Source organism: Opisthocomus hoazin, chromosome 5 (genome assembly GCF_030867145.1).
Source record: "Opisthocomus hoazin isolate bOpiHoa1 chromosome 5, bOpiHoa1.hap1, whole genome shotgun sequence".
In the NCBI taxonomy this organism is placed as follows: Eukaryota; Metazoa; Chordata; class Aves; order Opisthocomiformes; family Opisthocomidae; genus Opisthocomus; species Opisthocomus hoazin.
Window position 1 is genome coordinate 46,556,560 of NC_134418.1, and position 72,089 is coordinate 46,628,648.

The 72,089-nt window shown below is 37.5% G+C and overlaps 1 protein-coding gene across 2 annotated transcripts; it reads left to right on the forward strand.

Annotated features, from left to right (window-relative positions):
- The first annotated feature begins 22,537 nt into the window (after positions 1-22,537).
- EDNRA (endothelin receptor type A) lies at positions 22,538-54,342 on the forward strand. Of its 2 annotated transcripts, none has more exons than XM_075421094.1 (8): positions 22,538-22,857; positions 25,662-26,143; positions 39,488-39,615; positions 43,487-43,685; positions 47,538-47,690; positions 49,826-49,959; positions 50,363-50,471; positions 52,401-54,342. In XM_075421094.1, exons 2-8 carry the CDS (start codon positions 25,742-25,744, stop codon positions 52,539-52,541), a joined length of 1,266 nt encoding a protein of 421 aa, XP_075277209.1. In that variant the 5' UTR covers positions 22,538-22,857; positions 25,662-25,741; the 3' UTR covers positions 52,542-54,342. The 2 variants fall into 2 exon arrangements, with proteins under 2 accessions (XP_075277209.1, XP_075277210.1); XM_075421095.1 differs by having other exon boundaries at positions 22,538-22,762.
- Positions 54,343-72,089: the final 17,747 nt, after the last annotated feature.

The following is a 72,089-nucleotide window of genomic DNA, read 5'->3' on the forward strand; positions in this document are numbered from 1 at the left end:
TAGTGTGAGTGACGTAGAATAACTGAGCTGTCTTGGAGAGATACACCTAAAGCGCAACCCTCTTTAAAGCACACTTAACTCTACATAAACTGTGAACAAATTGTGAAGCGCAGAGAAAGCCAATTCTTTTTACTGGGAAGCTTTGTTCACACTGCCATGAAACTTCTAGGACAAGCATACCCTGGGTTTCCCTCTGGCTTACAGACAACACCACTTAAATACATTTTGGTTGCTGAATTTAAAACTGCCAAAGTGAGAAAGAACACAACCTTGGGGACATATGCCAATTTGAGTTCAAAGTTTTTTGTTTTCTGTTTGCAAAACACTCACATGTTTCTTTGGAAAAAGAAGCCACACAGGGAATCAATGTCAAAGTTCACAATACCCCTTTGAACTTCATTATTACTGCTATGTACAGCATACCTACACTTTGATTTCTTTAGTGTGTTCCCTTTTCAGAGAATATGCGAAGCATTTGTTAACAGTGCTGTGAGGGCAAAAGGATGTCCTAAACTGGAATGCTTCCACTGGACAGCTGACTGTGGGCTGATACCTGAGGGAAGTGACAGGATCCAAGTTATTTCAGTTGTTTAAATTTGAGCTGGGGGCATCTTACAGAATCTATTACTAATGCCAATAGAGAGATAGGACTGATTATTTAGTAAGTATTTCCAGCTGTTTTTTCTAGTTCTTTCAGCTTGTGTTTGAGACTTGAATAGTTCGAACACATTCGTTCTAGATCCAAGAAATTAAAATGTAGTAAATAAGCAAGAGTGAGATATTGTCAATATTCCCAAGTGTGGTTATGTGGATCTTTCACAGACATTTACACATTCAAAATACAAAGATTTTGCAATAATAAACTGCTGTTTAAAGTTCCAAGCACTATTCACAACAAATATAGTTTGAAATATAAGTGCTATTAGTTGTCAGGAAATACACCCGATAGACAACCTGTGACTGTCTGGATATGGTCCTGAGCAACCAGCTCCAGGTGGCCCTGCTGAGCAGGGTTGTGTTGGACCAGACAACCTTCAGAGTTGCCTTCCAGCCTCAACGATTCTGTCATTCTGTAATTCTCTGAATCTATGTGCACAGAAGTAGATATATCAAGTATCTATCTTGTTTGGGAATTTAACATTTTTAAGAAGTCTCTCTTTGAGTTTGCAAATACTAAAGACATAAAGGGACCTCTTCCTTTAAATGACAGGCAGAATGTGAAAATCTTCCGTTATTAAAATGCTGTATGAGGAGTGGTAAAGTGAAAATGACAAGTTTTGTGCAGAGAGATGGAAATTATTGCTAATAAAACCTCTAATGCACATATACCAAACTTTCTTTTTTGTATGAAAGAAAAAAAAAAGACAATAAAAGACAGTACTATTAATGGGATCATTTATAATTTCAAATTTCTCAATACTCAGACTACTCTCTGTCTGGAACTCTCTCAGTCTCTGATCAGGATGCAGTCCTACCATGGTATCTAAACAAAAAATATTCTCATATGCTAAGACCTGGCATTCATCTATGCATGTAATTTTATTAATAGCTACACATGCCTAATTTCAGCTACACAATCACAAGGACTTTAAAGGTCAGCTCCCTAACCATTCAAAGACTGAGGCGCTTTTAAAACTGACAGTACCTATAAGTAGATAACATCATGTATGTATCATTTTGTATCCTTCTTCCCCACTCCTTACAGGCTCTAAGTCTTTTGGAGCTAGGATCAGGACGTTTTATGAGTTAGTAGACACGCCTAGCAAAATGCCTTTTCACACCAAGTTGGACACTGAACAAATAAATTCTTATACAAAGTAGGAACATGTTAATAAAGGTGGCTGAAGGCCGAAAGGAGGGTATTCAAATCATCACATTTAGGTGCTGATGTTTGTAGGATGATTTGTCTTTACAGTAGATAAAAAGAGATCTCTCTCCCAGCAACTAGGAAAGATTCTAGACAGATGACCCTTCTAGCTCAGGTGCATCAATTAGGTGGGATGAATACTGACACGTCTATTCATTCATTGCTTACATTTAAATGTTGTGAAAACGCTTTCCCTGATCACACAAATCAGGACATTAGCTATGCCACCACAGACATAATCTCAGAAGTAGAACAAATAACCTTTAAATAGAAAGACAAACAAGATTTAAATGTAATATGGACAGCAAGAACATGAATTCTGAAATAGAACACAGAGGATTTCACTAGTGCTTTGCACAACTGCACTAGAATGTCCCTGTATCCTTGGGATACACTCCTACTTGCCACTGCATCTTAACGCTGCATTTTCTGCGCTGATCTGTAAAGGTCCTTGCCAACCAAAACTATTCTATGAGTCTATGATTTGTTTTAAATTGATGGTTTGTAGTCAAATTTTGACTAAACACTGTTAGCTTTTTTTTTTTTCTTCTTCATTTCTGGCTGTCCTGGCTAAAAACAGAAACTCCTGTCCACAGTTTCCATTACTCATAGCCAGCAAAGAATCAGTCAGGCAGAAACAGGTAAAGAAGAATGATAGGTTCCCACTTCACCTGTTGTAAGAAAGGCATACAAGCCAACCTAGTTTGCTAGCCAGGCAAAATAAAGTCTGCAGGAGAAATTATTTCTCTTTCTAAACAAGACTGAGGAAGAAAAATGACCTAAGTTAAACAGAATGTTAGCATAAGAGAAGTTTTCCTCAGTGAAACCCTAAATAAGTTTAGGCCAAAAATTGGAAGAGTATATTTTGGAACACCCTTTAATTCAGAACTAGGAGAGGCAAAAAACCTAACTGGCTTCAAGAAGGACCACAGATAAATTCTTGTAATGCACTAAATGATACAGTTGTCCGTGACAGCAGAGCCTGATCCCAGTCATCTGGAGATTCTGTATCCCAGATTTCCGATTAGTTTGTCTTACTGCTCTTCTAAGATCAGTAAAAGCTAAGTTAATGAGAATAAAACTCACATTAAAAAGAATTACAAATGCACCACAAAAATTTACGAGCAGAAATTAAACTAATTTCTGCCTACAACCTGGACTAGGGAAATTGAAGCTAATGCCCAAGTAATCCCTTAGAAGCTATTATATTGTTCACTCAAGAAGCACAGGATGAATATTTATTTTTTTAATTCTCTTTTGGCAATAAAAATATAAGCAAAGATCACAGCAAACCACTGTTTTAAGCAAAAGAAAACCTAAAGGACAGGAAGGGGAAAAGATGTGTTCAGCTGCACACATCCAAGAAGCAGCAGCATTTCTTCAGAGGAAGGCAAGATTAGTGAATTTTATGTGGAGATTCTAGCACCTGCTAACAAAACCAAAAATTGTGGAAATGCAACAACACAAATTACACACACTAGATAAACCAGGGAACCACTAAAACCCATTAATTTACAGGTAAAATAAGGTCTATGCTTTGGATTCATGAGTGTTCTCCTCAAGAAAATATATTTTTAAAAATACTACTGAGAATAAAATAACTCCATTTAAATTAAGCCAATTTCACTGACTCTCAACATCAGCTCATGTCTGAGACTTGGTAATTTACGTTTTTGTATGTTCGAGAAACTTCTTTAGACAAAGCCAAGCCTGGTAGCACCAAAACACTGTGGGAAAGGCTGTCCGAATGGCACTTCCATCAAAGACAGAACATAGAAGTGCCATAAAACTTTCAAGAAAGCCTGGTCTCGTGAGGCTTCAGTTCATCTCAGTAGGCGGCATACATTTTGGAGAAGCATCAAACTTTCACTCACTACACAGCAAAACCTAAAAGTTTGACATGTAACAATTAATGTAAAACTCGAGCACACAATCCTTTTGTGTTCTCTATAGACAATATTTTCCCCTTGACCACCTTTATACTTTCAAAGCAGAGAAGCATTAAGAAGCTTTTCAATCAACATTGTTCTGGCAAAAATTTCCTTTTTACTACTTTTTTTGTAGATTTTCAGTAAGATTACCTTATGTTTAGTTTGAAGTCTAAAACTTAAAGATCAGTCTAAAATAGCTTCCCATGTTTTCAGACTACAAATGCTACATTTCAACTTTACTCTGTGTATTTCAGTGTTGACATACCCAAAATGTGCACAACTGCCACTGAATCTTTTGTTGAACTGCAAGCTGGCTGATAACGGAAAGTTATACAGAACGGGGTTTTCAAAGGCAAACTCAACCATTTTTTTCAAGAAAGGGATGAAACCAGAATCTTCGCTCTGCTATCCCTGTGAAAATCTACAGTAAGCCAGCCTGTCAATGTCAATGTTGACAGAATTGTGACCTTATCTCCAAAATCAGACAATTTAATTGAAATCAATAGAATTCACCAGGGTAAAAAAAAGGGTGTATCCTGGTATGAACGTGATCTGCAAGGCAGAGTTTTGTGACCTGAAGTCATTGTTAGCCATGTTTCTTCCAAGTCACAAAATAACATCTTATCTCTGCATCTAGGGCAATGCCACTACACAGTGGACTAAACTGAAACATGAACGTAGACCACTGAAAACTTTTTAATATGGGTTCAAACTGACTTTACACGATACTAGTTTTATGGTATATAGGAAAATTCCTTTTTGTCTTTTTTTTTTTTAGTCTAGTTAGGGAAAGCTTGCCCACATTGGGTATGTGCAGTGATAGAAGCATTACATATTATCACTAATACAGTAAAGTAGTATTTTAAAACACAATAGAAAAATCAATCCTCTGCTCAGATGCAATACAGTATCAGCTATCAGGGCACGGAGCAGTTAGACCAAGCAGTTTGTGTTGGTCTCATCAATATCAACAATAACAAAGCAAATATTTTTCCAAAATATACACTGCTTTTTCTTTTTTCCCCAATATGTTGCAGATAGCATACTTCCCCAAACCAAGTGCAATAAAACTCAAAAGTGGGATGTAAACGTCCTGCAGGTCAAACTCAACTCTGAGCACACTGAAAAGAACAGTTCATTATGTTTAGTACAAAGCGGAGGCTTTGCTGACAGCACATGTTGCCCATTGTCAATAATGTTACTAAGACATAAATAACATCAGGTAAATTCCACTCTTCCCAGGAGGGAAAAAGCTTTGCTATCCATGAGATATGGAGCTGCTTTATTCAGGATTTGTGTTATAGCTTCCCCATTGCATTCCATTTAATTGTTTATTTCCGTGAAGCAATTCTAATGCAGCTCATTAAAAGTTCCACAATAGCAGCATGAGCCAATGTAGAAGTACCTCAGGTGGGAATGGGAATATATATTGCTGCTCACAGGCTTCTCCATGTCCCTTTGCTTTAACTTGTTGCATTTCCAAGCCTAACATCACAATCCAGAACAGATCAATTCACCTTACACTTTAACTCATTGCTACAAAGGCAGGTGGCAGCTGGATCACTTCGAATCAGTTTGAGGATCACCAGTTCTGTACTAACAACCGTTTAGGCACACTCTGAACTAACAGACCAAAAATCAAAGTTTCTGCTACAGTCTGAAATAATTCTAATCAGAATCAGCTATTCAGAAAAATTAAAGCAGCAAGGTTCAGGTATAGTCTGTGCACTTCGATTGCAGATAGGAGGCACATAACAGTTGCCACCTCATTAAGACTTTTATTCAAGGTGTAATAGGAAAGTGAAAGAGTAAGAAGCAGAAAGAAAGAGGCAGATACATGGTTCTATTCTTGCTATGTTAGCCAGAAAATTCATAGGATATCACAGGACCTCAGAAAGAGGTGGAGCAATAAAAGAATTATGACATAAAATTCAGGACAATGGTTTCTTTCTCAGGCTACTTCTGAGATGCTGGACTTGCGTGCTACTTTTAATCAAGATCTGAACATAATCTCTCAATGACAATTCTAATGAAGGTGATGCTACTTATGTGCAATCACTCCTATGAGTTTTTTCCAGTCTCCTGTCACCCCTCTATACACATTCAGCTACCTTTGTATATTTGTTTATAAGTCAGAGACTGGCTGATGTTAGTAAAAGAAAATCATATTATAACTACTACCAGCAATGGCAGAACTAGCATACAAAACAACACTGCCTAAGACAGAATAGCTTTAGAACTGTCAAAAGTTTGGATTTTATATTTGTAGGCCAAAATTAATCATTTCCTGGTTACATTTCCAGCTCCAAAAAAAGTTAGTACCAATCAAGCAAAGCACCATTTTTGCTTTTTTTGTATAATGAAATTTATTTCTTATGGGTTGTGTGCTGTGTTAATTATCTTTCTGTGACAGAGAAGAACAAAAGTATAAAACTTACAAGAGGCAAGCTGTTAATGTAAGGGCATATATATAAACCAGAAGTACTTTACTGGAGCTGTTAGAACTTTTATTTTAAGATGGCCCAGTGGAAAAGGATCTGGGCTTGTTGGTCGACAGCCGGCTGAACATGAGCCAGCAGTGTGACCAGGTGGTCAAGAAGGCCAACAGCATCCTGGCTTGTATCAGGAATAGTGTGGCCATCAGGACTGGGGAATTGATCATCCCCCGAGCTCAGCACTGGTGAGGTCACACCTCGATTACTGTGTTTAGTTTTGGACCCCTCACTACAAGAAGGACATTGAGGTGCTGGAGCATGTCCAAAGAAAGGCAACGAGGCTGGTGAAAGGTCTACAAATACCTGAAAGGAGGTTGTAGCGAGGTAGGTGTTGGTCTCTTCTCCCAAGTAACTAGTGATAGGACGAGAGGAAAGGGCCTCAAGTTGCATCAGGGGAGGTTTAGATTGGATATTAGGAAAAATTTCTTTACTGAAAGACTTGTGAAGCATTAGAACAGGCTGCCTAGGGAAGTGGTGAAGTCACCATCCCTGGAGGTGTTCAATAAACGTGTAGATGTGGCACTTCAGGACATAGTCTAGTAGGCATGGTGGTGATGGGTTGATGGTTGGACTTGATGATCTTAGAGGTCTTTTCCAACCTAAATGATTCTATGGCCCAGCAATTTCCCCAGTGATGATGTAGGCTTTTAATAGCAGGCTATGGAGAATTTCAGAACACTTAGTTTAAGTTACAGCCCAGTACTGACACACATCCATAGTGGTAGACACTGAAAGATTCAGTATTCATGTTGAGACAAAACATGAAATCAAACAGAAAAAGGTCAATTGCCTCCTATGATGTACGCATGTATTTCTCAACTCATCTTTTGGAATGTTTTGCTATATATTGTAAAATATACATTTGAAATTTTATTACATCATCTGCTTCCTTCCTATAAACAAAGTGAAAGGAAGCAAAGGAAAACATGTATTGGATGTGAGCCTGGCATCTTCTACTGAAGAAGCATACCTCATACAATATCAGTGATAAAACCATGTGTTTACCTCCACAGGGATTATATATTTTCCATGCCATATAAACATTCAAATATAAACTTGTTCTATAGATTGTGAGTTATCATTTATTATCTACCAGTTTTACTTACTCTAGTCATACTTATTTGTGGGCTATATTATTGGATACACTCTACAGTATGTCTCTGATGACAGGAACTTGGACTGGATTTATAACAAAGAACATATCATCCCTCTTGTAGTTCTGGAAATACAAATAATTTTTCTTGGCAAGATATATCCTGTGTTTTTCACCCTCTTTCTGGGGTCTCTACTATCTTTTGTATTAATATGTATTCAGTCCAATATTTTATCCTGTGCACTTTCAAAAGCACTACAATTTACTTCCGTGGTAAGAAAGTAACCCCCTTGTTTGTAACATTGACATGGCTGGATACCCTTACATCTGTCCAAGTCAAGCTACCAGTTCTGTATCCACAGTATATTCTATGTTAGACACAGGAAGGGGAAAGAGGTTTAGACCCAAGTAATCTAAACCACACCAGAAGCTCTATGAAAATTGCTGAGATTTTAAGTCCTACTCAGAGCCAGTCTCTAAACTCACGACTTTGATGGGTGTGACTTCACTAAACGTCCCTTCCAACATGGAGGTCATTATGTCTGTAGAGTTAGTGTCAACCCCCACAAATCTTGAATGCTGTGGGTGATTACCATCAGAAAGAAAGCACAAATATTTTCTTGATTGAAAATTAATTGTTAGCAAATAAATCGAGGGAAAATAATCAGCACTGGAAATGCACAAAGAAATACTCTCAATGTGCCCCAGCCCTGTTCTGCAACAGGGTCGTAATCAGCAGTGAGAAACCCAAATGCTTCTGATGTAATGTCAGTGAAACAGCCATTATGAGTCTCTAGAAATCATGACTGTTGGACTCGCTGTTTTTCTGTTGATGCAGCCAACATTGTTAATTCATCACAGGAAAAGTCCGTCTGTATACAGCCCTTACTGTACAGACACAGGATCGTGGACCCTTCTGTGATCTTCTGTTTTTCACTGTGAAAATTTTGAAACTCTACATTTGCTCTCAGGCCTCCGTAACTAGGTAGAAAAGGTGAAGAGAATAATCTGTTCTTTAATGAGTTTGAGCAAGATGCCAGTTGGAATTTATTTTAAAGTTTAAAACAGGATAATGATATAAAATGGTAACCTAACTTCTCCCACAAGAAGATTGGTCTCTAACAGGCAATTTAGAATAGCATAAGATTTGAGTCACTTGGGGTAAAATTCTAGCTTCACCGAGACACAAAAAGAATTTTCCAAGTGACTTCAAAGTGGTCAGGATTTCATTCCTTATATGCTTCAAACATTTTATTCAAAAAAAGGAATAAGCTGTTGAACTTTAAAAAAATGTGCTTCATTTTATTCATTTTCAAATGCACCAAGATGCTGGAAGTATACCAATTCTTAAGTTGTAAGTGGGGAAGAAAACCTTTGAAATGTCACTTTAAAGAAAAGAAGCAGGCTTCTTATTAAAGGGTCTTATTTGGCAACAACAGATTGTAGTATGCCTTCCCATTCCACATTCTTCTCTTATAACTGTTATTTATTGCCATTACTGGGATGTGTTCTATAATTGGATTCTGGCACAGATTGGTGGAAAGAGAAAAATCTTTCCAATCTGATTCAAAATAGGTTTTACTTTGTAAAATACACATGCAAAGAGTAAAATATTATCTCTTTGCTTCCCAGTAGTTATTCAAACCATTTAGACATTTTAGTCTAGGCAGACTTTAAACCTGCAGTTTCTGAAGTTGTTTTTATAAACTGTGTGATTCGGGGTTGGGGTAATTTTTTTCAGATTTGTTGGATAGCTTTCTGCTAACAGATTTTGGCTGAGCAAATAGCACGTTCCTTTTAAGAAATACACTTTGAACAAAACTTGCCTCTCACTAAAGAGTCACATACTCTGCAGTCATAAATAAAGTAAATGTGGTATTTCACAGTCAGAGTTAACAGCCGAAAATCAGACATGAATCAGTGATTCTACCTCAGTGTCTATTTTGATAGCATACTGAAAGAATTAAGAAAAAATAAGAAAAGCATAACAAATCATAATAGTATAACATAATAACTAATATAAATAACAAGAAATTAAAAAAAAGCACAAGGAAAAGCTAAACCTTCTTCCTCTGCTTAGAAGATGGTCTTCCACAGCTGAAGAACTTTTTCAACCAGTTGATTACAATGTAAATGGCCAAGCTAAGAACTGTCAGCACATTCCCATACTCTTCAGCAAATCACGCACTGTTTGGACTTCAGGCTAATCAGAACAATACTCAGACAGAGAAATAAGATAAAAAAAGTATAAGGAAAAGTCAAACTGTGCAAACCAGGAAGCTGGGAACATTTAAGTAAAACATCAGCTTGTTCCAAATTTTTTTTCTTTCTATAAAGCTTAAGCTATAGCAACTGCCAGCACATGCTAGTTCACAGTACCAGCCACTTAACAAATCAGAAATACTCTATAGTTTTGACACAAAAATAATTGAAAACTCTTCTGAGCTTTATAGCATTCTCAGAGTCATAGCCTCTGATGTCTATTTAGCAAGAAATTATGCCTCTGAGGACTACTTTACCCTTACCTACTTGTCAATACCAACTTTTCTCTGCAAAGGAAGCCTGCCCAAGGATCCCCTTGTTTGTTTCAGACCAACTCAGCTGCCCTAGTTTAACATGTAAGTGCAAGTGGGTATTATTAGCAGGTGGACTTGGGATGAGGTGAATTAGAAATCCATGCAATATCTCCTCTCCTAACAGAGCTTTAGGGGAGGGCTATGTTCAACTTTTGATTGGTAACAAGCAATGGATGGGTAGAACCATCTTAAATTTGGGCAGCTAAATTCAGAAGATGCCTGTTTGTGGCCTACTTTGAATTAGGAGAGAAGAGCTATTTTATTTCAATGCAATCAGAGAGCCCATTCTGTACACTGGTTCCTCCTACTGAAAACCCAAAAGAATACCACAAACTTGCAGAAATGTTCCAGTGTCTGTGCAAAGATATTTTTTCTAGCACCAGCCATTTTGAGTCTCATTTTAAAAGCTTAATACCAGCTTGTTTTTATTAAGTGGTTGAAAACATTTGACTCAACCATTTTGAAAGCAAAAAACTCTAAAATCTATTCTTTCTTTAAAAAACCTGCAGTACTGCCACTGAGAATTTCATATGCATCTACAGTAATGTTACATACAAAGAGCGTTTGGAGGTTTTTTTAATATTGATAGTTTTAATTTCTCTGGATGTTTGTGAGTACATAGAGGAGAGAAATAGATATCAGATATATCTGAAAATGTAAATGTTTAATGAAAGATGTGGTTAAACTGACAATTCCGTCTTTTGAATACTTTCCAGGGTAAACACAGCCCATGACTATTTCTCTGAGTATGGTTTATCATGTATACATAAATAAAGAAAATGGCAAAGGACCCCCAACACTTCAGATAAATGTATGCATATCATGAAATATGTTGTCTTCCAAACGGAACAGTGGCTTTCATTAGAATTTTGGATCTATCTACCTCAGCTCTTCATTATTCAAAGTTAATCTTAAGAGTTTAGTTTTGTGACACTCTACCAGGAACACCAAAGCTTAAAACCTCAGCAATAAGCATAGTGCTCTAGAAATAGGTGACCTAAACAAGATACTGTAAATAAGTCACAAGGACTGTCTGTAATGAATACAGTAACATAATGGGTTTTTTTAGAAGTGCACAACCTCTAAGAAGCATAGACTTAATCAAAGCAAACAATAATACACTACAATGGTACTTTTTGCAGTAATACCTCAGCAAATATGGTAAAGTGATACATACCTAAGTACAAATCTTAAAATACAGTGTCTAGCATGTAGAATACTGTAGGTCATGATAGGGCATACAACCAAGTAAAGTAAGGAAAATATTATAAACATAAATATGCATGAGCAAATTACAGAATAAGAAAGCACAAGAAAGAATTGCTTTATTTGAAGAAGATCCTTTCGAAGATGGTGACTGACTGATGTGACGACTTGTTTAGCAAGCCAAATGGTGTTAACTTCAGCTAGGGTAAATATTATAACAGAATAATACTTTACATCACTCCCTCTATTTATTTGTATTTACAACTGTTCCAGGTATGCTTTCCATAAAGGATTGTTGTGATTTCTATAAGAAACCCAAGTTCCCCACTAGACGGGTGGGTTTTCACATAAGTTGTTTCACAGTGGTTAAATAAGAGCCCCAAAATTGCTGTGCTCTCCCAGAAGAAATAAAAACCTGATTAATTAATATCATTTCATATCCAAAGTCCTAAGTGAAAAGGAGACTGTCTCTGAAAGTAGTATTCATCCACCTTCTCGAGCACTTGAGATATGCAGTCAAGTATAATGTTGACAGAAACATCAGGTGACAATGGAGGGCAAGGTGCACTATAATAGAACAATGTTATGCAAGCAAATAGCCTGAATGTGAGTCTCATCATTTTGATATAAGTTGCCAAACATATCTGTTCAAACTAGCATTTCTTAATACACCAAGTCATACCAGCCCTCCAGGGCAAAAGAAATTAAACTATCAGTTCCTATTCACCACTAAAAAAACCTTTAAACTTTGTTTCTTGTTGAGACACCTCATTAGGGGTGGGTACTTAAAGCTACAGACAGCATTATAATAAGTAATGATTAATTAAACATTTTTTAAAACACAACAATTGAGAATTTGAACCCTTTAGAAAATTGCAGAGACTAAGCATGTGACTATCTGGAGGCAACAATTATTGTTACTATCTCTAGAGAGCACTTGGCCCAGACATGTCTATTAATACCAGACTTATTAGGTCTTGACAGCTTATGGGACATCTGTTGGTTTCATTTCCCTTTAGTCTCGCCAAATGCTAGCAGCAAAAATCATACAGACTTTATTCCTACTTCTGCATAACTTGAAAGACATTTTTGCATATATGAATTTTAACAATAAACAAGATCTTCTAGTGTTCTGTATCTGATATATATGTACAGGCATGTGTATTCAAAGAACTGCAAAGGTGGGTAAATTTCTTTAATCTGAGGACATGTATCTAGGAATAAAGGTGCAGTTAGTGGAGCTAACACGTATTCCTCAGAGGAAGGACATTTTTAATAGATTTGGTTTTTAACTTGAACTAAAATAGGTTGGAGAGACCAAAATATCTCAGCAGAAGTTTTTCACAAGCAGGTCCCTCAAGGATTTCAGTATATTGCAAAATTCCAAGAAAGTATTACAAAATTTCAGAAAATAATATTGAGACTTTTGGTATGGCTTTTCCCATTTTTCTACTTTTTAACATATGTTGAAGAGAAAAATTCAGCACACATGTCCTGACTCAAATAAAATTCAGTCTAAGGTTTAAGTACAGGTTCTAAGCTAAAATGGAAGCAGTTTTTCAGTCCATCTTGCATTTTGCCAGACTGTTACAGTATTCTAAAACTAAATCCGTAAGGCATTTCTTTCCCATATTGTTCACAGTCCTTGCAAAGCTTCAATTGTTCTTAGCCATTATTTCAAAAGTAATAGTATAGATGACATTTAAACAACACCAACTGAAAAAAAACAGGAGATAGCTACTTGCATGTTATAAATCAGTCACAGAGTGTTGCTGGTGCTTTGATCCAGATATTTTGCTATAAGCAGATGCCAAACAGCTAATCTATTTAATTTACAAGGATCTAGCTTTGCCCACTTATTTGATTTTCATATGGCTGTATAAATAATTTGTTTAAATTTTTTAAAATAACTTTATCTTTTATTATAAACATGATGTGAACAATATCATTTCATATATATGTATTATTTGTAATTATCAAAAAAAATTAGCCTCACTGAAGCTTTGAGTAAGGCCCATTCACAGAGTCAATACATATTTTTCAGTTTACAGCTTGTTTGGACGCAGATTTCTTTAAATATTTTCACTCCTAGGAACCTCATTTCCAGTAAGAATGTTTCGGATTACAGACTATTTCAGAATCAAAATTTGATTTTCAACTATTTGTGAACACTTATTGAAAATTTACTGATCTAGATTATTATAGCCACTAGTGAAATAATAATCATTAAAAAGTCTGTAAGTACTAAAAAAAGTTACGAAAGTGAATCAAAATCCTTAACAAGCAGAAATAGCTTTTGAAGAAAATTGCAGTAACTGTCCAGTTTCAGATATATTTTGAGATACATGTACATGATGGCATGGTTCCCTACAATATATATCAATGAGTCAGAAAGAATTACATCATTTATGATCGCTCCCTGACAATACATATAAATGTATTTCCATTTCCATCAAGTCATTTACACTTACTTACACCAGCCAAAAATCTGATCCAACAGTGTCGTAAGAGTCCCACAACATATCTTCAATGTCAGTGGGTCTGAAGTAAATAACATTTGAACACAATATTGATATGTATGTTTTCAGGATCTGTTTCACAACAATATGCATGTTTTTTAGTATATTGATAATACACTATTCTAGTTAACTAGGAGCTTTCATCACGCAAAAGAGATGCATTCCCACCATCTTAAATCTGACCTAGTTAACATTTAGGATTATACCATTTACTTAGCACATTCATAAGGAAGTGGAAAGTGTTTTTCCAGATGTTCTTCCCTAGGAAAGTATGATGCAAATTATAAACTCACTCGTTCAAAGAGTACATAAACTAATATTTGCATGCATTTATTTGTTATATTTTTAAACCTATTTCCTGAATAGTTAAATTGAACATTAAATCAATGAAGAGTTGATGAAAGTTTGTGACTAGAATAGACATGTTTTTCTTTAATTGCCAACAATACTTTGCTTTTGGCTATACTCATAGGAATTATCACAGAAAGCTAATATCATTATTTACCCTACTGTGCCCAGGAATTGCATAGGTCTCAAATTTTTATTTTTTTGTCTATACAAACAGAATAGTCTTATGTTATAGCTTGATACAAAGGACTTGTTGTAGGACTTCTCTTTTGTATGTTATTTATATTCCTATTACACTGGATTTTAACACGACAAAAATCCAATATTATAGAATGAAAGTCCTTCTAACTGTAGCAGAATATCGACAGAAAAGGGAGACTGGCAAAAAATATCTCTTATTCATTTTCATTTCACATTCCAAAAAATCTGAAAGTACTAACTGTGAAAAGAATAAAAATAGAATTAAATAATATATATATAGTATTAATATGCCTGTATATTTTAACAGCATTATTAGTTTATCTTTCCATAATTTCCCTTTATTTGAGAGCACATAGGTTAATCCACAGTCGCTTGACACATAGAAATCAGCTCCGTTTCAAGTTATTGTATAAGGCAAATTAAGATTGCTGTCACCAGAGAAAGAAATATTTCTGTCCAAAGACAGTAGAACTGAGTTGGATCTTTTGTCTAGGATACTTGGACCAACACACATGAAATCACTCCCTGTTTTCCCTCTGAGAGTGACGGAGCACTGGAACAGGCTGCCCAGGGAGGTTGTGGAGTCTGCTTCTCTGGAGATATTCAAGACCCGCCTGGACAAGGTCCTGTGCGGCCTGCTGTAGGTGACCCTGCTTCGGCAGGGGAGTTGGACTAGATGACCCACAGAGGTCCCTTCCAACCCCTACTATTCTGTGATTCTGTGATTCTGTTTTCTTTCCGGCATGCCCTCCCTCTGTCAGGGAGCAGCAAGGGCTGGCTGGGCCCTCAGACCTGGGAGCCAGCAGCTGAGGGGGTACCACAGGCAGCAAGGCAGGGGCCTGGCCAGCTGGAGGCTTGACATTGTCCTGGCTTGCTTGTCTGTCTCTCCGCACCACACAAAACCCCAGCAGTGTGACTGGAATTACGGGTAAACTAGCAAAATTCATCTATTTAGCATTTAGTGTGTGAAGAAACGGACACTCTGCCAACAATGTGAGAAACTACAGCAGGTCATCAACAGTGGGTAGGACAAGGATCAGTACAAGAAAGATGGCTGATGAACACTGTTGTCACTGTTCAATGCCTACCAGGCATATGCAGAAGATATCAGTAGCTCTCATTAGAAAGAATACAGCAAAAAAGAGAACGCTTTCCATGAGCAAGCTAGGATGGAAGAGAAACGAATGAAGCCAAGGTTAGTTGGCTCCCAATCTGTGAATCCTCAAGACAAATTCAGATTTCTTCACAGTTCTGAAACTTAGTATCACTGAATTGCATTAACACAGCCAAGTACCAATAAAAGCACTGCTTCTACATAGCGTCTAACTTCAAGAAACACAGAACAATTCCCAACAATAAAATGGGTCCATGGCACTTTCATTGTAAGAGAGGTTTTTGTGTGATTAGATTCTGTTGACTAAATCCATGGTATTTTTTCTGGAAAACATCCAAAATACAATTCTGAATTATGTCTCTGAACAAAATGTAGCATTTCAAAATAGGTCCTTAACATCAGTATGTTATTATTCATTGTGGATCTGTATATGACTGTTACGAAGTTCCTGGACTATGGTAGTTTTATAACAGTCATGCAGAAAATACTGGATTTGGTCTAATAAAAAAGTTTAGTATGACACCATCCTGGATTTTTTTCATGAGATTACTGATATTTATTTACTGAATGAAATAAAAAACCAAAACAAAACATGTATCTAGGTATTAACTGCAAAGAACTAACTGGAGGCCTTAGCGTAAGGACTTTCATTTGTCTCTTGACATAATAACATTCATGCTTGGTTTTTCTCATCTACGTAAAAAGGGTGAAAGTCATTGCAGTGGAAGTACATGTACTGCAAGGTAATAAAGGTAACTTGCTTAGCAAAAACTACTGCTATCTCCTTTAATCAGTTATAAGTATCACAATTTAGCTGTCCATTTGCCTCAAAGGCCGTGACAACACATGACAGCACATCATACCAATCCTATACCCATGAATCCAGTCTTCTCTTCACCCAGCCCCTCTAAACATGGGATAGAGCCAGCTGTACTGTTAAAACTAACAAACAGAACACTCCACATGCATAAACATCAAAATAGAAGGATCATTCTTGGATGGTTGGAAGAGTTTTATCACCAAAATCTAAAGAGCTCTCTGCTCCTTTGTCCAGTAATACAAACCTAGATTTTTCTATTTACACTGTCTTAATGCTATCCTAGCTACCTAAATATGTGCTTTGGTTTCCAATAAATAATGTTTTTCTAGATAGTAGGAAGGAACGGTGCAACCTTTTCCAGAAACCTTGATAATTTGAAAAGTCTTTGTCTTAATATTGAGTTGCAGAGCATTCATTACAGCTATAAAAACATGCAGAAGTTTGTAGATCTATCACTTAATGATAAGTCTGTAAATAGGCCTATGTGTATCATTTATGGTAAGATAGTATGTGGAACAGTATATGCTAATCATTAAATATTGAATAATATAAGAACAGTTTACTGTATCAAAGTAAATGTACAAGCAGCTTGTTTCAACTTAGTTTTAGTTAGGCTAACAAAAAATTAGAAAACTTAGAAACATCAGAAATAAGTGAGATGAGTCAGGGTTTTCCATGAAAAAGAGCTTCACTGCAAAGTAGCCAATAGAAATAATTTTAACCTTATTTAGATTAAGATAAAATGGCATTCTATTCTCACTATCTTATCTAGATAATTTTATTAGTGCTTAAGACAATAAAAGAAGCATCTGGTAGCAGAACAGCATTCCTCTATCACAGAAAGTGTGTTCTCTACAGGCTCCCATCTGCAAACGCAGATTGAAACTTACTTTTGTGAACTAATGTAAGTTATGAAAGATTTTCTAATCTAATATACTCTCTTCCTCTTAGTGTTCTTTAATCAAATTTTAATTTTTCTTTATATCTGTTCTTCCTTCTTCCATTTTTTTGTTTAGTATGCATATAATCACTCATTGCATAATTTCACTCATTGCAAGATTATGCAACAGGCATCTTTTGTGACATATCTCTATTTCATTGTTCTTTATGTATTCATTTTTACTGCATATTTAGAGTTTTATGTAAAAGTCTTTTCATCTATTATCATTAAAGACTGTTCTTTTGGGGCAGGTTCCTTAAACTCCCTTAGCTCACAGCTAGTTTCAGCGTTGCCTGGAACAATGGGGATGAAGAATTAGAACAAATGAAGATCTCTAAATGCTCTCTACAGTCAAACGCTTTGTTGTCTTGGCCTCAAAAGAGAAGAAGAAAAAAAATAATTTCTTTATAGACATGACATTTAAAAAATACACTTTTTTGCTAACTATTTCAATAAACATCACACATTATTCTTTTGGACAATATCCAGCTTGCCACAGAATATTAATTACAAGTACTCTTTTTAGTGTAGTTCATACTCAGTTCAACACCATATCATTTTCCAATAGAAACAGTATAACTCAAAGCATTTTGAACACTGTAATGCTAAAGCTCAGGTCAAAATACTCTTGACAAAATGAAAGTTTCATCTGAATCACAGAATCCTAGAATTGCAGAGCCGCTGAGATTGGAAGGGACCTTTGGAAATCGTGTAGCCCGCCTCCCTGCTCAGAGTAGGGTCACCTAGAGCAGGTTTCTCAGGATAGTGTCCATTTGAGTTCTGAGTATCTCCAAGGATGGAGACTCTCAACCTCCCTGGGCAACCTGTTGTTCATCCTTATAGTGAAAATTCTCTTTTTAAAGTTTAAATTGAATTTCTTGTATTTCAGTTTGTACCCATTGCCTCCTGTCCTGTCACCAGTCACCACTGAGAAGAGTCTGGTCCTGTCCTCTTTACTGCCTTCCACCAGGTACTTATACACATTGATAAGACCCTGCCTGTGCCTTCTTTTCTCAAGGCTGAACAGTCCCAGCTCTCTCAGCCTTTCTTCATATGACAGATGCTCCAGTCCCTTAATCATCTTTATAGCCCCTTGTTCGACTCGCTCCATGACTGTCCTGACACAGCAGTCCAGATGTATCTCACCAGTGCTGAGTAGAGGTGTAGGTTTACCTCCCTTGACCTGCTGGCAGTACTCTGCTTAATGCAGCTCCAGATCCCATTGGCCTCCTTTGCTGCAAGGGCACATTGCCGGCTCCTGGGTAACTTGTTGTCCACCAGGAAACCCATGTCCTTCTCTGCCAACACTTTTCCATGAGTAGCCTTTTCGTGAGTAGCCTCGCAGTGACATTGTCTAACTCCCTCAGAACTCATGGGTGCATTCCCATCAGGTTCTATGGAACAAAAGCTTGAAAAACAGGGTTTCCATCGATGGAAATGGGGACCAACAACATTACATCTCCCAGTAAATCTTTCCTGGAATGTTCTTGGTCTGTTGCATTTATACAGTAGAAAAATGCTCCCCAGAAGAAGCTTGAATGCTCAGTAATTGCAGGGAATTAACACATTACTACTACTCCAACCTGCACAATAAAGGTCCAGCAACCTCACTTCTTACTAAAACTTTTCTATAATGATTCTGCAAAATTTATATACACCCAATCCACAATTCCTGACTAATATTCCCATTTGGGGTGCAACAGCTCTTACAGTTGTTCCTATATTAATTTTTTGGCACTGTTGTCTATTTTGCCCTTTAAACTTCAACCATTTTTCCCTTTTGATTCCATCACAGCTTCAGGTTTCAACTTCACATAGTCCAAGGGCAGGAATATTTCATTGTTTCTAACACAAATACCTTTCCAAGTATTAGAATAAACTAATATAAAAGTATTCTCCCTATAATTCTCTTTGAATTATAAATTCATATTGTAAATTGCCAAAAATTTCTAGCAACATGAAGGAAACAAGAGAAAGACGGATAAGGGGGGAGAGATGGAGAGAGGAAAGGAGAGAGGAAAGAGGAAAGGAGGAGCAAAATACTCTTGCCAGAAAGAGGATTTATTTATGCTAAGCACACAAAGAGATATGCCATTACTAGAGATTCAATTTAAATACGGCAGCTGCTGGGATACAGAAATGTTATGTAACAGAAGCAAATAAATAGTTCATTGATCACTGGGAATAACAGGCCCTGAGTTTCAACGCATTTGGATTTTCTGGTAGGTACACTTTTCAGCTGAGTTATTCTACAGCCACTGCATAAGTGCATCTCTTGTCAAAGAACAGAAAACCTACACAAGATAGAAATACTGTCTATGGTCTGGATTCTTGTTTTTTTTCAGTGAGGTGCAACTTCTGACTGAACCAGGGTTAGTAAAAGTTGAGAAACCCGCCCACCAAATATTTTTCAAACTAGCAGGTTTCTATGAAAACTTTTGGATTTGCTGAGTTCCTTTTTATTTCAAAAATACAAAGCAAAATTATTCACTAGATCTACATACTGAATTCAAAGAGAAACAGTTATCCAGTATCTTAACCAAAGTATCTAGGTTCATTTTTCCAAATAATCCAAGTGGCTCCTAACATAATATTTTCTATTGTTTCTTGAAGAAACAAAAATTGTATCAGAAATCAAATGGAAGAAAGCAAAATAATTAGACATTTACATACTTTGCCTTGAATAACTCTTCTGATTTTCTGAAAATGCTACAGATTATAAACACATCAACCGACTGCTTATGAAAATGCCAATTATAGACAATATCTGGTTTTGATTTTGGTCTTTGGAATCTCAGGAATGAAATTCAGGACTACATGAGCTGATGAACACATGCTCCTTTTCATATCAAATCTGAGGAGATAAGTGGCTTAACAGGTAATACATTAATTAAACATTCATTTCAGTCAAAAAAAATTAACTCCTCCAAACGTAACTAAAGATCCCCTTTTATCGTCTCTGCAAGGCACTGCAGCTTTAGTTTCATTAGGTTAGTAACACTTGCAGTAAAGTATTCCTTTCTCATACCTGAAGGCTTCAGGAAAATTAACAGCTTTACAAAATGTTGAGCGTCTTCTTGAAGCATGACTCCAGCTGCAAACCCCAGGTATCCTTAGAACTGAATTATAATAGGTTATTTTCTAACAAGACTAATGTGTCACCCTTAGTCTGAATCTTTGAAGTTATGCAAGACAAGCTAAGTAGTTTGTTGAAGACACAAAACAGAAGAGGTCAGAGGAAACACTTTCACTGTGCCGAATCTGGAAAAGAGAGTCCTCAGTGAAGAACTCTTCCACTAAAGAATGCACACGCACAGGATAGCAGTCCTACAATGGTGGTGAAAGTGTCTCTCGTAGCTGAAAATATCTTGGTGTGAAGAACTGTATTTTTTCACTTAGTAGCTGAGGTGAACTGCAATTGCAACTACAGTTTATATATGATAACTTTCTTTTCTATGTTGCTTTCCTGAACGCAGTAAAAAAAAACCCAAAACCTACCAGGAACAATTAAATACAACTTTTGAATTTAACTTAGTTTAAGACAAGAATTCAACTCAGTTTTAGACACCTAAAAGGTTAAAGGCAGAACAAAGGTCCAATGAATGAATAAGCAACAATGATAATAACAAAGAACACAGAACTGAGCAATTCAGTAATTTCTAATAATTAATACTACTCATGTGGTTTGGCAATAATAAAAGCATTCACAAGGGTAGTAAATGGAGCTCTCATTTTTCGTATTTTGAAACAGATCTTTAACAGCATTAGTAAATTTGATTATTTCATTGAATAGTAAATATCATTATGCATGGCAGTGTCTGAATATATGGTGTAAACTTTCCAAACTAATGGAATTAAGCAATGGAAGGACAAATGTGTGTTTGAATGAGATTAGAAACACAAATTTAGTTTTTTTTTAACAACTCTAGTTGTTTAGACACAAAGGTCAAACCATCCTAGGAAAGGAATAGGGTGTTAACAAAGTTTAGAGAACATAGAAGAGATTTAAGAATTTCATTCGATAAAGCACTCCATCAAGTATGCATGATCTTTAAGGACACCCTTTCCAGTTCCTTCAATAGTTTTTGCAACAAGTTATCATACAGATGACTCTTGACAAAGCATATCATTAATATTACACATATAAGACCAAACTGGAAAGAATTTAAAATAACTTCTATGAATATATGGGCAATTTAGTGGCTGATCAGCATTTATTCAAGTTCTGGGCAACCTGAGATTTTGACTTAAACTTTTCTACCTGATTTGCAAACAGTGGGCGATATGTGATTCTCAGCCTGAACACTTAGGTTCCTTCACAGATCTTGTGTTTAGACACATCATTGAACTGAGATGACTTTGTAGAAGAAATAAAGTATTGCTATTCCAGTCAATCCAGATACTTGTTTTTCCTGTTCAAGATTTATCAGGTGATTTAAAAGAATGTCTAGAGAAATATTCTTTTAACTAGGTAAAACTCATAAAGTTCAAACCAACTTCTTACATGATTTAGTGCCAGGTATTGTAATTCCACAGGCCACTAGCATCCCATTTTCTATTGTTCTTTTCAGACTGTTTTTATTCTTTTATGACCATTTATTTTTGTAGCATACTTAGGAAGACTGTGTTTTTGTATTCAAGAGAAGCACATATATGTTTAGAAAATAATTTCTGTGGTATGGCCAGGCAGAAACTTGCCATGAAATGAGGATCCTGAAATGATTCAACAAAGGACTCAAAATTTCTTGAACTTGCTAGCATGAAGAGATTTTGAAACTGGTTCCACTACAAGCTGCACCCTCTGATACACTGGTAATTTTTCACCACGAGAAAAGATTGTTAGCTATAAGAGAATGTCCCACTTTTTCTGTGTCCTTTTTTTGTACCACTACCTTGACACAAGAGCAGTATCAGGAAAAACAGGAATGCCAGAAAATGCTACACTTCTATTATCGTTGTACACGCATTTTTGGTCTTGAAAACTAAGGGGTATTGCAAGGTGTGTCCTGGATGGACCACAGAAATTTTCACCCAGAACAGTCACTGTTTACGGATCCAGCGTTTCTGAAACTCCTACACACCGAGTTTTACTGATTGTCTTGGAAACACACCACAAACCTGGCCAAGCCCGGGGAACACGCAACACCGACGCTGTGTATTTCCCCGGGAGACCTTTTCCCCTGCTCCGCTCACGGCTCCCGTGTCGCCTGGCTTCGGCCAGCTGCAGAACCTCCCTGAGAACCCCCGGCGCTACCAGCAGGCAGCTGCGGCAGCGAGCGCCGAGGCTGCTGCCGAGAGCAGTCCGGCAGCGCGGCTCAGCGCCATTTCAGCGAGGAAACGGTTAAAGAGCCGAGTGTTCCCCGTGCCCGGGAGGCAGCCTTTGTGTGCAACGCTGGCAGGGGCTCAGTCTGGGCTGGAGGTTTGTTTTAGTTGGGGGAGGGGGCAGAGGAGAAGGGACGCTCTGACTTCTCCGGTCTGTCTCCTTCCTTTCCCTGATCTCGCGGAGGTGGAGATTTTCGATCCCACCCAGCCAGACGCGGGCAGGAGGATCTCCCCGGCGAGGCTGCCCCGGGAGCAGCCGCCCAGAGCGGACTCTCGGCAGCGGCCGCAGCGTGCGGGCGAGGGGAGCCCAGCGGGGAACGCTCGCCGGGGGTGAGTGCGGCGGGACCGGCGGCCGGGCCGGGCGGGAGACCCTGCCCCTGCCCGGAGCCGCCGGGCACCTTCTGCGCTTCTCCACAACGCTCCGGGTAAGGGTTAGGCGACGGTGGGGCACCTCCGTGTGCGGGGGGTGTGTGGGTGGGGGTGTGTGTGAGCCAGGGAGAGAGAACCAGAGGCAGGAACAAGGCAGCTTGGGATAACTGTTATTAAATAAAGTTCAACAATATCTAGATCTTGTCAGATGCTCTGTGTAGCACTGATTCGCCAGGCGCACGCTGGAATGGGTCTTCTGATAGGGTTGGAAGCGGAGGACGTTCTCCTTCGTGTTAGAGGAAGAAATTCAAGGCAGTTGCCCCAGCAGCGAAGAGCGCTCGCTGGCTGTGCCGGAGCGGGAGGCAGCCGGGGGAAATTCCTCTTGCTGGCACTATTTCTTTCAGCGCTTTCGTGCCCTGGTGAAGTTTATTTGCTCCTGTTGACATCTCGGCTGCCTTTTGGGCAGATTTACCACCGTTAACGTTTTGGCTCGTCTGTAATACTTCGAGCGGTTTCGTGTCCAACAGCGTGGTCTCTTCTCGTGAATGGGAATTTTTCTGGCTTGCCACCCCAGGCGAGTTAGGCGTTTTGTTCCCCGCGTCTGCGGCCGCTCCGGCAGTGGGGCAGGAGCGCAGGCACAGCACGCACATGGGGCCTCCAGTCACACGGCCACCTCGCAGGCTCCACGTATTCAGAGTACATGTGAAGGAGAATGCTAGATTACGTTCTTACAAAATGTTATTACGGATGTTAGTATGTTATTTAACATGAGGCAGTTTACACGTTACGTTCTGTAACAATATAAATACGTCAAAAATACGCACGGAGGAATGAAGGACTGTCAGAAATCCATAACAAAATATCATTAGTAATGATTATATTAGAAGTTTTCTAGTTTTGCTTCTTACAGAAAAGTTTCTTCCAGGAGAGGAAAGAGATGGTAACTGGCAATTTTGTTCCTAGCTTTGCATGCTGGCTGCATGACTGCCATGCTACCACCATGTTCATACGATATATGTATCAAATTTTCACAAGAAAACATCATTAAATAAGGAGGATACTAATATCAGCACTAAAGCATAAGGCTGTGGGTTCTGTTCATAACTCTAGCACACTTAGTTGGGCAAGTATGAACTTGGAGAAGTCATTTAAACCATTAGTAATTCAGTTTTTCCATTTGTAAATTGGGGAACCATAGTCATAGTACATAGTGAAAGTATTAATACTTGCCTGAAAAGAGTTACAGTCAAATATACCTGTTGTTTCTGATATGATTTAGAAACCTAAATTGAAAGCACTTACATCATGCAAACTCTTGCAAACTGCCCTGAGATACCAGAATAACAGGAATTTAATAAAGAAGGATTTACTATTTAGTATACCAAACTTTAAAATTGAGTGCATAGGAACTCACAGTTGGTCAGAGCCTCGTCTCAAATACACCGATATAAAACACTGTAAACGTGGATCCCTGGTCTGTGAGGGACAGCACTCCACATGCCAGACAGGAATACTCAGGTTAATGTTGCATTTGGTGCTGTGTACAGATAGGTACACCATACTTCTACAGACCACACACAACAGAAGAGGGTAATAGTAGTAAATATTTATCCTGTGGCTGTGTCCAGAAGCACTAACAGTAAATTGTCTCCCACATTCTTTCTCTGGTAAATTTCTGTCTATAAACTCTGACTTAATAGCCCCACAGGGAATGAAATTAGTATTAATTTCTTTAAAAGGATCCTTCCACATCCTTCATGTGAGTCCCTAGAAATCAGAAAGTTATAAATACTTGACTTTCTACTCTTCTTTTGGCAGCACTGCAGCACTTTGTCTTGTTTTGCAGATACGAGCCATGTAAAAAAAATCTATATCTTAAATTAAACTGAGGCTTCAAGGAAATGGACTTGAGTGGCCTCCTTGGTTTCAGTGGAGGCGTAGCATCTATACTCCCTGTGGCAGTGAGGCAGCTCTGGGGGTGACACATAGGCAGTCGTGCTTACTGAGGCAGAATGCTATGATGCTTCCTTTCCCGTCTGGAAGTGTCATGAAGTATTGCTTATAATACTAAATCAAGTATTTTTTAAATCCTTAAGAGAGCTTAAATTTTTATAATTAGCTTTGCTGTGGCTAAGTACTGAATGTGAGTTGCAATGACATTCAGGAATCAAATGACACACAAAGTTTGAAGGGTTTTCCTAGCCAGGGGTCTACCCTGAGACTGTAAGTCTTCCTCCTAATACTTAGGGACTTTGGATCCGGTCCAAAATTTTATTTGAAATCCATGTATTTTCAGTCTTCATTTGAAATCCAGGTAATTATAAAGTCTGAGAAAAATAATATAAAGCCTCATTGTTGCCATATGTCAAAAATACTCAGAAAAATAAGAAATTTACTACCTTTAATTATTAATGCAGTGCTGTTATCTTACTTTTTTGAAGAAAAAATAGTAACTTTGATTTTAGCTAAAATATCGTTCAGCAGTCTCCAAGGCCTCCCTTTGCTGGTACATTTTTCTTGCAAGACTATATTTTAAAACAGAACTTCATCCACCATATTTTTTCCATTCATATACAAATTCTGTCTCAAACTAAAAGAGTTTTGCAGGATCTCATTTGTATAAGCTATAAATTACTTGTGGAATTTTTTGTGTTTGCATTTTGTCAGACAGTTAATGTGGGTAATCTAGATTCCAGAGGAGCACAGTGATTATAAACGGGTGTTTATACGTAAGTGTCATAGAAACTGTACATTCAGATACCCTTTCTAAGTGAGAAACCGGGTGTGTTAGTCTACCTGTTGCACTTATTCTGTGTTTCTTTCTTCTTATTTTGTTGTTGCTTGTTGTTTCTCTCTGCAGGTGAGGAAGTGAGAAGTATCTTGCTGAAATACCGAAAAAACGCGGTCTCACTGAATTTGCTCTTTTTTTGGGACTTCAGGATGGAAGCCTTGTGTTTGAGAGTTTCCTTGCTGCTGCTGGTTCCAGGATTTGTCCTCAGTGACAGCTCTGACAGATATGCTGCCAATCGGAGTGACTTGGGAAACTACCTTTCCACTTTCTCAGGGATCGAATCCAGCATCCTCCTCACCACCAGACAGCCCCTGGTGTCCAACCAAACTGTCAAGTGCTCCCAGCAGACTAAGATTGCTGAAACTTTTAAATACATTAACACGGTGGTATCTTGTGCTATTTTCATCGTTGGAATGGTTGGGAATGCAACGCTGCTGAGGATCATTTACCAGAACAAGTGTATGAGGAATGGCCCGAATGCACTGATAGCCAGTCTGGCACTGGGAGACCTTATCTATATTGTCATTGATATTCCTATCATTGTGTACAAGGTAGGATGCCACAACCATACATTCTAATTGTAGTTTCCTTAAAAGTACACTGTCTGTTTTTCTAAGAAGTGCTCTTTTGTCGACGAATAGTCCACTTCATTAAAAATACAACTCCTTTTTGTTCTACAACAAAAACCTTGCTCTTAGGTCTCTCTTCTGCAAAGAAAAAGTGTACCTGCTTTTAAAGATGATGTAGCTCTTAGCTCTTAGCCAAAGCGCGGCCTTGGGCATTTCACAGGAACTCTTCATTTATTATAGCAAAAGAATTTATGAGGGAAGACTTTTTATAAGCTGTTCTCCTCCTTCATGGACATACAGAATTGGACTAGTAGCTATTTTTGGAATATCCTGTCCTAACCTTATGTTTTTACAGAAAATACTCTCTGTGATCTGCAGACTTCATGTTGTGACTTTGCAGAGAGAGACGATGTCAGTTAAGTTGAACGTTAGGGTTTTAATTTAATATTCTTTAATAGCAGATTCTCAAAATTATTCCAGAGTTAGTAAAATCAATTATACCACAGAACATTTTAAAAATATTAAATTTCATCTGGATTTGTCAAAGTATGAAAAGGATCCTCAGCAATTCTTTAATCTGGTATAAAGTTATCCTGTCCCAGTTTTTTTTATTTTCTATTTCACTTAAACAAAGCCATAAAGCAGTACTTTTTCTGATGCAATGCATGTTTACTAATCTAACTTGCATGATTTCAGGACAGGCTTGAATGAACAGAACTGAGTCCTTTTTTAATATAGCTCGCTGATACTAACTTATCTCAGAAAATCATCAAGGAATTTTGTAGCTTCTACCTGTATCTTTGAGGATTGTATACAGGTGCATAGCTGACAGGATATTATCATTTTTCTTTCTTTTCTCAGTAAAAACTTAAGGTGTTTCTGTTAGTAAATAAAACACCAAGTAATATAATGAAGAAAACCCATTTCTCACAATTTTGGCCCTCAAAGACTCCAGAGACTTAACTTTTATTTACATATGCTTTAAACAAAACCTTTTAATGCATAACTTTTTAAGAACTAATGTCCTGTGGTTTCAAATTGGATTTTAAAACTAAAGAAACAGTGAATTGAAAAGATGTATTTTGTATCTATATAACTATTAACATCATAACTATTGACCTGCATTACAATGCAGGTATTGATAGGACAGGATCATAAACATTTGAATTCATTAATAGATTTATAATATGTATATGTGCATACATTACATTTGCTCAGAGGCATATTATCTACAGTAAAATGTACTACCTGGTTTTGGTCTTCCAGTAGCATGAATTACAGAGAAGTCTTTTAACTTTATCTGGTTTTAATATGATATCAATTTGGAAATAGGATAAAAGCTGTTAATAATAATGCATGTGACTTAATGGAAATTCTGGTTTCCACTTTTCAATATTCTACCTGGAAAATTAAATAATCAATTTGTTGATAAGATAGCAGATATCTGTAGAGTATTTTGGATTAACAAGTTGATGAGAAAGATTAGCCTCTGCCTGTTTTGGGATTCACCTGTCTTCCATAGCTGTGTGGATGTCTACTGGGACATGGGATTGGGGTTCTGCATGTTTTAGTTATTCTTAGTGAACTGGGCTCATAGCCTGGACTGCATCTCCCATGATGCATTACAGTGTCCTCCCTGGTAAATTATCCTGATGTCTTTAGGAATAATTTCTAAGGCAGTGTTCTTACTTCTAGTGGTATTCCTGATAAGAAATTTTAAGGAAAAATTGCATGTGTTTTTTTTCAGAGCTGAATTTGGGAAAGAACAGGTATTTTTATGACACAATTTTTTTCTAACCTTTTAAGAGCTCTGCTGCTTCTTCACAAACAGGAACGGAAATCTGGAATTAATTTTGCCTTTCAGAATTGCCTTTTGATGGTCTTCTGAAAATTTATAAGCATAATTCTAGTTTTTAGTAATTTTTTGAATGTTTTTTGTTGTATAAAGTTAGCTGCAGGTATTCTGACACAGGGAAGCATTTATGGCATTTATAAGGGAGCTCTAGTACTTCTGATAAGAAATTCTATTATTACTTATAATCTATTCTTCATGTAAACCATTCAGTAATATGTCTGCTTACATTAGGAGTTGATTTTAAAGTTTGTTAAATGGCATTCTTGCCTTGTATCAGTAGGGATCCTAAAATCTGTGGCACCATTTAGCTCTTCTTTTTGAGTGACAGTATGAAGGGTGGCCACTGGAAATATCACAATTTGAGAGTGGAAGTGATCATTTTTTAAGGAAACAAATTAAAGTGGTTTTATTTTTGTTTTAAAGTTTAAATTTTTAAGTATTTTATACACTTAGTTCTAAACTTTATTTTAAAGATTCTTTTAGCTTAAGAGTCACCTCACACTGAACCATGTATTAGTATCCTTTATAAACAAATGGTGTCAAACAGTTAATACCTTATAGGTCAGATCTTCATTTTTAGGAGGACCAAACAGCTCTGAAATCGGAATTAGAATAAACAAGCATTCATCCGCATATTAAAATAACCAATTGTACAGTATTAAGATGGCCACATCATATAGAACAATATTTGTAATACTATGTAATCATAATGTAATATCAGAAATAGGTATAATCACTTTCCTGAAACATAAGGTAACCTTAGCTATTTTGAAACTACTTTCAAAAGAGAAGCAGGTAATGTTACTAATATTCAAATCCATTTTACAAATCCTTAGAAAGAAGCAGCTATAAGATTATAGTAATTGAAAATGTAAGGTTCCAGGAGAACTGAGTCCATCATTCTGTTATGCATTTACACAATTAACAAAGACGTGATACTGGAAAAAAAAAAAAGAAACTATGTAATTTATGTCAGCTGAAGATATGGTCACAGGTTTTTGACATTTTTATCCCTTCTTCACCATACAGTAGGCTCAAAAATTCCTTCTTACTTTCTCCAATTACTATAATTACGAAGTGTATTCCCCTTAGCAATTTGTTAAATGGATTGAGAAGTGAGTAATATTCACTAGCTTCCTTTGAAGATATTAAAGGCCCATTACACTTAATTACTGCTAGTATATCCACTTGTAGTATCAAATCAATATTAAAAATTGTAAAAAATTGAGTTTTAGAGGAAGAGTGCCAGTTATAAATCCAGCCTTCATAGACGGAACTAAGACAATTTCACTTTCAATCAATCACATTTATAGGACGTGGAGTCAAATAGTTTCATCTTTACCCAAAACATACCCATCTCATACATTCAAGATTTCAAAGCCTAAAGCCTCTGAATTAGTAAGAATGACTTATTTGCAGTGAAAAGAAGATTGGGAAATAAAACTTCAGTGTTTTATGCTGCTGCAGATGTGGGGCTAAGGCACTGGAGATAGGTTTCATACCTCCTTTTCTAGTATCAGGTGGCACAGGACGTAGCTGAAAGCTGCTGCATCACCTGCATTACCTATCACTGCTATGAGTATTTGTAGCAAATAGGCTAAGTTTGGATGCAATGCACACAAACTTTAGAGAACTGCTTTCCATAAAGAAACTAGACAGTTTTCTAATGCTATACATAGAGGCAGGAGCAGAATATCCATAGCACCCCGATTGCTTTGGCTGTGCTAAAGCTCTGGAAAGCCCTCACAGCTGCTGCTGCTGCTGGTGTCGTTGGCTAAAATTTAGCAGAGCCACAGCAAGAACAACAGGTTCTCTCCACAGAAAAAGCTATCCACAGCTCTTTCCTGAGCTCATGGAGCTAGAAACACTCTAGACCAAGGCTCTCACCTTTGGAATGGCAAAATTCAGTTTTAACAATGTTATTGGGAAGTTCTGAGCTTCCAATTTTAGGCAATTTAGAGAAAAATGTTTAAATGACTTCTATTTATTGAAAACTGACCTACATAGGATTGACATAAATTATATTGCCTTACATCTTAATATGCTTAACTCCTTAAACCATTAGTTTATGAAGAAGTAGATAAAGCAAATTAACCAGCTTTTAACCTGTTTCTTTAAATGTGAACAACAAACACTTTCCTATTTATTTTACGGTATAAAGTGCAAGACATCTACCCAGAAAACAAGCAAGAGTGTCCACTGCTCAAACAGCTCAAGAAGATGATGTTTTCTTTAATAAACTAAACTTTTTTTGTTAGTAAATTGGTATTCATGCTTACCTTAGTTGCAATCTAAATCTGAGTAGTCCACCTTGAATATTATGAGGCTAAATATACAAGCTAGCTGGCAGTAAGCAGCAAACATCTTCAGCCATTTTGTCTCCAGTAAAGGAACACTCAGCTAAGACATTTCTAGTCATGGATGTTTTCCAACATCAGAGCAAATGTATAAGTTTTAGACCAATCCCTTCTTAATCACAAATTATTTGGCATATCTGCTTACCTTTACTGACAGAATTAATATTATACATAAGCAGAGATGACAGTTAAACACATTGGGACTGATCCTGTAGGCTAACAGAGCAAGTGACATCCCCAATAGTTATAGTTTTGTGCCACAGCAGTGTAAGGCCAAGCCCACAGCATATAAAGTTAAGTGTACTTAGAAAAGACACACCCCTTTAAAAGCAAAATTTGTCATATGCATGGCGTATATTTCTCAGTGAAGTGCCAACACCAGTAGGAATTTCTGGGGCCACCAGTTTAACAACTGCATTCTGGCTTTCACTGAGTTCTCATCAGTGATTCCAAGAAGCAATGCATTGGTAGCCCAGTGTGATGCAGAAATCCATATAACTTGCTCAGAACATGACCTATTATTTGGGTGTATGTCTCCATGTAGTGATCATACATAAAAGAAATCTACAGGTAACACAGGAACTGATCGCCGAGTCCTGAAAGCAGAAGTTACCCAAAATGGAACAGGGAAGGGAAGTCCATCAGGAACCCATTCTTTCCATTTACAGACTACAGCTTCCCAGCAGAAAGTGTTTAATGTGCATACCAGGGTAGGAGTTAAGGAAGAGATTTTATATTCTAGGTCTTAATTCAAGATGCACTCTGCCTTTAACTAATGGTTGTGTTTGGAGGGCGATAGGATCTATGTTTCCTTCAAAGCACAGGCAGCTCCTCCTTCAGTTTCACATCTCATGCCTGCCTTGCTGTTCTGTGGATTTGTAATTCTGTACAGTACCTAGAAACTCTAGGTTTAACAGAATATTTTAGTATGTTTGCTATCTGTATTTTTCAATCAGACAAACTCTACAGATAGCAAGGAATTGTTTTGATTGTGCGTATCCAGGGTTTACCAGTTCTGCAGTAATTTCTTAGCAAGCCTGTCACTCTCTTTAGCAATACACAAAAGAAAATACAGCTGGAAGAATAACAAAAGCAATATTTTGCCCAGGGATTGAAAAAAATGCTTTTCAATAAATTACCACGCACAGAAGCACACTTTGCAGCTCATTTCCCTGAAGAAGAGCAGCACTGCTTGAGAAACAGTCTACCTGGAAGGATGGGAAGTTAGCCAACACCACGAAACAACAACAAAAAGAAACTAATCCTACTTTGTAAACAGCAAAAAATACCACAGAAGAGATATCTAGTGTTGTTAGGAATGCCCTACCGCTAAGTAGATTTTTGTAATAAACATTTTAACAAGAACGTAAAACTTAGGATTTATTTTTTATCAGTTAGTTGAGACAGAATGTTCTGCTTCAGAAACAGGGTATTTGTTTTCTTACCTTTCAGGATCTCTTAAATTATAATCTGTTTTCTCTTGTGTTAAAAATATACATTCCCTCCCAGAGCTGCCTAACCAGGACAAAAAGAATGCAGGCATTCATGAAATGGCATGAGACCCTCTGCTGCCTCCACCTTTACTCAGCTGGGCAAAGATGAGCAAAATAGCAGAAAAAGCTGCGGTAGGGCAATTCAGAGGAAAAAATGTCTTTGATGGTTCTCGTCAGTCCCCACATAAGCTTTCTTCCTTCCAGAAAAAAGCACAGTCAGTCTTTATTCCACCCAAAGTGGGAAAAAGACAGTTCTTGGTTGTAGCAAAATTAGGAATGTATTTCCTGCAAAGAATGGTTGAAGAGATGCAGTGTACCTTCTCTACCATGACAGTATCGCAAATCTGAGCGTAAGGAAAAAACCCAAGTGATACCAAAGTTAGCAGAAGTTCGAACTATCATGTCACTATGATATACTCAATATTGGTCGTGCCCTGCATTATAAACGTTAGCCTTGTTCTTTGTTCTCTGCTTTTCCTTTACTCACTGTCCTGCCCAAAGTTAAGATTTTTCACTCCAGCAGCGGGAAGGGAAGGAATACCTAGAGACAGGCTGTGTTCTCTCTCCTTCACCCTTACAGCTCTCCCTCTTTCCAGTAAAGTGATGGAGCACAGCTGAGTTACGTATGTGGGATGAGCATCCCAGGCAAGAAATAGATGAGGATTGTCCTGCAATGCAATTCTCTCTTGCACATATGGGTTGTAGGAAGAAGAAAAAGGCTTGAGAACATGCAGTGAATTCTTGTCTTATGAAGTTTCATGGGGACAGAAGGGTCCCAGCTGAGTCACTGAATCAAAATATTATAATCAAAATACCACAAGCAGGAGACTCAATCCACCCTTCTTCCTAACTAACCAGTCTTACAGATCAGAGACAGGAGGAACACTTCAGTCAGAATCATAATCTTTTGTCACTTAATGCAGTCAGCTCAGTGGTATAGACCTTGGACACTTCCTTGTTCAGTCAGATTTCGCCTGGATTCCAACCAAAACACCAGGTACCATATCTGGCCCATGCCTTGCAGCACACAAGGGCATACATCATTATAGAACACAGTTTAAGACAGAGCTTTACCAAGACAGCTCAATGTCTCCCAGAGGAAACCAGCCTTAAAAAACAAAGAAAAACCCAAGTGTGCTGATCTAACACAAACAGAGGAATTTATTGTCTTTCATTCTGGGCTGTGTTGCAAGGAAATTAAATCACCCCAGAATACACTGCTTTTGTAACTCCTACTCCACAGGTAGGAGATGCTGGTCACTTATACTACTAGACATTATCTACACAAACTGAAATCTGCTGGTTTGGTCCCTTTCTCCATTACTGCACAAGTGTAACAGAAATAATGGAATAAGGAAGGTATTTCCGTTTGTCCTGTTGAAGACAGAGCAGAAACTCTGACTGGGTTCTGCCACAGTTGTTCCACTGGTATCACTGAACACTTAAACGCCATGAAACTCAGGAGAGTATCCTGCTTGGGGGCGGCATGAGGGGCAAGCACTATCTGTATGAAACACAGGTCAGTTTCTGCGAAACAGAAACTTGTGTGTCAGCACAACAACGGTCCTAAGTGGATATTGGAAGAGGAAGCCCTAGAGCACTAGGATGAGATCAGAGCAGGAAAAAGCAGGTATGGAACCTTTGCTTTCATCCTCAATGCCATGTGGCAGAGAGAGAGACGACCTCCTGACGTGTAGTTGTTGAACCGAAGGAGTTTTTATAGCGCAGCTCAGAGCCAGTTCATATCCAGCACCTAACCCAGTCCATCTATTTTGGGCAGAGCTCCAGGGTCATCATCTGCCTGTAAACACACAGTATCAGCCTAGTATTAGATAAACACTGTGGATGCACATGAGCATGTACTGATGAATACTCATGTGGTTGGATTATAATATTCTCTTTTTTAGACTATATAAAATGCTTGGGATGCGCAGTGGCACTTTATCTATGTTTTGTACATCAGCTAGCATACTAATGGAGGTTAGAAAATAGCAACAGCAGTAGAAGAAAATCAACTGAGTGACGTTTAAAAATGATTGCAAAGGAATGTTCTCAGAGCTGCTGTCTTGTTTGTTTCAAGCTGCAGTGTCAGGACAGAGAGGCCATATAAAGCAGCAGAGCAGGGGAGATGCTCAAGGAAACAAGAAAACTGTGGCTGTCTGGTCACTCTGCTGAGGTTTTTTAAGACCAACAATAGATCCTTGAAATTTTGGTTTCTGATTTCAGTGTAAAAATATGCTTTGACTACACTCTTTTCTAGTTCAAGGATTGCACCACAGTTTAACTGTATGCAATACGCCTAAGCTGCAAACTGCTTGGGGGGGAAAGTGCTTTTCCTTTGCCGCATGTCCTGTTTTGAAACCTCAGAGATTTTGTGAGTGGGTTTGCAAAAGCACAATACCTTTGACCAACTCATAGAGAACTGGGATCCAACTTGGGATAAACAGCCTGATTCCTCCCATCCTTGTGCCTTGAGAAAAAATGTAATCTGCTAAAATTTTATACTCACTTTGTTTGGATATTAAAACATGCAAAAATACTGGAAGAGCAGAGCCAGTATTCCCAGTTCTTATATTGTACCTAAGTATATCAGGATTAATTAAATTAAATTCCTGGGCTCATTTTTTAATACAAATTAAATGTATTATTTCCCTCTGAAGTTTCTGTACCCTGCTAGGGCAGAAGAGAGGGCAATGGACTTGTTTTGATGTGAAATTAGTAAAACTAAAGACAGGATCAGATTTGTCAACTAAAAATATCTGCAGAAGAAAAAACTGGCACCTGATCCAAAGGAAATAATGAATACATAGCTGATGTGCAACGATAATGGAGTTTACCCACAGAAATTATTGCAAAGTTAATCTTAAAAAGGAAATAACTTAATTCTGATCTCAGTGATTTTGATTAAAATCAACTTGAAAAGAATGTCTAATGATTTGGTACTGATGTTACTTCAATTAGCGGAAAAGTGCAAGAAACAAAAGGAATAAAATACTTTTAATCTTAAAAAAGGAGAGCTTCCCGGGGTGTGGGGAAGATGTGTACATGCTGGAACCATGATAAATCTTGCCTGTGAGGAGTAACGAGTTAGTGAAGCTTTTTCAAGTACAACACTTTTCTTTTTGAAGCTAATATTTGCCTTGTAGTAACAGAGTTTCACAGTCACTACAAAGTGCTTGTTATTTCTGTTGCTGGATATATGCTACAGCCACAGTGAGTGCACATAAATGAATAGGTGGCTATCTTTCAGTTGCCTTTTAAAGTGTGATGTATAATGATAAATCACTTTTGGGGCTCTGGTTGGAACAGGGGATTGACAAAGACCTGCTAGGGCCTCTTTTCCCTCGCAGTGCCATTTATAATTTAGCTTTCACCCAGTGGTGCCTGAAAACTATTCTGATTTTACCCAAACCCAGACAAGAGTCTGGAGCTGAAATTCCATGTAACTACAACTGGTTGGAGAATTACCACAGATTCTGGTCGCCCATTTTTTTCCCAATATTTTTTCTGCAGCCCCAACATAAACTAAAGCCTCACACAAAAGTTCTAGGGAAAAGGCAAAAATACACCCTGCAAACATATTGCGAATCTATCTGGAAAATAATTCTGCTGGAGCTTGCAATGTATTTCATTCAGTCTATAAATACAGATAAAATCAGAAGAACTAATCAAGAGCTTGCAGGTATAATTTCATTACCTTTGTTACTGAAGGTACTGACAATAAATAGTTCAATCACTAATCCTAGTGATCCATTCCCTAGTGTTCTGGCACAAGGGGGATTTGCTTTCATCAGATATGGTTGTCCTAAACTGGAATACCATTGCAAAGGTGCGTGCATTTTCTCCGCTGTTTCTCTGCTTAATGGTAAATAAGATACTCAGCTCTCCTTGAAGAAGGCAAGAGTGCTCAATATGCTGGAAAACACACAGCAACATATAATAACAGGACAAGAGCAAATGGAACCACATTTATATGACATTCTAACACTCTCAAGAAACAGGGAGTAGATGAACTTGGATTGATCCTATAGCTTATGTTGAGAAATCTCATTTTAATATTCCGCTGAAGAGACAAAATAATCCAGTAAAAAACTACAATGCCTAACAGATAACGGCTTTCCTATTTAATGAGCAGTCATACACACACATTTTCTTCACAGTATTAACGCCCAATTGGCTGAAAGCTACGAATTACTAAAATCTGTCTTGAAATACAAGTAATCAAATGACAATATGAATATGGTCCTAGAGAGACACAGGCAGCATGTAGTACATAGCTATTTCCAGCATTTTTGAGTTATTATTTGGGGAAAAAAAAGCACCAGTAATTTAGCATTGTGATGAATTGCTATAAAAAAGAGAGTATGTTAAAAAGCCAGGTCAGGACTGACTATAAAGAGAAGATGAATTCCTACAAATCTGACATTCAGTGATAAACCATCCTGTACTCTGCAGCAAAATGCTCTGAAAAACTCATGCTGTGAAAAAAACAGAAAGTTAACTCCTACCTTAACTGAGATAAAGACAGATGTGAATTTTAACTCCCCATAGTTAACATTTATATTGTTAAAGGTAGCGATTATTACGAAGTTTCAATTTAACAGTAATTTAAATAGAAATTAAATGTTTACTTTGAATACCACAGTCCTGAGCTACAACCAAAACTTGTTTTTCTAATTCTGCAGAGAGAATCCACCCACTCTTACTATATGAGTGTGTTCCAGAGCCGAAGTGTCTACTCAAAAATTTTTCTAGTCCTTGTGGTTGCAAAGATAACTCTCAAAACATGAACTGACTGTAAGCAAAGAATCACAGAATCACAGAAACGTAGGGGTTGGAAGCGACCTCTGTGGGTCATTTAGTCCAATCCCCCTGCCAAAGCAGGGTCACCTACAGCAGGCTGCACAGGACCACGTCTAGGCGGGTCTTGAGTATCTCCAGACAAGAATAATCCACTGACCCTCGGAGCAACCTGTTCCAGTGCTCCGTCACCCTCAGAGTGAAGAAGTTCTTCCTCGTGTTCAGATGGAACTTCCTGTGCTTCAGTTTGTGCCCGTTGCCCCTTGTCCTGTCGCTAGGCACCACTGAAAAGAGTCTGGCCTCATCCTCTTGACACCCACCCTTAAAAAATTTATGGACATTTATAAGATCACCTCTCAGCCTTCTCTTCTTCAGGCTAAACAAGCCCAGCTCTCTCAGCCTAGGAGAGATGCTCCAGTCCCCTCACCATCCTCGTAGCCCTCCTCTGGACTCTCTCCAGTAGCTCCTCATCTTTCTTGAACTGGGGAGCCCAGAACTGGACAGAGCACTCCAGATGGGGCCTCACTAGGGCAGAGTAGAGGGGAAGGAGAACCTCCCTCGACCTGCTGGCCACACTTCTCTTAATGCACCCCAGGATCCCATTGGCTTTCTTGGCACCCAGGGCACACTGCTGGCTCATGGTTAACCTGTCATTCACCAGCACACCCAGGTCCCTCTCCACAGAGCTGCTCTCCAGCAGGTCCGCCCCGAGCCTGTACTGGTGCATGGGGTTGTTCCTCCCCAGGTGCAGGACCCTGCACTTGCCCTTGTTGAATTTCATCAGGTTCCTCTGCGCCCACTTCTCCAGCCTGTCCAGGTCTCGCTGAATGGCAGCACAGCCTTCTGCCGAAGAATGAAGATGGCCTGACAGAACAGGTCTGCAAGAAAGTAAACTCTGAAAGCCACAATTAAAATTTCTGTTATTTTGATCATATTCCAAACAGTAAAATCTTCATTCAGTTTTAACTGTAAAAATGTTAAAAATATATGATTCATAGGTTGAGTTTATCATTGAAAGGACACAACTGATTTTTGCGTGGACTATGCAATGCTGTCAGTCCTTGCACATTTGTGCAGATGAACGTATGGTTCCTTGCCCTCTCCTTTCCATTTTGTGCTCTTCCAGGGACAGTTAGACTGTGGCACATCACACATACTGTATTTATTGGAAATGCTTGTTGTGCCACCAGTTTATCTCCATCTCATGCACTTGAAAGTAAAACTGTTGTGAAGTTTAAATCTATTTCAGTTCTATACAACAGTCCCAGGTCTGGATTTGACTGTCTTTAAAAATTCAGCAAAAGTAGGGTTTAGAAGCTTCCAGAAGCTTGGGTTTGGCTTATAGTTGTTACTCCATAATGTACATTTGCTACCTTCCTCTGGAGCAAATAAAAACATTTCCAAATTTAGGTGGTACCATAAAAATATTCTTTGTTCTAGCCTTTGTTCAGTAAGGCTTAATATAAATCCAGTGACTGCACAGTAGTAATAATTAGTTAATTATCCAGTAAGACAATAATTATTACTGCCTTTGAAAATGTGCCCCCTGTTTATATATGGGCTACAACATCCACCAGGATGTTGAAAAAGTAACATATCTGGCTCATGCACTTAATGCTTTCATTTCAAATCTAATGCTTTCTATTACACAACCTCTTTAACAGAAGTTGATAACAGCACAAGAACTGCTGGGCTGTATCACTCAAAGATCTTGTCTTACATCTAATACAGTATCCTACCTCTGACTCAGTAGCAGAGACTTAGGGAAGAAGATTTAAAAAGTGGTAGTGCAAGAGTGACACTTCACCTTCTGGTGAGAAGGTTTAGTGACCTCATTTTTCAAAAGAACTATTCATGGTGACTGTAAGATCCCTTTCTTGAGTGGAATCAGCTATGTTAGAGCTCAGTACTTTGTATGGACTTCATAAATTTTCACTTATTACACTTACTTATGTTGAATGTAATCTGCCATTTTACTTCCAGACACCCAGTAAAGGGAGATCTTCTGTGACTCTGCAGTCAGTATATCCTGAACAATTTCATATCCTGTATTTTGTATATATGCTTGTTCAAAGCCTTAACAGTTACAGCTAGAAAGATTACTGTTTACATGCTAATTATTCACAACTATTCGCATGAATAGTATGTATACATATTTGTTATGTAAATGCCTCCTTGGAAATACTAATCTAAACCCTAGCCACTCATCCACGCCTTTCCAAATGGATGTTTTTCTGTTGCCTTGTAGTACAGCCCACATGTAAGTATGATGCTAGTTCTTTAAAACATAATATGGAACAAATTATGTATGGACAATATTTTCTCCACACACTTGACAATCTGGCAGTGAATATTGTAATGAGTTACATAGTGGTACATTTACAATGACAAGAATCTACTTGCGTGCAGCATGAGAGTTTGGCTCTGAAGTATTTCCTTATGAACTAGTGAGTTATGCTTTGACTGCTTCATTCTGGGACATGGTAATTGCAACCATCTATGACAGGGTTGGGTTAGATTTTCATTATTCAGTACTGGTGGCTGAAGCACAATAATAAAAAATCTTCTAACAATGCAAGTTACTATTACAACAGTGCAAGGTCAACACCTAAGTTTAACCTTTCACCCTCTGTGCCTCTATAGTAGCAGTTGCTTCTCTAGTAGCAGTTACTTTCCAGATTCACTCAGTACTATGGATATGCTTGAGGTTTGAAGATTCAGTGTTACAATGGCTGTGTCTAAAACAGGAAATAATTACAATTGTTACATACTTGCTAAGTTACTGTTTAAATATTCTGATTATGTTATGTCTTCTCTTTAGCTCCTTGCTCAGAAGTGGCCTTTTGGAGGTTCTGAATTTGGACAGTTTCTCTGCAAATTCCTTCCCTTTATACAGAAGGCATCGGTGGGAATCACAGTCCTTAATCTCTGTGCCCTTAGTGTGGACAGGTACAGTATGTTTTACTCTTTTGACAGACACTGTTCTTGCCCTTGCAGTTTTCCTAAAATGGGAGCAATCAGTATGGTCTTAGCTGGCAGACTACACTATAGATGTAACTTAAATTCTGGTTTTTGATATCCTGGGTATAAGAAAGCACCACATCTGTGGCTCAAAGTATAACATGAAGCCATTGGACTAATTAACTTTACAGGTTTTTTAAAGGTATTTAAAAGCTCTAGTAAAGCATTATTTCTATATTTCCTTTACCAGACAAAAATTTATTTGGATTTGACTCAGTATTCAGACTTCTTTCTTTCATATGACCTCATGTTTGTTTTGTATTTGAACGGGATCATCATCTTTAGTCTTAAAAATATTTTTTTAACTCACTGCCTATGGACCTTAATTACAGTGTTTACTTTTGATAACTTTTATAACTAATATATTTTTATTGAAAAACAAGTTGGAAACTGGCTTTGATAGTTTGACATTGGTAGTTTGAAAATTAATGCCTCTGCTGGAAGTGCTCAGGAAGATACATAAACTTCTTGATAGAACAACAGCTAAGATGCTTTTGAACATTATTCTTTTATGCTTTTTTTCTGCATACATATAAGGCAATAGCAGATGAAGACTTCACTTCCATAGGAGCTATTGTTATTGTGGTCTTGAGTTTACTTGATCATGTTCTAGGCCAAAATATCAGTAATGCTGATACAGAAAACACTGCTAAATAAAATACATTATGTGTATAAGTACAGCGATGCAAAGGTAACAGAAACTTTAAAAATAATCTTGGTTTGGTTTTTACATAAAAAGTTGATGTACAAGATTTGCAATGGATGGGTAACTTAGTAGTATCCATACCTGAAATACAGTTCCTTATTGCATTAGTACCTCATTAGCTGAGGCCAGAAACAAAAAAATGTAACCCAGGCAAGTGTTCTATTTCCATTTTTGAGTCTGAGAACTATGAAAAACAATTCTATTTCTCAAGCAATATCTGGCCAGCACTCCCATGGAGTGCTCTGAGGAAGAAATCTTAGATCAAGCACATACAAAACAGAGTTTGTTAGGTGGGTTCTGACCAATGCAGTTTTACTACATTTAGTCCTACTGTTACATACACTTTCTTAAATTGGAAGTAATTCAGCTGAAGCTACCTCTTTATATATGCACATATATATTTTTACAAGCACTGATTTGCTAATTCTGACAACAAGCAAATGCTGTTTCCATTTGAGTATAAAGTCTTGTAAGGGATCAGACTCTGACTATTTAATTTCCTCCCCTAGTTTACCTGCTTTGTCAAGGACATATTCTTTATCATCTAGTGCTACTCTAGCAAAGGGTTGCAGAGAATGTGTGTTAGAAAACAGATGTATACAGCCAGATTCTGACATTGGCTAACATGAAGTGCATCTAGGTCACATCACCATGAAATCAGAAACTGAGTTCACCTTCAACAAGGTAGGTCGGGCACTGGAAGTGGCATAGTCACACTAATACAATATTTGACACTGGCTAATGTTTGCTTTTTAACGTGGAAAATGAGCAAATACGGAATTGTGTGCTGTCACAGCTGGACTGTTTCTGGTCTACAGGCGAGATTTTTTTCTTTAAAAAGCTCCTGAAAACATTCTCATTTACAGTTATTTTGGGTGTCTATAGATGGAATTGCATTCTCGAGGTAGAAAAAGAGTCAATTGGTATAACGAATTCAGAGCTCCATAGCTTCGACAATTGTTGACTCTCTGTCCCTCTTGCAGACTACAGCCTTAATTTAGAACAAGATTTTTTTTTTCCTACAAGGACTGTTCTCTGTGCTAACTACATCCTATTGTGAAACTCCACTCATTACTACTGCCTCTGGCACAAAGTGACTTGCACTGACAGCGTATTAAGGTTTAACTGTGCATGCCCAAGGGGAACAATGCCCACTCACACGTGGAGAGGGTTTTAAGAGGCTGACAGAAAACACCAAACCAGCCATTCACCCTTCAGAGGAAGCTCACTTTTATTTCAGATGCCTCTTGGGCATTTTTAAACGCCAGGTCATGATGGTGACGACAGTCTGACACTTTTTCTAAAGAGTGCCTGATTGTGACTAAGAGGAAGGATATTTCCCTTCCTGAGCTTCTAGTCTTGCTTATGTCTTTGGGCAAAATGATTTTGATGAAGAAATGGTTTTAAGAAGAGTGAAGATATGGATCTCATTTAATATGTATACACCCTCTTCTTGCTTCCTCTGCATACCAAATTGCATAGAACAGTAATCTCAGGATAAGTACTTATATTGGGCCCAACTTCCAGCAAGTGAATTAGAGAGGACAAGATTTTACCACTAAAACAAAGCTCTAAGAGCTTTATTGTATTAAAAGCTTTGCAATCAACACACTGCTGGCTATCTTTAAAATGAAGAACATCTGTGATCTCTCACAACAAAGAGGAATAGATCAATATCAGCAAGAGTAGTGTCATTTAGGAACTGTTCTGACACTAATCTTGACAGTGATTGTTTTTTACGTCCTTGATCAAGCTTCTTGTATTTTCTGTATTGCTTTTCCCTCCTATAAAGGGCTGATGATACTTGCAGAACAGAAATATGTTATACTAGTGGGCCGTTGGAACAACCAATTTTCTAATGCAGCCAAAAGGAACAGAGAAACAAAAGCACCTACTCTGTAAGACAGCAGGCACAGGGGACTGATAGTCCCCAGACAAGCTACAGCCCATGATTTAATTTTCATATACTCCCTGATTTCATAAGGCCCACAACACATTTTCTTTTAAAATTCTGACTAGATACCACTATGGTAAAATTCATCCATATTGTTCCAAAAACTATTCTGGGCCACAGCAGAAAACACAACCATGCTGCATTAATGAGACCAATACTGGAAGGCTAACTAGACTTCTAGAATTATTCTTTACCAAAGAATGATGACATCATGGAGAGAGTGTAGAAAAGCATCAGAAATGATTCAGTGGCCTTACAGATCTCAGGTTGTTCCTTACAAAAAACAATACTTAAGAAGCCACTTAAATATAATCTTCAAGTACTGAAATACAGATGATGTATCAGATATCGATGGGGTATTTAGCTTAGCAAAGAAAGATATAATAAGAACCTACAGAACAAGGTTTCAGCCAGACAAATTCCAAATGAATATAAAGTACACATTTTTAACGATGAGGGTGATTAACTACAAGAATAAGCTACCGGGAAAAGGTGAAGATGTCCTGCTCTTAATGTTCTCAGATCAAGACAGGATGTTCTTCTGAAAGAAATGCTTTAACCAAGTTCTAAGGCAAATAGAGAATATGCTGCATAGAACCAGTATTTTTAACATTGACTAGTGTAAACAGAAGAGAACAAATACATTTTCATTTCACAAAGAGTATTTTCACAGTATTTTCACAGTATTTCATTCCATAGAAGCTGACCGCTTCAGACAGCACTGCTGTTACAGCTGAGGTAGCTAAAGGAGATAGCTGTTTTGCATCTACCAGAATGGCTTGTGTGCCTAGAAACTTTTTTTCTTCTGTTGTGTCAGCTGAAAGATACAGTCTGTCCTCACACAAACCTTGCCTACTTTAGTTAGAAATGATCAGTGTAGCCCACACAGCAGAATTCTATGCAATCCTGTGCCTAAGCAGAACAGTTGCAGCCAGCTCTCTGCTACCCACCCCATGATGTGCTGTGCTGTGTCCTAGGTGCCTTGATAGCTGGCTGAGCCCCTGGAACAGGCAGAAAAAACAGCCAATACACGTCTAAGATGTCAGCTTTAGGATTTTACTTAATACATAAAATTGAACCAACATCTTTGAATTTAAGGAATAAACTGAAGGTTAGAAACTAATGCCTGTCTCTTTCAGGTATAGAGCAGTTGCCTCCTGGAGCCGTGTTCAGGGAATTGGAATCCCTATGATCACTGCTATTGAAATTTTCTCCATTTGGCTTCTGTCCTTCGTACTGGCTATTCCAGAAGCAATTGGTTTTGCTGTGGTACCTTTCAGATACAAGGATGAAAACTATGTTACCTGCATGCTCAATCCTACAAATAATTTTATGTTGGTAAGTAGTGTTCTTACTTCTCTTTTTGGAATCCACAATATACAGGTTAGACAATTACAATACTGGATTATAACATACTTTATTTATCCATTGAAGTGCAAAATGTATTCTAACGTATATTGGTGCAAAAATGATCCTTCATTTACAGTGAGCTGTCTCTTCTTTCAGCCAGAGATACTAAATGGGACTTTACAACATTTTCATTTCTTCACTACTGGGCTTCTTATTACAGAAATTTGCAATTTGGGCCTGCTTAAAGTACAATCACAAGATGTATCAGGGTAGCCAGAGCCTTGGAAGGTATTGTGTTTCTAGGTATAACACCTTGGAGCTTGTAATTGTCAAAACCCACGTTTTACCATGATTAGTCATCATTTTGCATGCAGTAGCCAGCTCTTTTGGCAGATAAAGGGTGGGGCCATGCTCTGACATAACTTTTCCTATTCTATATGCACTTACAAAGTCAAGCAGAGGATAATCCCTTCATTTACAAGAAATCATGGCTACAAATCTGACAGAGTCACATCTCCAACCTAGGTAACTTGGGCACTGTTAGTTGTCATGTAGATACAGCAACTCAAGAGCAAGAGAATCGCCTGAGACACACCAGGCTCCTTTGGCACATTTCATAGCCCTCATCTTCTGTGCTACTGCAGCTTAACAGTTTCCAATAACCCCATTAGCTTGTTTAAAGCAAGTCAGGTGAGTAGTCACTACAGAATTAATAGATCGTTACTGCACAGGAGTATAGTGATTTTCCGCCTGGCCTTACACTGAGAAAATGGAAAAGTGGTATCTTAATTTTTCCTTTGTGAACTCAAAGAAGGGCCACCATTCACCCAGTAATAAAAAAAAAAGAGTAATATTCTGTTATGTCTCCAAGAAGGCAGATGGTGCAAAGTCTTAAGTCTTGAGGGAAACTCCACATTTTTTTCCAGACTAGAATTTTTCATGACAGAATGCAAGTTTCTCTGTTTTGAAGGTCTGGCACTTCTCCTTTTATTGGATCAGAACATGGCTTGGGTTGGAATTGGGAAGGATAAACCAAAATGGAGCTAGGACATTTAGAAAACAAAAACTGTGGATGATTAGTGTTTTTCAGAGGAACATCCCCAACTTTGGTAGGGTTGTTACACAGACTGCAAGGATGGCAGAAAGAGCAAGAGACAATTGCAAGAGAAGACAGAAGGAATTCCCTAATTAAATAATTAATGCAAGTGAAGATGGAGTGGAATTGCCGACGACTTACTATATTTTTGTTTCTACCCTCTACATATTAGATGACTGTAGATACTGTAGTTATAAGGATATGATTTATGAAGTGCGTACTGCAGCAGATTTCCCTTTTGTAAGGGCTGTATTTCTCCACAAATGTGCCTGGACAATCTTCACTTCCTCTCTAAGAAAAAGAATAGTTTTCTATTCTCTCTTCTCAAAAACACTACAGTTGAGGTCTTCCATAGGCATGCTAAATTTAATGATTCTTGTTCTGTTCTTAGTGTGGTAAGCACAATAGCTTGGTTTGTTTTATCAGCAGGAACTAATATCTTTTACTTGCTCAGCTAATTCAAAAGCTCCAAATTTTGATTCTCAAGGAAACAAACCAGCATTTACGTCCAAGCTGAGAGTAAATGTTGGACGTGTCAGTCAAAACAGAGTGTTGTGTTTCAATGCGTTGCAAGCAAGTACAAAAATGAGATACCATTTTAACCCTAACTACATTATTTACTACCACAAACACCACAATAAACAATTACTAAACTTAGGGAAGGATTTATGATTAACTTTTGTTTTTAATAGGAGCTTTATTCATGTTTAAAGCTATCCTTGAAAGACTTAAAAGTTTCATGTTAGACTATGATTCCCAAGAGGCTGAGTGCACTAGGAAACTAGTCTAAAATGCACATTTCCTGTAGAAAACCAGTTCCATGTGGGCTTTCAAGACAAACAAAAGAACGTCTACTTCTCTTAAATCAACACAGTTTTGTGCTTTGATGTAAGCTTTGTGAAACTCAGATTCCACAATTAATCATTTACAGACATTTTCATGTAGGTTTTATAACCTCACAAAGCCAGGTTCTCATACAGAATTGACGCACTGGTCAGGGTTGTGACACAGAACTCTGCGTGCGTTTTCTTGACTGACAGGCAATGCTCACAAAAGCCAGCAGACTGATATGACAGAAAGTTTTCCTTGTAAACATAGCATGGAGTCACACAGTACACATTTTGCTGTGCTGCCCAACCAATATGATTCCAGTCTGACTTGGAGGAATTTGCCACGGAAAAGATAATGGTCTCCATGTATTTGTAATCCTTTTCTCTGCAGAAGGAGTGGTAATTAGATTTTGCCGCAGTACAAACTCTTCAAATATGAGGCATATTGTTTTCTGGTTTTCTGCTGGCAGAAGCTCTGTTCCCAGTGGGGGAAATTCTGCCCCCAATGAGACTGCAACTATGCAGCAGACTGTAGCCCCTCCTCAAGCAGGGAGGAGGCTAATGAGGAGGAGGAAACAAGCTAATCAACAAAATTCAGACTGTCCTTCGAGGTGGGGTTGTGGCCTAGATGCCAGCAGCATACTCTAAATTAGCCACCTCTGTAAGCAGCTTGGGACAGAGGGAGGAAAATCAAACACATTCCCTTTTTCTTAGTACATCAACTTTCTAGTGTAACTAAAGCAGATTTAAAAATGAACATTATCACATACTAGTCTATTAAATGCATCCACTTTTTTCATCTTTCAAAGTCTAGTACCATTCAGTTTTAAATGTAAACAACATGTTGAAAGTTTGAGTTTTTCAAACAGGATTCATATAATCCTCAGTTACTAGCATTTTGACATTTGGTGTGGGAACTGTGATGTTACAAGAGCACATCCGCTAGGAATAAACAAGCTAGGGGAAAGATTATGAGAAAGACGGTTCCCTTTTACACACATCCATCTCACTGACAAATAACATAGAGACAGGAAGTAATCAAAATGTCATATTTCAGTGCACACTTCTGGCTGAGCATAAAAGTTAAAAACCAACATACAATATTTTCTCAAGTCTAAAAATATAATCGTCTACAGAAAAGAGTAATTTTAAATGTTTTGTCAAATGTAGTATTTCCCATAATACATAAATGACTTGAACCACATAAAACTGAACCACATCTAACACTTAAAATTACATAGCAAAGTACTGCTACTCTATTATCTCCCTCAGTATCCTGTCACAAAAGGCAAATGGTATGAATGGCAGGCAAAGGGTTAAAATTAACTGTACCACTAGAAGCCACCCATCCTAAACTTCACATATATCAGACAAACACCTATGAAGTGGCTCCTGTCTGCCCAGCAAGATAAGCAAACCAACTGCAAATCTGTTCACTGATAACAAAAGGTGATTAAACTTACAAGACATTTTGAATTTTCCTTTTCTGGAATCAGGACAGAAGCCGTAGAGGTAAATGGCATTTCCTGAGACAGTCTTTCAGTAACATTTGTTATCTCAGACTGACACTGTCTACATTTTGGCATGTCTTTTTCACGAAACTGGATTCCAATTTTCATGAATGAGTGTAAAATGTTCAGAAAACACAACCAAAAAAATTAATTCCAACCCAAGACAGATTGCAACAAAGGTACAGGCAGGCTATCTGTAAGGTAAAATAAATGTTTACACTGCCACAATTCCCATTTGATGTTGGTCCAAAACAGATCAACAATAAGGAAGTTTACATAATTTGTGTTGTTTACCAATAGACAGAAACCAGCGTACCAACTGTCATGCTTTCCAGGACCTTTCTGTGGTACTTTCCATTGAATCATAAGAAAATATCTTCTCTTTTCTTTACCTTATCTACAGTTTTACAAAGATGCAAAGGATTGGTGGCTGTTTGGTTTCTATTTCTGCATGCCACTGGCGTGTACTGCCATATTTTATACGCTAATGACTTGTGAAATGTTAAACAGAAGAAACAGCAACTTGAGAATCGCTCTCAGCGAACACCTTAAGCAGGTAACGTCAGGAACACCTAGTGTTTGAAAATACTGTTCTTCTCTCTTTGGGTTAGCTTAGAAGTGTTTCAAAGTATACTTGAATACAGTAAATTACAGAAACAGAAAGTGAGGATGCAGGTTATTTATGATGTTAAGGTATTCATTTAAACCCGGAACACAAGATTAAACCATAGTATAAGGAGGTATTGAAGACAGCACGCTCAGGAAACTAGCCAGTTTTTCTTTTCTTAGGTATGTATGACAGTTGTGCTTTCCTGCTCTTTAACCTCAGATTACTACTGGCTAAATGCTTTGAAATTTTTGCCAAAAAAATGTTTCTTTTTATTCATAAAGATATGGCTCCATGCATCCTCCCTACTTTTGGCACACTTTGATATACAACTTTAGTTTCATATAAAAAACAGTTGTAGATTAACCTGGTGTAGGACAGCATGGATTTTTTTTCCAGAGTTACTGCACTGTTGCAATGCCACTACTGTAGCTGCTCTGAAAAGAGCAACAGGAGAATATTACAAACAAATGATCACAGAGTAAAGTCACTCACGGAACCGTCAGATCTCACTTTGTTGTTTTTGCAGCACTGTCTGATGTTTAATCCCTAACTGAAATTTTAAAAACAATCTGTAGCTTTTCCCCTGCGTTAAATGTCAGCCCCTCAGATTCCACTCTTTCTTTCAAATTCCACATTCACAGATGTGAAGCCCTAAAGCAGTCCCTTCTGCATCAGTGAGCTCTCTCAGAGGTTCCTCCTCTTCTGGTTCATTCCAGACCAGGGCAGACAGGAAGATCCTCCCCTTGTGGAGATCCTCCAGTTTTTCCCCTCATCCGGCCCCAGGGCTTGCAACACAGTCTGTCCTAGAGCCACACACCAGCTACTCCACCCATTAGAACTAGAATGGTATGTACTGGATGGGGGAATCCACCCTCCAGCTTTCCCATCCTGATGTGCAGTGCCCAGCAGGCTACTCAGACGGGCTGTTGGAGGATGACTTTATGCCACAATTTACAGATGCATGTCTTTTTAATTATCACCTTTTGCCCTTCTTTCTTCCTTCTTTCCCTATAACCTTGTCCAGTTAATGTCTAGTCACCATCCTTTTTGTATTTTGATAAAAACTGCTATTATAAGAAAGTAGAAACAATAATAGACATATTCAAAGCCTGACAAGACTTACTGTAATCGCACATTTGACTTTAAGTTTTTTAATGACAGAGCCTTGCAATGCTTGTTATTGTTACATAACAGTGGCAGTTTCAGAAGTGGTATTCTTGCCTCTTCATATGCTTCTGTTTATCAAATCCATGCCTACCAAGCACCACTGGTATGCATTGTCAAAAATCTACTAATATTGGCAAATGTCTAGAGCCATATAAAATATCCATTAAATTGAAATTATGTCCCGACTAAGTATTATGAGATTAAGCTAATACATACATTTCTAAAATTGTGTTTGTAGAGGAACTATTTACTTAAGAACATCAAGATCACATAGCAAGGATCACACAGCAAAATTAATAAACTGTGCAGTATCCCTTTATGTAACATGATGCATATTAAATATAATATAATACATCAGGGAGAATTTGACATCCTGACTAGGTATGTGGTTGAATGGAACTTTTATTGCCAATTGATTTAGGTGCCTTGGGTTTACAGATTTCCCCACATCAAGGATTAGGTACAAGTGCTTTATCAAGCAGGTGTGTTCCCAGTTTCCCTCATACATGGAAAAGTATTCTTGCAGTTTCTCAAGAAAAAGGTTTATCTGAGGGACTGCCAAAAAACTAATCCAGTGTAGAGGAATAAGAAGGGCTGGAAAGTAACCAGGTTCAGGAAAGCTCACCAGTGGATTTTCCTTGGCTAACATCTACATTGTCCTGGCAATGACCTGCGTGCTCCAGCTGCTCCCGTCTCAGTGACGAGCAGGTTCTGTTGAGGATGGCCAGAATCAAGAACACGACAAGCCCCGTAGAAAACAGTTCAGAGACATCAGATAGCCTGGAAGCTGCAGGTTGGGAATCCTTGCATGCTTTATCTAGATTACTTACTTTGCTGCCAACATCACTGCACTACAATCACCTACCAATATGAATTAGGCATTGAGTTGTAGTTATCTTTACTTCTTTTTCCAGCGTCGAGAAGTTGCAAAGACAGTTTTCTGTTTAGTCGTGATTTTTGCTCTTTGCTGGTTCCCTCTCCATTTGAGCCGAATTTTGAAGAAAATGGTATACAATGAAAGAGACTCCAGCAGATGTGAACTGCTCAGGTACTTCATTTTCTATGTTAATCAACTGCTTATACTGAAAAAATATAATGCCGCACACTTCGAGTTTATGTGAGAAATGTCATTGTGCACGCAAGTGTGGTGCTAGAAGAGCACTTTATTTTGTGACTTTTCAGCTGCATCCATTTTCAGGGGTTTCAGTTTTAATGGGGTAGCATAATTTCAATAAATGTTGTCTCTCACCATTGCAAACACTTTCCTCCACCTTTTGTGAACTTCTGTGAGACAGGTTATTAAAGACCTGGGATGGTATAAGATTAGATTGAGGGAGTTTGGTAAAAGAGAATTAGTTTCTGTGACAGAAGAGATTGTAACCACCAAGAGCATGGATGCTTCTACAGTATATGAACAATTTAAATGTTTTGCTTTCTCTTTTGTTACCTAGTTTTTTGCTGCCGTTGGATTATATCAGTATCAACCTAGCAACCATGAACTCTTGTATAAACCCAATAGCTCTGTATTTTGTGAGCAAGAAGTTTAAAAACTGTTTCCAGGTAAGATCTTCTTGATAAGATTTTATGCCCAGTTAATGAACTGTATTAAACCACTTAGTTATTACCTATTTTTAGTAGTTGGGGGAAGAGGCATGCAAAGGAATGAAAGATTAGAAATTGTGAGCTAGCAGCTCACATAGCACACATACCAAACTGAAAGTGGAACTATCCACTTTAGCTGAAATGCTAAACTAGCAACTATGCTTGACATAGTCCTCATATGTAAACATGTAAACTGAGATAGACATGCTCTTCTAAGTACTATTTATCTGCATGTGACATGTACATGAAATAGAATTTGGTTTATAACATATTTCCCACTCTAGATGAAGACAAAAACCACATACATAGGACACCAAGCTGCCTGCAGTTAAACAATCCCATTAACATCTAAAATTTTCAGGACTGAATACCAAAGCAGGCACCTGAGTTGACTTTGGCAATTAAATGTGCATTACGGCTTTTACCTGCATTTTTCCAGTTCCGACACATGAAAACATATTTTAAGGCTAAAATAATTTCCTTGTGACACTGTGCCTCTGCAAGTCCCTGTTCACCTAATAAAGGCAATACAGAAATACAGAAAATGAGGACAAATAGTGGTAAAGAAAATAATGAAATGAAAAAGAAAGACTGAAATAGCTTTATCTGGAAAGAAAAACAAAAGACAACAGGACTGTACCGCTAAACTTTAAGTCTGCGAATAGGCAACTCAAGCTACTGAAAAAATGTAATAATCAGAGTAAGGAATACCTGTTTGTCTGTAGCCTGCTCAGACTTACAAACTATTTTAAGGGACTATTTTCACATGATAAATAAGAAGTCAGCTTTGCTTTTTACAGTCCCCTACTTCGTTTGGGAACTGTGGAGAGGATAATATGCCTGAACTCGTCCTCAGGTGAAAGGGAGAAGTAACAGTGGGTACTACCAGGCTGCTCCTATCATTAGTTCATTCTGTCCATTTGTCCTTCCAAATACAATTACGATCCAACAACTCTAATTAAAGAATTTTTGGGTATTATTTAATCCTTCCCAGCTTCTCCTTATAGCTTACCCTTTCCCGTCTAGTATCAATGTCATTAATTCAGGCAATCCTTCCATTTTGTATTTGAGTTTCTCACCCTACCTCTGTTGCTATTTTACATACCCACCCATAGACAGATAAGTACATATATCTTAAGTCTGGCTTTACCTCTCTGCAACACTCCCTTCTCATTGAGTTCACAGAAATCATGGATCTACTGCTGTTATTGCCATTGCTCTCCTGAGGCCCTAACTCTTTCCCCTCAAGTAGAGATTCCATCTACATAGAATAGGCACTAGTTTTTGTGAAGGGAGAAGATAGCTGAAGAATCCTTTCTGCTCCTTTCAGAAGAGACAACTGAACATACCAGCCTGTGAAGAACCTGGGAGTGTGATCCTGAATGACCTTCTACTCTTTAACTGTGAAAAATGATACACCTTACTGTCCCTTTTCCTGAACAATTTTGTCTTCTTCTGATCTTTGAGAAGAGACCTAAGGCACAGGCTGGGGAACTTTTTTCTTTTCTCTTACGTGCTAGTCAGCGCTCTGATACCTAAGTTCGAAATGCAGTGAAAAAGAGGGGGTAAAAAAAACCACGGCCCAGCTCTTACAATATGTATTGAGTTGTATCAGTTCTCAATCTGTTTACCTCAATCAAACAAATTTCCCTTTTGATACTGCAAAAGTTTTTCTTAAAGAAGAGGCACAGGCCAGGCCTAATTTGCTGCGTTTGTGATGTTTAATCAAAAGAATTGTTTGCCTCCTAGGATAAAAAATTTGCCTGAGTGCAGCTACCACTTCCTTCAGCTAGAATTGTCTGTTCAGTTCTGAATAAAAAATATGGCAGGCAATCTGCACAGAGTTGATAGATTTGTGTTAACCCTTTTTTTTTCTTTAATTTCCAGTCATGTCTTTGCTGTTGCTGCTCCCAGTCTAAGAGTCTAGTGACTTCAGTGCCCATGAACGGAACAAGCATTCAGTGGAAAAATCAAGAACTAAACAATCACAATACAGATCGAAGCAGCCATAAAGACAGCATAAACTAAAAATTAAGGACTCTGATAACACTTCAGAATCAAACAGGAAAAAAAGGTCACAACAAATCTATTTTAAGAGCAAGCCCAGTGACTGTTCCATAATCAATTCAGACATGCACCCTTGTACCTAATTCTAGACGTGACTGAGTAGATTGCCTGACTATAACTGTGATGTTCTGTGAACTGAGATCCACTGGATGGTAATTCTGTCTCTGAACATGGTATCGTTGTGATTATGACACCAAAAAACTGACTTGAACTACACAGGTGTTTTGCGCTTCTGAACCAAGCAAGAACTGTCCAGTGTCTGTGACTGGTACAATACAATCTTTTTACCTGCTTGTCACCTAGAATTAATCACTGTGGAATTTTTCAGAAGATATCAAAATGGAATCTGTCTGTGACTGTATTTTCTCTCTGCCAGTTTGTCTTTTAACTTTTATTTGTGTGGTGGATATATTCCATGCACCAGTATGTTTTGCATGTTGTTGCTATTGTTTTTCAGGTTTATGTTGGAAAATGTTTTGGTCCACACCAGTATTTTATTTACTTATGTTACAATGAGTCAGGACATTAGCTGGGCAGTTCACATTTGTGGCACTTCAGTACTCAAAAATAGGAAGAGACCATTTAAAGTAGCATCAACATTTGGCACTTATGCACAGATTAATACCAAAAAAAAAGGGTGTTAATAATACAGTATGATACTGTGTTATTTATTCTAATGCTTTGTACAAAATAAACATAATAAACATAATCTATATCACCAAAAAGAATGAAAGATGCCCAAAGAGGGTCACCTTACAATGTGTTTTTAATTAACCTGCCATGTTAATTCTTAAACTATACAAACCTATTAATCTATTTAGACTATAGCTGCATTAAATCTAAGTCAAAATGAGAGTCAATGGAACACAGTGAAAGATTATTAAAGCTGTCCAAAAAGTTTTGAGAATATGGTTATTATCATACCAAATATGCACAACACTACTTACACATTGTGAACAAGAGGTTATAGTGAATGCAGAACTGTGGAAGTCTATAACCGCTGGATGTGTACAAGGACATTTTGTGCCTTATGCTTACAGAGTTCTTTGCCTTACTCTCACAACGTTCAAAAATTTTAACGGAGTTTGATAGTTTATTAGAATTGTTAACCATACAAATGCTAGGAATACTATATAGAAACTCTTGCTTGCATACCTGTAAACTGGTGATTTACTTATTATTTCCATCTATTATGGTTACATGGCAAGAGATTCCTTTTTTTGGCTATAAAAATTTTTAATAGGTAGCCTTTCATTAAATAATGGAATTAAATAGTGTGGTGTCATATATAATATGCCTCATATACAAATCTTCTAGGAAATTTATAGCATCTGTTGTGCCAGGCTAAGAAGCAGTAATTAAAATTCCACAAATTTTTAAACATCCGTTACATTTCAAGTGAAAGAGATAATCCTGCATATTTTTATTTATGAGGTCAAAATGCTAGTGCCTACAGTAACTTCTGCTACACAAGTTTCCCAAATGTTTAAAATCACATAAATCTTCTAAAGAGTATTAAAAAAAATGTTCTTTAAATTGGTTTATGTATTTTTGTGTGCTTTTGTCTCTGTGACATATATATATATGTATAAATGCATACAAAATCACATTCATATGTTGTAAACCTAAATACAGCCTTCTGACATTGCTCTGTAGTAGTGCCTAAGAGCATGGTATTGAAGGAGACTCAGCTGAATTTTATTCAAAACCGTTCATCCTCAAACTGTATCAAAAATCACAGTAAATGAATAACTATGCTTTCCTTTGTGAAGTTGAATTACTGAGTCTCTTTACATCCTGACACCTTTAGTGCTCCTTTGACAGAATGTATTGAGCAGATGATAAAGGTAAACAGAAAACAGACAAGAGGAATGGATTTAAGTTGTAAATTGCCCCTTTATTTCAAGGCAGGAAAAAGCCTTGTGTGCATTCCCCTTTTCTGTTATTCATCTGATGGTTAGATGAACCAAAAAAATGATACTATACTAGCAAATCAATAATCTGATTGTTCAGAGACAATCTTTTCTACCTGTCCACATATAAGATAGTGAGCAGTAGAGACAGACAATCCAGGACAGCAGCTTTAAGACTCTTAACTTCTACCGAAAAAAAAAGCATCTACCTGCAGAAGTTTGAGGCCTTGAAATGGACCATTTTTAGGCTTTACCAGCACTGATACCAACCACAAGTCATGAAAAGCTAACGGTTTTCCTTCCAGCATTGACACTTCAAACATCTATTGCTTTCAAACCAATAGTTGGCTCTATTACGTGGCACAGATATATGCATGTGCACACAAAGCATACTTTAAGCCAGTTCAGCCTAGATGGAAAAAACATCTTCTTATTCCCCAAAGAGCTGACTGACCTTAGCGGCAGCATTATAAAATACAAAACTTTTTCACTAAACCAGAAAAGAGGGCAAAATGTTTAACAGATGCGAGAGGTCTTTTTTAGAATGCTTTAGAATGATTTTTGGAAGCTTACTTAGGGATCAAAGCCTGCAAAAACTAATCAGTGATCCTCATTCCATCTCCTCCAGCCAGTGGAAAGACAGATAAGAGTCTAAAAAACAGTGACAAGTGAGGTCTTGGGAGGTCTCAGACTCTTTTTTGCCATTCACACTCTTGTATTTTAACTGGCAGCTGCTGTACCCACTCACAAACCAGTCATAAGGACTGTGTCATAAGAGGGTGTTACAATGTGGCATTTATGGTGAGGGGGGGGAACTGTTTCTGTAAAACTTAATAAGGTACTTACTTTTTAAATTCTCTTCTATTCTTCTCACTGATAATGGTAAATATTCCTGCTTGTATTGTATCTACCCTCAATTCTGAAAAGCTACCTTTCCACAAAAAACAACAAAAGTCTTCCACAATTCTGAGATTCAACTGTATTTCATTTGAACTTTTCCTTCTTCTGCGAAGTTCTGCAAAAGGTGCTCTGGCATTTCTCTTTGTGCTTCAGAACCAGTATAGGTTTATCTGGGATCTTCTTCTGCTGTTGCACAGAGGCTGCTTTCTCTTTCACATCAGAACAACTTTCCACAATAAGTATCCTTCCATCCTCCTCTTATTTTATAGATGTTTTTATGTCTGCTGGTTGCATTCGTCTCAGCTGAACCAAGCCTAGCTTTTCTTGGCAGCTGACAGGATCTGACAGGTTCTATTCCACATGTTTCAGATTAATTTCTTACACTTTTTGTAACATCTGTTCATCATAATCAAAATCCACTTAATTATCACACTGATCTTTTTTGTGGACTTCAAAATTCCCAAATCTTTTCAGTCCAGTCAGTGTAAAATTTCATTGACTGTTTCCTCTTATATACAGTCACACATCTCAACTTCACTTTGCAGAGTTTTCTTTAATTTTAGAATCCAGTTATTCTCCTCGTTTTCAGTATGCATTTTTTCCCAAACTACCTCACTAAACATTTCCTTTTTGGTATATTTTATACTTATTTGCTTCAAAGATACAGCATACATAGGTTTTCATTTGCATTTATGCACTTATATTTATATTTGTGTTTGTTTATTTACATAAGAAACTGCTTCAGACCTGACCTAGCCAGCTCCGGTGCTTTGGAAAAAAGTGTCTATGTAGTTGTTCATCATAAATCTCACCTGATAGAACTGTTAGCTTGGTTCTGTGAAAGGAGGCTTATGCAACCCTCATGTCTGAATATGTTTATTTTTGCATTTTATACAGTCAGTTTCACGTGTACCTGTCTGTCCCTCCATCTTTCAAAAACAACTATGAACCCCCTACCCAATTTCAATAAATTTTACAGAACACAATTATCATCATTATGAAGTTACAGATAATTTCACAAAAACTGCAGGATGGGTAGAAGAACAAGATCCTACTCGTGCTCTATTCAGAAAATTGGTGAAATGGAGTTTATATGTACTCAGCAAATTCACAGGACAGAGAGATGTTACGAATACTACAGATGCAGAAAAATCTTTGACCAGAGCTTGCAACTTGTAAGATACCTGAGAATCAAAGCAGAACACACAAATTCTTTGAAATCAGTATTTGTAAGTTGCATTGCTTGTAGAATTACTTGCTTTATTGCTGTTTCTCTGTCATCTTTTACATATTTACCACAATCTTGTTACTATATCATTTGATTCTGTGAAGCCTTATGGATTTCAGTTTGTGGGAAGACATGGTACAAATTCAAATTCTGCTGCATTTATATGAACAGATTTCTGCTCAAATGTCCCTGAGGTAAAGCATGCATTTTCATTAGAAGAAACGCACTTGGACTGCATGCTAACTTTGCCTTGTAAAATTTCTTCCAGACAATCAGTTGTGCAAAGTTTGGCTCAGCAAAGTATTCCTAATTTCCACTCCTCACCCTTTCAAAGATTAAATAAAGGCAATTATCTCCAAAATCAGAGTAAGAGAAGACACATAAAAAGTTTACAGAACAGAAACAATTCCTAAGTTGCATCAGAAAAAAAAAGCGACCACCAAAACCAGGCATGTTTAAAATGTGGCTCTAAAAGTAACACAGTTTATCATTAGTCCAAGTGTGGGAAAGGAAGATAAGAACTAAATAAAAAAATTTAGGTCATTTCCAGTTTCTCTAAAGGAAGATCAAGTTAATTGAACTCTAGTATCTCATCTAGAATCAGCTTTTTCCCTGTACAGATACCACTGCTTCCAAAATGAACTGTTGCTTGAGTCACAGTTTTGCAGTCTCATTAGTTACAGTAGCTTATTATTACAATAAAGCTCAACATAATAAGCATTGTAACTAATAAGAAAATATAATTTATTCCATTCTTCAGCACCACTCTGCCCACATTTCTCAGAGTAACTGAGTATCTGCAAACTGCTCTGAAATCAATGATGTGGAAATACATGGTACATCTCAGAATAAGGCCTTTACTTTAATCTCATGCTGTCTTAGTCCTTGGAGTAAAACAACTGAGTCTACAAGTTACTGAATCAAGCATCCAAAACGATTAATGAGAAGCATTTCTAAGCCATACAAGAGAAAATGCTTTCTGCTATATATTTTAAACATAGGGGAAGATTAGAAATCTATCATTACTAGACACCACTGTGCCATCCTGTAGCCACACTTCGTATTTATTGAAATCACTGTGTCTAAAGTTTTTGTGTCTTCGCCTCCAAAATTGTTGTACAGTGGCCTCCCTGGTATTGCCTCTGAATAAAGTATACATGTGGATTAGCTTTCTTTCAAATATCTGCACAGTATTACTAAATCATCAGTCTCCAGATACATGTTACATTCCAATATAGAAGCACAATTAAACCACACTACCAGAAAAGTAACAAAATTTTTAGGGTCAAGTTTTAAACAGAAAATTAGCATAGTACTCTTGGGACAAATGAATACTACTGTTCAGTACTACTAGTGGAAAATATATTATTTTTTTTTACAGAAAAAAAAGAAACTATGTCACTTTTGCTAGTTCAACTAGTATTACAATAATAATTAAAAGAGTAGATGTTTAGATGAATAATGAGAATGTCCACAGTTATGTGAGCTGGAATAAAATACTGTAAGGGCTATAAATATTTATGCTGTAGTATATAAAATAGGTATAAATTCTGGGGATTAGGAAGACATAACTATCCCATCAAGATTCTTTGGTTTCCCTGCAATGTTTCTCTAAAGTATTAGCTCCAAGAAACATCTCAACCTCAGAGATAATTGTCAGGAAAGGGAGATGCCTTACTGAGTGTTAACTAACATTGCCTTCTTGCACTGCAAAAAGGTCTCTGGCTAATATTTTTTATAATATCCAGCGTCTTCTGGGTTTCCTGTACCACAGAAGAACTGCAGCAACTCCAATGCCAAGGACTTCTTCAAAACGAACGAATAAAATGTTGAATTATTTCCTTTTTGTGATCATTTGTGTATATGAGAATTTGCTTGCACAGAACTTCAACCAGTTGTTGTTCTTCCATATAAAGTGCATTTACATAAAAAACCCCACTGATCTTTTCCATTTACTTAAAAAGTGTAAGCCATTTAGAGAGAAAGCAGGAAAAAAAATACTGTGTAATTTAACTATGAGCACTTCCATACCACATATGACTGTAGACTATGATAACCAAAGATGTGAATAGCCCATTGTGCAATCAAGTATCGAAATGTTTTAACATAAATGTGCTTGTTGAGAAATAGAAAAGAATGACTACACTCATAACAATCAAAGTTTGTTTCAATATTCAATATTCTAGAGCAGAGGCTAGCATAGTAGTAAATTTAAAAAATGGGTCAATCCACTTGATGACAAATACAAGCAATTTGGCCTGCACACCCAAATTTGTTTAAGCTTATGTTTGAAATACCACTGGGATAAAGGCATGAGGTTATCTATAACGAAAATTATTGACTACAACTTCAGTATGGAAAAGCAGTTAAAGAAAGATGAGATCCACTTCTAAGATTTCCAAATTTTTCAGACTAGAAGTGGTCTTACATGTCAACTGCATCCCCGTTCTGTGTTTTGTAACTAATCTGTTTCCAATTAAGGACTTCTATACATTTTATTAATTTTTTTTATTTTTTATAATCTGCTTGGAAAGTATGAAAATGGCATCAAGACTTAGCCAGTCTAGCTTTACTTACCCAAGATTATCATTTGCTCACACAAGAATTGAATGCATCTACACTGACTGAAGTAGTAAGAAAATAAATAAGGATGTTATTTTATTCGCCAGCTGAAGGTATTACCTCAATCAAATATAAAACCAGCCATTAAAGTAATTTCAGGTTTCAAGCAGTAACTTGGGATAAAATGCTGAACCTACTGAAGGAAATTATGAAGTTGCCACCGACTTCAGTAGGACTGGGATTTCAGTCAGAAGGTATCCTGGAGCCCCATCAGCATGCTAACCTTGGCAATGTGACTAAGCCCATTACAGCTAAGCAGGACTGAAGAAGTAAAAGATTCTGTTGGGCTTGCATGAATAATTGTGAAATTACCATCTCACATGCTCAGGTGGGAAAAGCAGCTTTGGCACACTTTTGCTCCCATAAAATCAGCTTAATAAAAGAAGTCAGAGGTAACAGGGTTCTCCTCTCACACCACTCCACTAGCAGAGACAGGTGGCCAGAACAGAACAGGAAGTTTGTCTGCTTGCAGGGAACAATCCTCACTATAGAATACTGATATTCTGAAAATCCAGAGTATTGTCCTGACCCTGTCCTTACTCCAAGATGTAACTCTTACCTATACCAGTTATCGCACAGATATCAATAGAATGATCTATGCCAATGCAGTTACTGCATGTGTCCTCTCCACTGCTCAGGCAGGTATTGGAAATGTAAAGTTGGCTGGAAGATTCTAACATGGCATATCCCTGACATGCCTACTGCAATTATGCAGATCAATTTTACTGAGACAATTCTGGTCTACACTGAAATCAATGTGGACATATGATAGTGTGAGCACGTATCTCTCAGAAATATAGCAATCCTATGTCAGAGGAATCACATGACTGCAGGGGATGTCATATGCTGTATTCCTGAAGAAGTTGATATATACAAGGGAAAAGTATCTTTGTGGGGGTTTACCCTGCTGAGTCAAACTGAAAACCCTTACTATCCTCCTGATGTACAGACCTCCTTTCAGGAAATTTCATCTTCTGCAGCTGATTACATGTTTAGCTGTTCTAAGCATGTATTTTCTAGGCTTTGGGAAAACACAGTTTGCATTAACTAAACACTGCATGAGAACTGTCATGTACAGTCATTCCCACTTTGCAGCTTTTGCCATGGGTATGTGATTTCATAAGTGCTGTTCTGTATGCAAATAAAATAACAAAGTAAAATAATATGGAAAATGTATTACATGAAAAAGAATTAGATAATTAGATGTCAGAAGAAAAGGAGCTCTCCACAACTAAGACAACCTGACATACTCCTTACCAAGCTCCACTTGATAACAGTTTATTAGTTTTTAAGTAATCTGCTAGTAAATTTCAATAATCCTTCCCTTGAATTGAAAATAAGAATGCCACACAATACTTATATTAACGGATAATTGGTTAACTTTTTCCCTGTTGAGTCTCAAAGTTGAATACAGATAATTAATTTAATATACTGTTTATATCTTAGTTCAAGTTACTTCACCACTATGTAACCCAAATTGCCATGTAATGCCTAGAACTGGTTAACAGTTCCAGATGTGTTAGTAATAATTTGTTACAGTGGGTGCCAAGACAGAAAATGGAAAGGATTGACCAACCCTATAAAGAAACAATGCAATTCAAGAACAATTTTGAGCTTGCCAGGGAGCTGAAAATCTATTCCAAATGCTACTTCAAGTACGTGTTGTATAAATACTATAGTAATTTTTTTCCAAAACTATGCTCTGCAAGCCCATGGCAACATAGGCTGCATAACAATTTTATAAAACATTAAAAATGAAACTTTATAGTGTTTAATGCTAGAAGTCTGATGTTGAATAGTGATCTGCAAGAAGTTTTGAGTGTTAACTATTTTTCATTATCCAAACTCTGCTGAACCCTGAAAACTCTGCAAATTCAAAAAAGATTCAAAAAGATAACAGAAATTTTCTCTGAATAGTCTAATACACAAGTTAAAGAAATTGGCAGCTGTGTGTGTTGAATTTCAATTTTTCTGACTCAGTGCTTACAGTTTTTCCTTGACACCTCTCTTACTATCTTGTCCTTCTCTCTGAGATCCTTTCTTATGCTTGACTTGTCCCTGGCAGTAAACAGGATGAATTAACTTATGCTGAACTCTTGACTGCTTCCACTACTCCAAATGTTAACATTATCCAGGCCTAAAGCTGGGCTTAGGTATTATTGCCCTATACCAAAAGTTCCAATGTGAACCTACCTTAAATTGTCAAGGTAGCTCCTGAAGGTAAAGTAATTAAAATGTAACAGTTGTAGGGCAGGTGATTATAGGAAACAGAATAAAATTAATGGGGAAAAAAGCAATTAAATACTGGTATTGAAATGAGTGTTCCTAGAATCACAGAATCATAGAATGCTTTGGGTTGGAAGGGACCTTTAGAGGTCATCTAGACAAACCCCCCTGCCACAGGCAGGGACATCTTCAACTAGACCAGGTTGCTCAGAGACCCGTCCAACCTGACCTTGAATGTTTCCAGGGATGGGGCCTCTACTACGTCTCTGGGCAAACCATTCCAGTGTTTCACTACCCTCACTGCAAAAAATTTCTTCCTTATACCCAGTCTAAATCTACCCTCTTTTAGTTTAAAGCCATTGCCCCTTGTCCTGTCATGACAGGCGGTGCTAAAAAGTTTGTCCCCATCTTTCTTATAAGCCCCCTTTCATACTGAAAGGCTGCTATAAGGTCTCCCCACAGCCTTCTCTTCCCCAGGCTGAACAGCCCCAACTCTCTCAGCCCTTCCTCACAGGACAGGTGTTCCAGCCCTTGGAACATTTTTGTCACCCTCCTCTGAACCCACTCCAACAGGTCCATGTGCTTCTTGTGCCAAGGGTTCCAGAGCTGGACACAAGACTCCAGGTGCGGTCTCACCAGAGCGGAGTAGAGGGGCAGAATCACCTCCCTCGACCTCCTGGTCACACTGCTTTTGATGCAGCCCAGGAGCTTTCCATCTTTAGGAAAGGCTTTCTATGAATTCTCCACAACTTTTCTCTCAAAACTTCTTCAGAATCACAATCAATAAAAAGATGAATGCTTCTGTCTCACATCAAGGAAGCAAAAGGTTTTATGTAATCCTTGTATTAAGCTAAGAGTAAGAAGTAAATTTTTTAGCTTTTAGATAAACATCATGCAGAAGATTCTAAAGTCTAATTTGCAGTGAGTTAATATTTTTATTACAAACAGTTCCAGAGCTGTCAAAGTACAAATCTAAACAGATAAAGCCAAATTAGCTTCAAGCTAGATTTCATATTTGTAATCTCATTACACAGAACAAAAGCTCAGCCTAGACAGCCTAAACTTGCCAGCAACACAGCAAACGATAGTGGTTACAGGTACTCAAATGAATTAATTTAGAACTAGATCAAGCGTAGCTTTGGCAGTCACGATTTTTGTTCTGAATTTTAGGAAAGAAACAATGGTCCAGAACACAAAATCTCTTCAGGACTCTAATTACAGAATTTATCCTTAAAGAGGAATCTAACATAAACTAGCTTTTTGTCCAAAATTCCACGTTTACAAGAAAAAAAAACCCCAAACCCAAAACATCTGTTTCTATCTGTGGAGTGTCAGGAGTGCTGCATTAGACGTTTCACCAATATAAACACTGCATAGAAAAAGCCCTTTCAGGTCAAACTTGAAGTGTATTAACACAGCAATGTGTGGAATTTAACAGTGTGGGAGTTCACAGATCTTGCTGCATTGTTCATGATCCCAGCATAGCTAGACAATTTATATTTTAGGACAATCAGCTTGACAACTTTCATAAGTATTACTTTAAAAAGAAAAAGGATTTAGAAGACGAAGGATTTACTATAAACAAGGAGGTAAATCAATTTAATTTTATAATAACATCATACAACAGATTAAACCCTAAAAGGAGATAAACATGGACAGAAGATAAATAGTATCAATTTGTGGGAAAGGAAGGGAATACATTTAAAGAAGATAATCAGAAGCTGCTCTCTAATTGGAAGATGGAATCATGGAAACAGACCTCCAGGTGACTATGATCATCAAATAAGTGATGTGTTTGCAATTGAAATATGGCAGCAAATAACAGAAATGCAGTTTGGGATGAATACATAAAGACACTAAGTGTCACAAGATAGGGTTCTAATATATGACTGTAGTGTCATTATATGTGGAATAATTGCATTCAGAATATACAATTGTGATTTAAAACATTCAGTCTTGGTAGCATACAGTGTAGGGAGTGAGCAAGCCAATGAGAGGTCCTTCAAAGGTAAGATTAATTTTTTAAAAAATGGTACAAGAAAAAACTAATGCTGTAAAAATAGATTAATTTAGAGCTCTCTATGTAAAATTAACACAGTCCTGTCCAGCACATTAGTCCGCTCTACTTTGTACATGTATGAGCAGTCTCTCTTTGTATTCATTACCACAGGAATCTAAAAACATAAAGCAGTTATACTGAGTCAGACCTTCCTGTTGCCCATGATGATCAACAGAAGACACCTAGGGAAGGGTGTAAGGACAGTATAAGCATACAGTAACACTTCACTGGTAGACTGTCCAAGCCTTCACCAAACTGAGGTGAGAATCATTACATTTGGGGTAAATGACGGGTATTTCTCCATGAATTTATCTTTTTGACCCTCTGTAATACTTCGGTATTGACAGTATCTTGAGGCAATGAATCCAGTGATTTATCTTACATTGTGTGAGGCTATGCTATGAGCATGCCATTTGATAACTTCCTTCAGTGTTGCCTAGTCCTGTATTAAGAGACAGTAAACCATTGTTCTTTGTTTACCTTGCTACTCAAGAGTTTATAGACTCAGATGCCTTTTCCAGGCTGACTAGTCTGTTTACTCACATATCACATGAAAGCTTCTCTCGTATCATTGATCACGTTTTGCCCTTTTCTGTATTTTCCTGAGTTCTACTATGCTATTTTCAAGATGGAAGGGATGAGAGACCAACATGACCTAGATGCAGCAGCATAATCATGATCTATTTTGTTCTTCAGCCCTCTGTAATGATTCCTAACACTGTATTTGTCTCAAAAAACTTAGCTGATTTAAGTCTTTGAAGATGGATCTTGTAAAAAGTCTTCTGGAAATCCAAATATATTACATCAACATGACAACACTTGTGAACATGTTTGATGACACTCACAGAGAACATAATTTTGTGAGCTATAAGTTCCCTTTACAAAAGTCATGTTGTTTCTTCTAAGTATGTTATGTTTAGCAATGCAGCCATTAATTCTATTCTTCATTATAGGTTCTACTGGTTCTTCACATTACAGAGTGTATACTAACACACTTTATGGGAAATTGTTAAGAAGGACAAAATAAAGAGTAAGATCTGCATGAGTTGTCTCTTTGAATGCCAGTGCATTTCTGCAGCTAGTTCTACTGGAAGTGCTTTAGGGTCATCATATTTAATCATGAAATATATAGACTAGCTTTCCTTCTACATCAAGGCTCCTTCCACCATAATAGTGTTGCCCTTGCTGAGATTTCTACTCAGGCCAGCCAAGGCCACATGTAGAAGGAAATGACAAACTATTCAAATTCTGCGCACAATCTCCAAACAGAGAGGCATGTCTCTGAAAACAATCAGCTCAGAAATTGTTAACAGTGTCATAGACGTGGCTGTTCTTGCTGCTTGTTATTTATGCTGTCCACTAAATTACAGAATCACAGGCTCACAGAATGGTTGAAGTTGGAAGGGACCTATGGAGGCCACCTGGTCCAACCATCTGCTCAAGTAGGACTACCTAGAGCCAGTTGCCTGGGACCATGTCCAGTTAGGTCTTGAATATCTCCAAGGATGGAGACTCCACAACTTCTCTGGACACTCTGTGGCAATACTGTCACCCTCACAGTAAGAAAAAAAATTTCCTTAGGTTCAGACATTTTCTTATGTTTCCTTATGTGTAGATGTGGCACTGAGGAACATGGTTTAGTGGTGGACTTGGCAGTGTTAGGTTTACGCTTGGACTCGATGATCTTAAAGGTCTTTTCCAAAATAAATGATTCTATGATTCTAATGGTCAGTTACTATAAGACTTAGTTTTTCATTGCTTAAAACTTGCATACTAATTGGGTCAAAATTTTTCATGCTGGTCATCTTCCTTATGTCAAAGATGTGTTTTCTTACGAGAAACAATCACTCATTTCCTTCCAAAAACAAGTCTACAAGTCCTATCAGGCTTCCACCTGAAATGTTCTTTCTCCGATTCTTGGAAGCAAATACTTAAAAGTAGCATGGTGTCTCTGGAATGCAACTTCCATTGCCTTGTGGAACTTCAAAGCAGGTCAAAGTACAATTACCTGGAAAATCATCACTGTAAGTCACTAGTAATGCCTTTGGTTTTAGGGGCCAGAATCCTCACGACACCATTTCCACTGAATCTCTCACAGATTTCTTTTTAAATTTTCCTTTAAAAATTAAACTTTGCAGCTTTCATTTTTCAATGTTTATTCTTGGGTTTTTTTTTGCTGTAACTCCTTTTTAAATTGCTGTAGTTGGGGTTCTTAATCACAGATGACACCTCAGAGTAACAGGCATCTCATAAGGTAAAGGTTTGTTCTTTTATGTTTTCTATGTACAGTTATGTTTGGGAGGATTTGTTCACAACCAACAAGGGTAAAATCTGTCTACTTGTATTTTGCTAAGCAAATAATGGCATTCTTCAGAAAGTAGTATCAATGGTCCAGTCCCATTTGTCATGCCATCCTGTTTCAAGTGTATTACAGAATGTATGGACCTGAACATACATACAGTGTTCAAAACTGCTTCTATACGCTCCACAATTGCACATGGATTCACATAAACTGTAATTATTTGGGACTCTACATCTTTCTCCCAAGTAACAAAGATATTTCTCCTTGCTTAATTCAATTAATGAAGTGTACTTAGATGTGTTAAGGGTGTCTGGTTTCTGAATACAGCAAAACCATAAAAGTGTACATTTTTGAAGCTGATTTTTTTTTTCTTTAACTGTAGCTGTAGCTGTAGCTGAATAAATTTTCCTTCAAGCTTTCCAAAAGGAATCAGCTTGGGGATGACAAAGCATGGAGAGTTTTGTCTACAAAACATATTATTGCGGAATCATAGAAGTAAATAAAAATAGGGTCTTGCAAGCGAAGTATGCAATTTTGAAGATAATTATGTACTCTTTACTCTAGCAAAACTCACACTGAAATGGACTTAATTGCTGTTTTACATGCTAAACTGGATTCTTGGAAGTCAGTGGAAGCTTTGCCTAAGTAAGCAGGGCAAGGACCAGATACTTAAGAGGCAAGTCGATTTCTCCTTTCAGATATTTTCTGAATGTCTCTCAGAACTGAATTAAGCATTTGACTCAAAATCCTGTTCTGAATTATGTGAAAGCAACTCCCAGCCAAATCCATGGGGGTGCTCACGTGCACCTGGGAGTGCTGGCTCAGAGAACAGGACCAAGCCTGTTGTGATAATGATCCCCTGATGTATAAACAGTCTATGTTTATTGATGTATAAACCCTCTGCAAACTAACTGAAACAATCAAGTTCAGTATTCCTGCCCCACAACTGGAATACCAGCTGTAGCACAGTGACTAGGAGCCTGAGATGACTAATGTGAACCTTTTTGCTGTAGTTCTCTCTTTGCCACCTCCTATGGACTTCCTTCAAAATACATCAGAAGAAATTTCCTGTTACTTTAGCTTTGAACTACTTCAAGCACACACAGAACAAATAATAATCCTACTTGGAACATGAAATGAGCTTATGCCAAACTCCAAGCAGGACAGGCAATAGAGGCAAGTATAGGAGGAAAAAAGGAATTATATAGAAAAGCTTAATTTTCAATGGCAGCTGGTATTCTTGTTTCTAATGGAAGTTAGAGCATGCTAAAGTTTGAAAAGATCTAGCAGGGGATAACACTCGAAAGAAATGCTACATACTTCCTTGGATTCACTTCCTCTAGCCACGGTAACTAAGCTGAATTTGGCCCAGGACTCCTCCAGTATGTTTTTTCTTCTGGGCAATGTGTGTCTAAATACTTTATAGTTACAAAGTATTTTGCTGTGGTTGTAAGTAAATGTAAGTATGGTTAATGTCCAGCAAAATCAAAGTATACTTCCATTAGAAGTATCAGAATATCAGAATAAGCACATCTGATTTATAAAACAACATTAGGGATCATATTACTGGTAAAAGAAAACAATTTCTTAAACAGAGAAAAGCAAAGTGCTAAACCTATTTAAAACACAGAACTGGATTTCTTGTATTTGTAGGGAAACCAAGGAAAAATACTGCTGGGTTCAATCAGCGGCTAGTTTCTATATTGTAGGTATTTTGGAATCCTGCAGTGAAATCTCTCTTTGGGAATTGCACTACTCTTCTGTCCAGCACTCAAAGTTCATTAAAGTTTTGTGGGAAAAAAGCTGTTTGGCAGCATCCCAGTCCATAAGGGTCTGAGAATGATGTGCCAGAAAGATTCGGGAGGCCTAAAAAGCAACTTTAAAATATGGAAAAGCTTTTCTTTCTTTTTCCAGAGGCCCAGTTCAGGGGGTTTCACTCTGTTTCATGCATTTTCCTAAGCTGCAGCATGAAAGCAAGCTATTTGTTACAGGCCTCCAAAAAGCCTCTAATATTATCATGTTTAAACAACACTGCTGGCTGCTTTAGAAGGAAAGGTTTTGATTTTATGGTTTTTCATGGTCATTGAAAAACTCTTTTTTTTTTCCCACTAATGGTTAATCTATTCATAGATATGTAGAAATGTATTTAGTGTGAAGATTGTCTTCCAATCACATTACTGTTTACATGTTGGCAGGGATCAAAGTCTATTCTCATCTTCACAAGTCTTCATGTTTCTTTATACCAACATTCACCAAAAGTGAAAACTTTGTCTTTATGATTTTGTTCCATGATGACTGTCTAGCCATATGCACAAGCTGTTACAAATATTTTAGCTAAACATATCCATGCAAGGATAAAAACAAAATCACGCATGTATTCTGGAAAGAAAAGCCTATTTAATTTCTTTTTCTCTTTTTTAGCAGTCGTTTAGACCACATCTCAGAGCATTTGAATTTAAATCACTATACAATTCCTTTTAATTGACTTGTTTTACAGTATTGAGACAGGTACTGACTTGGCAGAAATAGCAGCTTTGACAAATCACAGCAGAAATGTGGGAGTTTTAGGTATAATAGGTACTATATAGGAAACTTCTCAAAAAAAATCTTCTTCTATTAATGCTTGAAGCCCAATTCTGACTTCTTTACCATCAGAAGGATTTTCCCCTTTGACTTATGAAGAAAACGATCAGGCTCAGACTATGTTTCTTAGCTGGTCATTTTGAGAACTGACCACAAGCATGGAGAGAAGTAAAGCGAGCAACCAAGAGAGAAGGGGGGAGAGATTCCGTTCTTTCTACATCTGACTGATCCCTATTGCTGAACCTAGGACAGATCTAGAAAAAGACAAAGCACCACACTCCTAAGTATCATACCATCTGATTTTCAGCTTTCTGAAAATAACAGAATCCAGAGTTTAGAGTCTCTATACAGTCCATGAAGGAAAGCTTTTGCATTTGGTACACCCATAAAAGTCACTATGTTGTATAGGGAGCAGACTGATATAAGCAGGCACTTACTGAAGAGCACTCTATCCTAGGTTCCAGTCCCAATTCCTACAACTATTTTTGTACTTATCCAGGACTGAATATTTCTCTGTTTTCTGTAAAATCAGACAACAGTTCCTTTTTCTCACCAATGTGCCATAACTGCAAGACTTAAATGCTGACGGTGAATAGCGAGTACCTTCTCTGGAAAGTGAAATTGAAGATGGGAGAATCCTTCCTACATTCTAAAAGGTCTGCTGACTAAAGCATGGTCCAAAGGAGAGGTTGAGTCCTTTCAAACAGACAAGGGAATTGAACCTGGATCTCATTGACATTTCTGTCTGTTCTAAGCACTGAACTACAGTCTGAAGGGAAACAGATTTTCCACTGTGGGGCCGGCTGTTGCTGCGGGTTCCTGGCCCACTACGCATTTTCAGAGCTCATCTACTGGACTGAACTCTCCAGGGGCACATACAGACGAATGCTTCATTTCTGAACACCTACTGGGCCTGAGTTAATTACTGGGCTGCTCAGTCCTATTAAGGCTTAAGTACCTTTGAAAGCACAAACGAGCACTACTGGAGTACTTATGCACCTCATAATAAAAAATGCCTGAGCTTCCAATGAAACTTAGGTACCTCCAGGGTTACGTGGCAGATATGTGAACATTTTTAGGACTGCAACTTTGACCCAGGGCATCTAAATTCCACCTGAGCTGAACATCAGGTGTTTATGTCCTTTTCCAGGCCTCATCCCAGATTAGAATCAACAGCTCAGAAATAATCATAATATATGCATAATACTGATTTTCAGAACAATTTATAAATATTAAGTAATTAATCTTCATATTGCTCCTGGACAAGAATTTCCGTTTTACATATATAAAAAATTGTGATAAATTGCCATAGGCTACAACTGAGTCAGTATCAGAATTAAAATGGGGGAATTCCTGGCTTTCAGACTAGAACTCAGTTCATGCTTCTCAGAATAAAGAGAGAAAATCTTACTCTTCAGAAGATTTTTCTTCAAAGAATACACAAAACTTTGCAGTGCTACCTTTCACTTCTGATAGACTTTTAGCAAAACTGATAGGTAAATAACCGAGCAAGCATGATCAAAACTTATCTTTAGTAAACCTCAGTTTTTGAATGGTGTTAGAAGGGATGATTGGAAATACTATATTTAATATTATGCAAGCTTGATGCATCAGTTAGACAATCACTCAAATTAAAGAAAAGGCTTATTACATCACTTAATCACTACCAGTAACAGCATTGTCTATACTACATAAACACTGAAGTTTTTTAGGAATCTTTAACATTTTTTTGCTCCTGCTAGGTTCTCAAAGATGGAAAATCCAGAAGAAAAAACAACACCCCACCCCCCAAAAAACAAAAACCAAAGTAGGATGCTTTCTCCCGTCCTTTCTGAAGCAGTTCTGTAATTCTGGATGCCTGCAAGAATTGTTGCTGGCTTGAAAGGATTGCCAGCCACCAACCCCTTCACATCATATTCTTGGCTTGAACAGTTAGAACAGATCCTTCCATACATTCTCTTTGCATGGCTTATCAATCTACTTTCTACATACACAACTTAAGAGTATGTTAGCCACTATAAAGTGGCAAGTGCTGAAAAATCCTAACATATGAAACAATTTATAAGCTGAAGTATTAAAACTGACAAAACACGTATTACTGAAATGACAAACTGCAAACTTTCACAACCACGCTTCAAATGTTTCCATCATAACAACTTTCAGAACTCTACATCTTGATAAACATACATTGTTTTACAACCAGTAATTCACTATATCAGTTTAATTTCACAAATCTTAGTTGAGCACTGTTTGATACGTTTACAACAAGCAACACAAGACCAAGAGCACAAGCATTTTGTTAAAGAACATAATTTATTATGTACAGATGTTGCATGTATTACACATATGATATGCACATGAGGTCTTACCACAGAGACCACATCTTGCAACAATGTGCATAATTTCCAGCAATAAACGTTCTAATGTTAGATATTCAATAAACTGAATACAGTGATGCCTGTGATGCTCCTTTAGTTAACTCTCAGTTCAAGTATGCGTGCTAGGGATATTTGCATGATAGGAAAACTATCCTATCATGCAAATATCCCATTCCTTTCCTTGCAAAAACCTGTATTTTGCACTTCTTTTCTGAAATCTCCAAATGAGAATACTAGAGGTTTATGTTTACATCACACTTGAGAATTTTGAAACTTCAGGCTCTTATACACCAGGGCTTCAATTTTAGGCCGACAGCACATCCTAGTGGTTATTCACATTATTCTATGGTTTACACAATACCTCAGTCATAGCTGCATAAATACTCTTCTGGGTATCTGTCAGAGCATGCACTTTTCTTCTTTCCCTTTATGGAACAACTAAGAATGAAGTTGGGATTTTGGAAGGAAGTATTAGTTAATAAACCTGAGATAATTCAGGAACATGGAAGATTTTAAAATTGGTTCTATGCACCTGTTAAGCAAAAACATGCTTCTGAATATGTATCATTTTAGCTATTTTTAGGCAGAACATACAAAGAACAGTAGTGCGGTTTGTCCTTTTGTTTTCATTTTCCAATAGGAAAACCCAACATCTCCGATTTTACTTCAGTTTCATCTGGGCAGCTTTATGTTGGAAACACAAGTAAAGGTCTATATATGTTACTAAGTACTTAACTGGTCAATAAAACTATACATTTAGTCATCAAAAATGCATCTATTACAGCATTTTAATGTGGTTTTTTTGCCAGTCAAGTATGCAGCACAATCAGACAGCTGTCTGTTGAAGCAGGCAGCAATCAACAGAAAATGGAAATAAAACGCTGCTTAACTGTGTTAAAAACAACATTTTGTAACAGTCCCATTCAGAGATTTTTAAATGACTTCTAATGTGAAGGGCTGTGAAATATGGGATGCCTATATGGAAAATCCTGAAGATAATCCCTGGTATCCAGTGACAGGACGTGTGGGAATGGTTCAAAGCTGTGCCGGGGGGGTTTAAGGAGCATTTTTTTACTGGGAATGAGCTTCCTTGAGAGTTGATCGATGCCCCAAGCCTGTCAGTGTTTAAGAGGCATTTGGACAATGCCCTGAATAACATGCTTTTAACTTCTGGTCAGCTCTGAAGTGGTCAGGCAGTTTGACCAGATGATGTTGTAATTCCGTTCCAACTGAAATATTCTATTCTGTTCTATCATTTGCCTGCTGAACATCTGCTTCTTGATGTGGCAGTATTAATC

Bases quoted from the DNA above. Each gene is read 5' to 3' on its own strand.
- EDNRA (XM_075421094.1), top strand. From the start codon at position 25,742: ATGGAAGCCTTGTGTTTGAGAGTTTCCTTGCTGCTGCTGGTTCCAGGA. The intron at 43,686-47,537 runs GTAAGTAGTGTT...CCTTATCTACAG, and splicing joins CTACAAATAATTTTATGTTG to TTTTACAAAGATGCAAAGGA. The intron at 50,472-52,400 runs GTAAGATCTTCT...TTTAATTTCCAG, and splicing joins AGTTTAAAAACTGTTTCCAG to TCATGTCTTTGCTGTTGCTG.